This window comes from Aquila chrysaetos, chromosome 13, assembly GCF_900496995.4.
Source record: "Aquila chrysaetos chrysaetos chromosome 13, bAquChr1.4, whole genome shotgun sequence".
Lineage (NCBI taxonomy): Eukaryota > Metazoa > Chordata > Aves > Accipitriformes > Accipitridae > Aquila > Aquila chrysaetos.
The window spans coordinates 27690216-27751163 of record NC_044016.1 but is presented as its reverse complement, the minus strand read 5'-3'; the positions used below and the strand labels follow the sequence as shown (position 1 = coordinate 27751163).

Below are 60948 nucleotides of genomic sequence, written 5' to 3'. Positions count from 1 at the left end.
TTGCTGTCCACTGTCTGGAAACATTGCTTTTCTGCCCTGCTGACCGAGTCATCCATGTAACGGAGTCAAAATATCGAAAAACTATACAGACATCAAAATGGCAAGCAGAAAAATAAACTGTTACCTGGTAGATATCAGCCTAGATATATTTCCCACTGCAAATTTTGCTGTAATTAAAACAAGCATATCTTTATGTTAACTAACAAGAAAAAGAAGCTTTATTATTTCAAACTCAGAATTCGTCAGTTAATCATTTTACTCAGACAATCTATTTTTCACTTGTAACTTGAAATGTTTGCAGTGGAACTGCAGTACTAACATCTCAGATGGCTTGTGCTGTGGCTAACATGACTGGCGCTAGCCCGTATGTGGGAAATGTAACTGTGTGCTCTGACCAGCCCACTACCAGGGGGCTGTTTTCTTCGTTTCCACATCTGGCCGGGCCTTGTGGAGTGAGAGCAGGATCTTGTCAGGACACATCAGACATGTCACACAAGGATAAGCCCATCTGATAATTCCTACCTGTGTAGGAAAAAAGAAAGCTCTTCAAGGTACTCTAAAGTGAATTTATGCTATTGCATTTATACTAGTTATTGCATTTATGCAATATGTATTTATTTATGCTATTTATGGCATTTATGCTAGTCCATGAGGCCTGGAGGGACATGTACAATCATGTTGCTCAGGAATGGAAAACTTCATGTGTAGAAATAAGTAATTTCCTGTTTATAATTAGAAACATACCAGATATTCAAACTCTGTGAAATTTCAAGCAAAGTACTACATTTGATTCCTTTTCATCTCTATCACTTTTCCTCCATTCCAAGATAATATCATGATTTCTCAAACTCTCTTCATAGTGCCAGACATGTCCCCTAATCAGGATTCAATCACCAGCTTCACAGATCTTCACTAAGAGCAGCTTAACAAAGCAGTTAAACATCATGCTTCCTTTTTTAATTTCAGAAAATGAGTAAATAAAAACAACTACTTGAGTGCAGTGGTAATTTTTATTCTAGAGTGTTGGCAAGACTTCTGGTCTGGTGATCTCATTACTTGCAGCTGGAAACATGCATACACCCTTGTATTTGTTCCAGTCTTATCTAAGTACTAGCTCAACAAATGAAGCAGACATGCACGTTTTTATGAGTGCAGAGAAAATTTGCATAATTCAGTACTGCATGCATAGTCCCTCTTTTGTTCTATTTCTCTCCCCATTCATTACTGAGTTTCTAGACTGCATTTGTTCTCTTTAGCAATATATGAAGACACATTTCCTGAGGACAAGAAACATCAGGAGTAAAATCAATCTGAGACTGTTCTAGGTTCCAGCATGTGTGTTGCCAGTAGGAAGAAATGCAAGCTGGCACTGTAGAGTCCCTTGTCATCCTAGTCTGTGGTACGTGCAGACATCACGTTGGCTATCAAACTATGGTTTAGTGTGTTTAAGGTGTCAAATAGGCAGAATGAGATAGTGAACAGATGGTTACATAGGAACTCAATCCCATGCATGAGATGTCCCAAAACATTAATGAGATCTGTGAAACAGAAATGTTATTTGGATAACTTTTTGTGTGTAGTTGGACTATTCTTATGAAACTCCCTTGTGCACCACTTCAAATTTCAGATATGGATGTTCAGGTCTTTTTAAAATGAGAGCAGTCACAGTAGTATGTAAATACAGATTTGAAATTCTAACTTTGGCCGTCAATTCTGTCCCTCATCTCTTCCTTTGCAGTCAGTGACCTGCTTCCACTCTCTCCCTCCCCACTGACTGAGTTAGCTACAGGACTCCATCCTTTGTCCTGCCAAAATTCCGTGATGACCTTTGATTCCAGTATACTTGACGTTTATAATTTTCATGTTCATTGTTATTATCTATGTGCTGTCTTCAGCTGCATGTCATGGATCCTTTGCTGTAATTGAACCGATCTGGAGCAATCACAGTGAAGAACATTGTCAGAAATGGATTGTTCAGTATGACTGTCATCTCAAAATGACTCATTCGGAATACAGGTTACAGCAACAGTACAAACTGATGGTTACTGTATTCAAGTTCCTTATTCATATCTCTACTTAGACAAGTAACTTACTTACTGGTGTTTAGCTTCTTTACATATAAATATTGTAAGAAAGCAAGACACAAATACATGCTTTCTCCTACGGTGGTTTCTCTGCTGGTTTTGTTGGTTTTTTTTTTTTTAGTTGATAACTACCTGAAAAACTTTTCTATATACCAGGGTACAGATGTGACAAGACAGCAAGGACAAAAAGAAAGAACTGAAAATAAAGGCTGAATACTATGACGACACAATCTTTCCGGGATGTTGACCATAATTTTCTCCACTAGCAACTTAGTGGTTATAAAAAATTTGCATTAGGAAGTATTGCCAACACTAAGCTTTCAAACACGGACGAGTAGGTCACAACGTAAGGAAGCAATGTTTTCCCTTTTTCTACACTCTGCTGACAGACAGCAGAACTGAATTTGGCACGGGCCGTGCTGACGCAACTCTACAGCACTGAATCTATTTCAGTGTATTAGATGCATTTTGGTATTTTTGCAGACGCTTGAATTAGCTGCGCTTCCTCTGCCAGCAGCAAATTTCATGGTTTACCCTTTAACGTCACGCCCCGTCAGAATCCCCTTCCCCAGCACTGGTGGCCGTCCCACAAACACTCCCTCCTTACACCCTGATCTGCCAAGCTCGGTTTCAAACGAAAGAGCAGGTTCCGGTAAGACTCCCGGTACCCAACCCGAGAGCGAGTCCCGAACGACCGCGACGTCCCCGTCAGTTTGCCCGGGGAGCCGAACGCCCGCCCCCGGGGCCGCGGCGAACCCGAGGGACGAGCGGGGCGGGGCGGGGCGGGGCGGGGCGGGGCCGCCGCACGGGGGTGGAGCTCGCGCCCAAACGGCCTCCCCGCCCCCCGCGGAGCATGCCGGGTCCTGTAGTCCCCGGCCGGGGGGGCGGGGCCAGTGCCCTGAGCGCGCGCTGCTTGAAAGCCCGGAGCGGCTGCCGCGTGCTACGGCCGAGCAGAGCGGAGCGGAGCGGAGCGGAGCGGGCGGGGGCCGGCCGGCGCGCGGGCCTCCCCTTCCTCCCCGCCGTGAGGTACTGGCGCGCGGCGCTCCGCGGCGGTTGGTGATCGCGTCCCCCCTCAGCCCCCGAGCCGGGCGGTGGCGGCCCGCCCCGAGGCAGAGGCGCCGGCGGCGCCATGGGGGAGGCGGCCCCCAGGCGGGAGAGCTGCCTTAGACCCTCTCGCCCCCGGGCAGGTTCCGTTCCCGGTGTCGGTACTTGCGTGCCCCTCGGGGGGAGGCCGTGAGGGACGGCGCGGGGCGGGCGGGCGTCGCTGAGGCCCCGCCGGCCCCTGAGCCCCTGACCGAAGTGGGGGAAGGGGGCCGTGCCTGGCGCTCCTTGTGCCCCCTCCCGGCCCCGCTGTCTGTCGGGGAGCGTGCGCGGGGCCTGCTGACCCCCCCCCCCCCCCTCCGCCAGCCGCCTGCGGCCCCGCCGGCGGCGGGGACCCCCGTCCCCGTGGGCTGCGCGCACCGCTGGCTTAAGGGTTTTGCATCTCTTCGGACGGCGGAAAGGAGCTTCGGCTGCCCAGGGTGCGTGGTGGCCCTCGCAGGAACCTCTCGTGTCTGGTTCAGCCCAGCACCCTGTTTGCAGCCTTGACCTGATGTTCCTTGTGCAAAGATCGAGACTCAGACTTGTGCTCGCGCTTTTCATTTTCCCGACTGCAGTTTAAGCGATATCATGGGGATTCAGGGCCTACTCCAATTTATCAAGGAGGCTGCTGAACCTACTCACGTGAAGAAATACAAAGGGCAGACGGTAGCTGTGGACACCTACTGTTGGCTGCACAAAGGCGCTTATGCTTGTGCTGAAAAGCTGGCCCGAGGAGAGCCAACAGATCTGTAAGTCTTTGTTACGTTTCGGTCTCGGCCCTCTTACAAATTAAAGTTTTGTTAGCTTGGCATTTCTTGAGCTAAAAAACAGAGCTTAGATCAAATTTGCATAAGGTCATGCCCATCTCTGGAAAACTGGGTTGAACTCTTGGTTTAGATGGAATGTAGTTTTAATGGAAGATTAATCTTTATCTTTTCAGAAATAAAGCTACACTGATTAGTCTAGATCAAGCTTCACTTATGAAATTTTGATTAAATGTTTGATTGGAGGCAAGAAAAAGTTGGTGGTTTGCAAATGGGTTCAAACCTTTAACTCCTGCTTCTGTTGATATGAAGAACTGTAGAGTTTCATCCAACTCTGCTACCTGCCTTTGAAGGTAGCGGAGATCCCTCAGAGTCCTGAGAACAGGATACACTTCAGATGAGCAAGAAATTTACTGACATTAATAGTCATAGGAAACTTTGGAATGGTTGAAATTAACTACATGAATATTCTATGACCAAATCTTATTTCCATGCACAGATGATCAGTGATCTTAGACTGGCACTTTTAACTATAGTGTGGAGAGTCCTTTCACACTTTAAAATTAATCTGAATTGAGGTATTATATAGCTACAATCCTATTTGCTCCTGTCTTTCAAAAATCATAGTTATTTCTCAGGGGTTTTTTTTGTAGTTGTAAATCCAGTTTCTTCAGTGCTGATATCCTTAGATTCTAAGTGCTCCTAAGTCCCACTCTCCCTCCTTTCCCTGTCCCCTGCTGGAAAGGTTGCTCTTGCTGTTTTAAACAGGGTCTTTAAAAGAAAAAACAAACTTGATTTTTTTTTTTTTTTTCCACTGAGCATCATTGTAATGCATTTAGTGTTTACAGCAACTATTAGATTTTAGTTCTGTGCTGCTGATGAAATGATCTCATACAGATCTGTAGAAATAACAGGTAAGGAGATCAGAGGTCCAAGGGAATACATAAAGTTTGGAATATCCTACAAATATTTTACTAAGGGATGGGCTTGGAAAGCAGTGGAGGGTTGCCTCCTGGTCCTTACACCATCTTCATTGTTAGTACAGTTTGGGGAACTCTCCTGTCTTTTGGAATATTTTCAGTACCATGCTTATATTTTTTAGTATGGGAAGATATGTTTGCATGTCTGTCCATAGCTGTATCCTTTGGACATAGATGTATCCACTATCTGAAGAGAAGAGTGGATAGTTCCACAAAGAGAGGTTTAATACCTCATCACTCCTCGAACTCTACAAAAGTGCATTTAGTCTGCTTTTCACAAGGCTTCGGGCAAAGATAATGAACTGTCCTTGCCTGCCTCCTGTTGTCCTGGCCATTATGAATTGAGTTGCTGAAACTAAAAAGATGATCTATGTTTTAACTAGCAAAGTTTTTGGCAGTGTTGAATCCTACTGTAGCAAAATCAAACTGAATTGTACTTGAGTTCTTATTTCACTTTGTGTAGGAGTAGAGAGCAGTCAGTCCAGTTCTGAGTTGGGAGGTGGAGCATTTTGCTTGTAAAAAAAACAGCATTCAAGTGTTCTTACTCTTTTTGTGATACTGGGGAAATATATGGCCCATTAAGATCCTTGAAAAATAGTTAGTCCTAAACTTGCAGTTCTCCTTTCCTGCAAATAGAAAATATGCAACAGACTTGTGCTTAACAATAAAGTTTATCTTTCTTTTCTTACTTTTGTTATTGTTGACACAGTTATGTAGCTTTCTGTATGAAACTTGTTGATATGCTCCTCTCGTTTGGAATTAAACCAATTTTGGTATTTGATGGATGCACCCTACCTTCTAAGAAGGAAGTGGAAAAGGCCCGACGAGAGTAAGTACTGAACTGTATTGATTTGCAAGCAAAGCAGTATGTTTAACAGTACAATTCATTTTCAAAGTTGGAAAACCTCAAACTTCATCTAGGTAGTTATCTCTGGTAAACTTCCCTGCAATGTAGTATTATTTCATTTAATTTACATTTAAAAATCATACAAACCTCTTCTTAGAGGTTTTATTCCAAAAATAGAATTGCACTTTATAAACGAAAGCACTTTTATAGGGGAAGGAAGTAAACCTCTGAGCATTAGTTCCTGTAATGTACTAAGGGCTTTTAGTTTGCCCACCCTTGTATTCTCTGGACAAAAATATTTCTTCCCAATATAATTTTATTTAAAAATAACACCACTTTCCTCATCTTTCTCTACAAATAATCAGATAAACTTGTTTCAGGTTTGGATTCAGGCCCTATATTATGGGACTTCTCACTGAAGCAGTGAGAATTTTTCACTAGTGTTTTTTATTTATAAATTTGCATGGGACACATGTTTCCTTCAGTGTGGAGTGAACAACTTCCGGTATTTGAAATGAGGTAAATGGTGCCTTCTGTCCTCTAAACTAATAAGTATCTAATGTCAGATACTCCCAAATTCCATTAAATCTATTTTACTGCAACCTGAGAGTGGGTGCATCTCTTCTTTTACACTGCTGATTTCAGTTCCTGAGTTGTTGCTGTTTTCTGAGAAAACATCATAAATTTCAACATGCCAATCTAATCATCCTTGTCAATACAATGACTTAGTTATTCTTATGTTTTAAAAATTATGCAATAGCACAGATTTAGGAAGTGTTAATCTGCAAAACAATTCCCCCCCCCCCTTTCCTACCTGTCTCTTAGTCCTTTCTGCTACTTGTTCTTTTAAGTGAAAAATAATCTGAGGTTGGTGTATATTATTGCTTATCTTTCAGGAAGCGTCAAGCCAGTCTGCTGAAGGGGAAACAATTGTTGCAGGAAGGGAGACTGTCAGAAGCTAGGGAATGTTTTGGGCGCAGTGTAAACGTTACCCATGTTATGGCTCATGAAGTTATTAAAGTAAGTAGTCAATGCTGTTGATACCAACAGTTTTAAAAAAAAATCTACACAGTAGGTAGTATGTCTTACTCTGCTTTTATATGGCTACATCATTACCTCTTCTATGTAGGCAATAAAAATATTGCCCCCTTCTTAGCCTGTAATTGTCTTGCATACATTGGATTATGTTAGGCACAGTTAATAAACTTTATCTTCACTTCAAGTTTATTATGCCCAGTTGTATAAATAATGATGACGTGTCAATTGAAATACATCTCTTCTTACTGCTATGAACTGACTCTAACACAACAGCTTTGCTTTTGCTGCACAAAAACGAAACACAATTTTTTTTTTTTTTTTTTTTTGCCTCCGCTGGTTCCTGAGAATAGACTACAGAAAAAATTTTGGCTGCTTAAAAACCTTCCTAGTAGCTTTTTGCTATCCTTCCACTGCTGTCATTGGATCTTTATCAGAATAGTATTACATTTGTTCTAGTGCTGTTTTCCTTTGTCCAGAATATAACTTGCATGAGTTTGAAGCTGGCCCCTGTGGTCACATGCAGTGAGCATAGTGTTACAGGCCAACACAGGAAAGGTTGTTTTTGTAAACTAGTCTATATAGGTCTAAACTGCTTGAAACTTGAGTTTTGAATACGAAATATAGGGCTTTAATGGGGGGGGGGGGGGGGGGGGGGTGGTGACTAAAAATATCATGGCTTCAGTTTTTTAAGGTAAAGGTTCTTATGCTTTCAGATGTCTTAAGGTAATTACTGAAAATTGATGCAAAATGCTTGTATGCTTCTTGTTTATGTACAGGCTGCACGAGCCCGGGGAGTTGATTGTATTGTTGCTCCTTATGAAGCTGATGCTCAGTTGGCTTATCTTAATAAGACTGGAATGGTTCAAGCTATAATTACAGAAGACTCTGACCTTTTAGCTTTTGGATGCAAAAAGGTAGGGAAGAAAATACTAATAGCCTTTACCTCTCGCTGATATCTTAAAAAAGCAGTTTGAAGTTGCCAAATGTGTTTGTCTGGATTTACTCTGCTACAGTAGATGGGGGAAACAGAAGAGATGAGAATAGCACTCAGCCTCTGTTGTTTCCACCAAGTGCAACAAACTAGCTTAAACGGGTGAAAATTGTTTTCACTTCCTCTTGACTTCCAGGTATTTCTGAAAATTGACAAGTTTGGAAATGGACTAGAGATAGATCAAGCTCGACTAGGAAACTGCAAGCAGCTTGGAAATGTATTTACAGAAGAGAAATTCCGCTACATGTGTATTCTTTCTGGTTGTGACTACCTCTCGTCAATTCATGGAATTGGGTTAGCTAAAGCATGCAAGTTACTAAAATTAGCCAACAACCCAGATATTATAAAGGTAAACTTGGTTTTGCTTTGTGCGTTGACTTCTTGGGCCTATATCAGTATATATGAAATTAACACTGAACTGAAAATATGAAGGGTTCTTGACTTCCTCCATTTTGAGAATGCTAAAAGAAGTATTTTTTTTATCTGTGCTTTGGAAAGATGCTGAGCTAAACTTACTCAAGTGTTAAAGCTATTATATATTTAATGAAATACACCAAAGTAAACTTAAAGAATTATTCTAATCCTTCAAGGGCATATTCTACTTGAGGAGAGACTTAATTTTTTTGTAAGGCTCTGGATTTTTTTTTTCCCCTCATTACCTGTTCTTCTGTTTTTGCAGATTAATTATTAGAACTGCTAATTGAACTCTGTTACACTTGCATAAGTACACTTTTATCTGTGTGGGTGAGGGGCAGGCACTGGGAATCTTATTTGATTCCCTTTTGGCATTTAATTATATACATATGGTTATAGACATTAATATATTAAAAACATTATGGAAGAGAAGTTTGGTATGGTGTGAAACAAAAAATAAGGTAGGTTGTTGTTTGTTGTCTTATTCAATGTGTGAAATGAAAACAAATCTAGTGTTAGGAAATACAGAGGCTGAGAGAGTGGGAGTAACTTTTGTGTAGATAGTAAGGGAGAAGAGAGGTTTTTAAGAGCTAATAAGAAAAATACCTTGTGTGGCTGTCCTGGAGGCAGGTAAATCTAATCCAGAAAAGCATTTAAATATGCAGTCTAATTAACTTACTGTATCTTCTTTCTTAAGTTACTTCTATGCTTTAGTGGTTTTTTTTTTCTCTAACAGGCTATACACAAAGAACTATGATTTTTAGTTTTAAAATGTTTTGTATTATGTAGAGCAGGCATCGAAGCCAACTGGTTTGCTTGGCTTCTGTGGAAGTAAAAAGGAACTTTGAACTTTTCCCATACGAATCATGTCCTTTAATGTATCTCTTTTTGAGCAAAATGTCAGGATTTAATAATTTGAAAAACTTTTCACTTGGTAATTTGTCATGTGATTCATCACTGCTATTTTCCAACAGTGTTGGAAAGTCATGAGTAAGTCAAAAGATACAAAGTAGTCCAACAGTGCCTGTTCAAAGTCTTATTTCTTAATGAGGTGAGTAAATTTGCCTGTACTTAGGATGCATGGCCAAAACACAGCTGATGTTTTATTTGGAGAGGAGGAGAAACTCTCGCCTCTAGCAGTATGATAAACTTGATCAAAAACATAATCTGCCTTCTGTGAAACTGGAAAATGTAGAGGTCAATGAATTATTAGGAACTTCTTTTAGAGTGGTGCAATAACAATATATAGGAGGAGCTACCAGATCAATATGTAGTCTTCTGTGATGAGAAATGGAGGGGGGGGGAATCTGATTAGTTTTGCTTTTTTCTATTCTAAAAACACCCACATATTGCTTATGTTTTCTGATAATATGAATGATAAAATTTCATATGTATTCATTTTAACAAATATACCTTAAGGAGATGCTCTGTATTTCTATTCAGATTTTTCTTTTTATTTAGTGGACAAGAAGTATTTATAAAGAGTTTGTGTTATTTGTGTGATTGTAAACAACTTAAGAGTGGGAAAATAATGTACAAAACTTCTTTTTTTCCTTCCCCTGTTTAAGTTGAATCTGCTTGTTGTAACAGGACACACATTCTACATTTAATTACAAGCAAAGATACTTAATAATTGAAATGTATTTAACCTTTTGTGTAACCTGTTTAAATGAAACACTTAAGCAGGTTTTTTTTTTCTTGACAGGTTATTAAGAAAATGGGACAGTACTTGAAGATGAATATAACAGTACCGGAAGAATACATACAGGGTTTTACACGAGCTAATAATACATTCCTTTATCAGTTAGTTTTTGATCCTGTCAACAGAAAATTAGTTCCTCTGAATGCATATGGGGATGATATTGATCCAGAAACACTAATTTATGCAGGACGGTATCCTTTGTGTTGAAACAGCAGAGTGGGGAAATAAGGGTGAGCAGATGTGGTGTCTTATACTTTTCATTGTATGTGTGGTGTACTTACATTTTTCATTGCAACTCTGCTGTTGACTAAAGCCTGGCTTTTCTGCAATCTTAGAAAGTTGGGTTTTTTTCTTCTTTTCTCTTTTGCTCTGACTTTAATTAATAAAAAACTACAGGGGGTAACTGAGTGATCTATCATAACTTCTGCCTAAAAAGATATGGTAATTAATCTTTTTTCTTTTTAGAAAACAACTCATTAAATACAGGTTATATTTAAACTGTTTGAGTCACTTTATGACTGTCTTTAATTTCTGCCTGTGTTAAGTGTGTTATAATCTCTGCCATCTTAATTCTTGTAATCCGTGTTCAACTCATTCCCTAATCTAAGCGTATCCTGTTTTACCAGGTATCTCTTCCTTATACAGCGAGTAGCATTTTGCCAGATTTGTGCAGCATAAGTTTCAGCATGGAAGATTAGGAAAATGAAGAAAGAAAGGGGACTGTTGAAGTAGTTACTAGCTTTGTATGTTCTTCAAGCCACCTAATCTCTAGCATTTCCAGAAATTATGAGAAAGATGGTAACTTTACTGCTGATGAGTAAAGGTTTTCCTTTTGACTTTCGTGATTTGCCAAGCACTGCAGGTCTATTACAGTTGCTGTTGCATCAGATTGAGCCATGAGTAGTAGTATTAATGCTTTTGGTTAATATTCTAGCAATGCTTTTTAGCACAAAAATGGGAAACAACTAGTCTAACTTTCATGCTATGATTCTTGAAATTTAATGTAATATTCGGATATTTTCCCTTAACATGATGGGAACAGACATTTTGGTGATGGTACTGCTTTTCAAATTGCCATCGGCAACATTGATATCGATACAATGGAACAAATTGATAATTATAACCCTGACACTGCACAGGTAACATCTTTGTTCTGATGTTATATATTAAGATTTTGATGTGGGTTTGTACATTTAAGGAAAAATATGATTGAATGTTATCTGCAACTGACTTGGCAGCGAAAGCTATTCTGCTATTACAGAAACTGTATGCTCCCACACGCATATTTCTCATTCTTTGTACAGGTAAAATCTTACTTTTCATGACTTTAATGTTTGTTTTACTTTCAGGCTTTTTTGGTAAGTCCTTAATACTATTGACAGAAGTAACTGATTTAAAAAGAACATTCTCAAACAGATTTGGATTTCTTCCAAGTATATAACCCTGAGGAAAATATTTTCCCAAATCAGGTTTTCAGAATAGAAATAAAATTTAAACTTTTAATTTTATCTGAGATAAGCAGTTAGTCACTTGTGCCATATTGGAATGAAGAAGTCATGGCAGCACAAAAGAAAAAGAATTTGTATGAAAACCGAGAGAAATGTGGGAACAAAAAAGACAATGTTTGTGTAGAGTGTCAAAATGTCCTTATATGTTAAATCAGGAAATCATATGTAGAAGGCAAAATCATAAACCTATGTTTTGTTTTTTTAATTTTTTTTCTTGTAGCCTGTGCAGCAGAGAAGTTGTGGCTGGAATGACAGACATGCTAATCATGTAAATAGCATTTGGAGCAGAGACTACAAGCTTGGCCCTAATGCAGATACTGTTCCTCATAAAGTGCATTTAGTAGAGAAACCAACAACCAAAGGCATGGAGAAGATAATTAGTGTTAAAGGGCTAAAATTTCCAGGCAAAGAGCACTTGGCCAAAAGGCCAAGGAGTGGTATGTTTTTATTAAAATAAGTATATGAATAACAGTAGAAGATTGTGGGGAAATAAATGATTTTATCTTACACTTGATGGCATGAGATTTTGGGGGCCTAACTCTAACTTTTGTCTATATTCCGTTTTCAACAAGCTGCAAGGCTAACAAGCCGTAATATTAAAGCCTATGTAACAATTAAGGGTGGCAGCAAACTTTTAGCAGCACTTGATTTTAACTTTCTTTAATTTGCTATAAAACTTTCTTGTTTTCAGTTTTAAGTGGTCATGTTTAATACTATCTGTTCTGGTTTTAGATATTTTTGGGTTTAATTTCCATCTTATAATGGCTTGTGAAGAAAAGAAATGAAAATAACCTTTTTCCTAGAGTTGATATTTGACCAGACAGAAAATTTAAAGAATGTTTTTCTGCACTCTTCTAATGCTGTGCTGCCTGTATTCCCTGTATGGGTATTCTTTACTCCAACTTTCTCACTTTCTTTACTAAACGTGTGCTATCTTGTCTTCTATACCACCTAAGTGTTGAAATACACTGTGGGCTTGTAATAGAAGGGACAATTCTTTGTTCCCATTGTGCTTTATCCGATATGTTAAGTATTTTCTCTTCTGCTTCCTTTGCTTTCTGACTATGCTACCAGCACTCCTTTTTTGCCTTTGTTACTCCTGATATCTTCCTACTCCCTGGTTCCTCAAAACTTGTAGTTAGTTTAGCAACCTGCCTTTAAGTCAAATTTAGTTTTTCTTTCAAAGTGTTTAAAAACAACAACAACAAAAAAAAAAGCCAAAACAAACAAAACCCCAAAGCAACAAACATCATGTTTCATTTCAGCTGTTCTTCCTTCAACTCTCTCTACTGTTTCATAGAAAGTTACTTTTAAGGCTATGTACTAGAAAACAGCTGTGTTAAAGACTTCTAAACTGTAATGTCAAGAATGTTCCTACCAGAACTTACTAAAATTTTTAAGCCTCTAAGAGTAAATATGTAATGCTCAATTATCTCACAGCTGGTTAATTCTAGAACATGCTTCTACAGTGATGCTTAAATTGTCTTTAGATTTAGAAGAAATCTCAGATGGAGATCTGTTGAACCAATATTCATTTTCAAAAGCAAAAAAATTCAAGAAGGAGAGTGATGGTGATGATCAAGCACAAAAAAGCGTCTCAGCAATACAATGCCTTGATTCTTCAGGGAATTCTGTCACTCAAGAAAGCTCTAACTCCCTGCCCAGAGTTAGAAATAAATTTGCTTCCTTTCTACAAAGGAAAAACAGAGAGAAGGATGCTGTAATTGTTCCAGGAACAAGAAGCAGGTATGCTTGCATCACATGTTTTAATAAGTAGCAAAATACTATTTGCTGTCCTGGTTGCTGAAACAACCTGAATACTGAAAACAAGAAAAATGCTACCTCAGACTTTTTTATGCGACTGCATTAATGCACCTGTAGTCCTGAGCTGACATGGAGAGCCCTTTGGGCCAGGCATGCTATCTATGTGTGAGAAAGATAGATAAATAATGTCAATTTTTTACTGCAGAAATGAAGACTGTGAGACTATGCACTACAGTCTAGCCTCTAGGTATCAAAATTAATTAGAAATTGGCTGTATTTCTTTTCAAGGTAAAGGTCCTATGACATATCTCAAACAAAAAAAAAAAAAGTAGCTGCTTTGTGCCAAGTATGTAAGCAGTTAGTAAATATATTGACTTATGTTGACAGGGTTTTTTGTTTGTTTCAGTAAAGCCAAACCTGGTCATACTGTAGGACAAATACCTGTTCTTATCCCATCCAGTTGATGCTTCTGATCTCTGCACTAGCACTTTGAGAAGAAAGACTTTGGGTTTGTTAGGTTTTTTTAATTGGCTGTGTGTTACGTGGTTTTTGGTCACATTTGGCCACAGATATGGAATTGGTTTTACAAAGCATTATCACAATTATGTCTCTTATTCAAATTATTTAAGATTAAAATTACACAATATTTTTGAGCAGTGTAATTTTATGGAACAGTCTTAATACTGATAGCTTTTAGGTTTAACACACAACTTCCTGAGCCAAAAGTTTTGTTTTGTTGCATCAAATATTAAGAGTTGTCAGTGATGGTAAGTTCTTCTCTAAAGCAATGCTCAGTTTCGTAAAAAGCTCTGATGTGTACTTACTCTTAGGAGCTGCTGCTATAGGATGGAAAAGAACTAGATAGGTTCTAGTTTCCTTGAAAAGAAGTGCTGAAGTGTTTCATTACTGTTTAGCTCTATGATAATTAATGAATATATTCTTAAATTTTGTAGGATTCCTAGTTGTTTCTCTTTTTCAGTTGAAGAACTTTATAAGTATCTTAGTCAATGAATGACATGTTTACAGGTGCTTCTTTTCCCTTTTTTTACTGTTATCTGTTAAATGCCTCCCTGAGGGACTAAGACTTTGCCCATTGTCAAAATAATTTGTGTCTGCAAGTGTACTTCAAAACTAAAATTGATGGATAAGAGACAACTGTTGGGTTTTGGAGATGACATATTCATTTGCAGTAACTTTCTTCTCCCTTGCCTTCGCCTTTTTTCACTTTTCTAGATTTTTCTGCAATGATGCAATTATGTTTGATGGTAGTGCAAAGAAGGATGATAGTGATCTAACTCAAGATGCTGAGCAGGATTGCCAGAAACAGGAAGTAAAACATGTAGCAGAAGATGTTTCTCAGTTTTCAGAAACTGAAAAATCAACAAGGACTATCTTTACACCTCCTGGAGAAACGCAGAAAAACTGCTTCCGGTGGTTTAGCAGCCTTGTAAATAATTCAGGAAATCCTGGTCCATCTCATACTGTATTTTCGCAGCAGTTTCACCAACAGAGAAGCAACTGTGTGGTATCCCAGGAAGATCAGATTAATGGGGTACAAACAGACAGCGGAGAAGTGTGTGGCGAATTGGAGGAAGAATCCTCCCCTTTAACAGAACTGAAACAGTCATCACAGTCTCAAAGGTCTTGTGAGCCAACAGAATGCAGTTTGGAGTCTTCAGAAATACTGCAAGTGTCTAACAACAGTTCAGATGCAGAAGTAAGAAAACTAGATATTGTTTCAGCATTTGCTTTCACTTTAAATTGTAAAAGAAATTAGGCAGCAAAGTCTTCTCTTCAAAGTGATACCCTGGAGATTATGTAGCTTGTGCTAACAAAACTTGTCAATGCTTAATGTAGTTATGTAGAATGGGTTGACTTACTAGCTTAAATCAAGTCTGTTCTGAGAGGTTTTTGTTTGTCTTCAGTCTTTCCACTGCTATCACTGCAGTAGGTTATAAAAAACTTGGTAGGCTGGCTTTTGCTCTCTGCTTTTGTTAGTCCCTAAAGAAGTCCTTTTGGAAAGCACGTGTGTCACCATAGTGTTGCTTGCTGAAAATAAGCCCAGGTTTTTGTAGAAGTTCCTAGAATTGCTGAAAACATAACTTTATAAAGTACCTATGTGTAGATATAAAAATAGACGTTGTGTAAAACAAACAAACAAACAAAAACTAAACAAAAAAAATCCTAACGAAACACAAACCACCTAACTGTTTTAAAACCAAATTAATTTTGTTTTGATGAAGGAAACTGACTCCAATTCAAAACTCGCTGATGATCAATGTACTCGGTCTCCAGTATTTTCTGCTGTTCAAACTGACAGAAAAAATATGATCATAAAGGCCAAGGTAAGAATTCTTTTAACTTTCCTATGAGCTCTACTAAACTTTGAAAATCAGTTTTTTGCATTCTACTAGTTCATTCTAGAACTTTTAATGAAAAAAATCTGAAGCAATGCACATGTTGGCAAGAGAAAACTATATTCCTGTTCATCTGTATCGGAGATGAGAAGAACTATAACCAGTCCACCTATGATTGATATCACAGCTGCAACTTGTTTGGGGATTTTAAACGCTTCAGTATAAAATAAGAAGCAAAGCTAAGCCAAAAAACCCCACTTCTTAATTTTCCTCAAGCATGCTAAATACACGGTTTTATGATACAAATTGCAGTTGTTCATAATCCTGATACAATCACAAGATACAACCTCACTTCATTGCTTGTATTGATATATCTGCTAGTTTAGCAGTCTCCTTCCTCTTTAACTAGAAAAAGCATGTTTAAATTTCAAAATCTGGAAAGGTTTTAGTTAACCTTTCTTGTTTAATTGTTTTAGTTAAAAACCTTGTTAGACACTAATTAATCAGTATGGAAGAACAGTCAACTTCCCTTCAGAGCCCACATTTCAGTTATTTCAGTATTGGTTGGGCACCCGTAACTTGACTTCTGTGTGGTTTCTTAGATGTCTAAGAATAAACTAATGTCCCTTGTCTTTGTGACATTTCTAAGAGTTTTACTGATTTGTCTAGTTTACAAAACTTCTAAGACCTTAATAGCTAAAAGTGCTCTAAGTCCTTATGCACTCTCATTAGAATTGGCCAAAAGATTCATAAGTCAAGGAAGACATTTTCATCCTCTCACATACAACCCTACTAACTTATTTCTCGTAGACAGGCTAAAAATCACAAGCTTGTCTCTGCTAAACAAGAATATTGGGTGTGTTTTGTATAATAGTGACATCTTGTGGTTATTGTTAGTAACTTCTGTGTTAAGCTGGAATTTATTCTGGAACAACTGATTACAAAAATTGATGCTTTTTCATTAGATTAACATTTTTGCCTGCTTTTCCTCAACAAGGCTGAGCAATGAAATGAAATCATCCTAGGGTTCAGAATTTTATTACTTTGTTTTTCAGAATGTATTTAGTATGTTTTGCTCACCTTAAAGGTATATTGGGAGAATGAATATACTAAATACTGGGGAATACATGGTATGGAAGTAGTTAGGTAATATAAGCTTCATATATAAACAAATTTTCAGGATGCTTGGAGCTCTTCAGACAATAGGAATCTGCTGAAAATCTGTGAGGACAGTGGGGTTAGTTTAAAGCAAGCAGCCAGTATAAGGATTTCCCCCACTTATTTCCTTGGCCATGCATTCCCTCTGCTTCCTTTACGTGTTGGTAATACTTAAGAGTTGGACCAGAAAACTGACCTGGCTGAAAACTGACTTAGTAACGACAACCAAAAGGTTGATCATACTGGAACTCAGGCCCTCCAGACTCTCAGGCTCATGTGAGTCATAGCACCAGTGAGACCACTGAAGCAAGTAGCCAGAATTGAAGAGGGGGGAGGTAGAGATAAGGAGCACCGCTTTTGGCTCAGTTTTCCCTTAGGATTGTTTATTGCAAGTATAAAACAAGGAAAACCTTTGCTGGTGTTAAGTACAGTAAAAGACACGGAAGGGAATAATGAGTTTCGGATTTAGGGAGGAACCAGTCAACCACTTAAAACATAAATTATTCTGATTTTTGTAAGCTGAATAACATAGCTGATCTGTAGAGAAATTTAAGAATTGGGGGAGGCAATCTGGCGAAGTTGTCAACTCCTATCGTGATTCCAATCCAAAATATGAAATGCCTAGCTAAGTCAATTTTAGTATCAAAACTAATAGAAGCTTTTCTCTAACAGATGCCTATAAGACAGTGAACTCTCTAGGACCTTGTAGTTTTTTCTGTGATAGTATTCCAGCTGTGGTTTTTACTGCTAATTATTTTCTACAACTGCTATGAGCTCAGCAAAGTGGCTAATATTGACAAAAGAAAAGAGCAATCTACTCTGGTTTTAAGTTTCTTAGCGGGTGTTTGACATGCAGCTTTGCCTACTTTTGGGTTAGTTAAGTTATAACCGGTGTAATTCAGCACCACAAAGAAATAAATGTAGGATTACAGGTGACTTCACACATGTTGCAAAATGGTTGAGGTGATAGATATACAGCAAAATACTATAAAGCAGGGAGGTTTAGGATTTTATTTTTATTCTTGCTAGTATTCCTGTTACAATTTTTAGCCTAGATTTTAAACTTTTTTCCAAAATTTATTTGGGATTCCAAGATCTGCTTAGTCTATTCAAGTAGAAACAATGTCACTTCAATAAAAACTATATAACAAGCGTGTGTGGTGGTGGGATGACAAAATGCAGTGTCCTTTTGGAAAGAACTGAGGTATGAGTTCTCTTTGAAGAAAAGGCTGCCAACATCTTTTATTTGAAGAAAAAAAGTGTTAGGTGATCAATAGCAAATACTTGCATGAGGAAGAGCTATTTGTGTTTGTTAAGTGAAACATGTGAAGTAGGCAGAGTGTGCCATCTTCTAAAGATGATCCAGCAAAATAGAAAAGATAATTCATTTAGAGCAAAATGCTTTATTCTTAACATTATCCAAATGGGAAGTATTTACAACCTAGGTGTCCCAAACTAATCTTATGTGACCAACTGTAAAATAAGAACTTCCTACAACTGTAGACAGTCACCATCTCTTCTGCAGGTATTGTATTTTGATAGTTATGTTTTGGTCCTTGTAATGACAGACAAAAGCTTAAAATAGAAGGCTAGAAGTGAGTGATCACTTAGAAGCTGATAATTGTGAGTAGTTCATATTCTACAAAGAAGTGGCAGAATGGATCAAACAGTAAAATGTTCTAGTGCTTCCAAATGGCTACTTCCCAAAAAAACTGGGGAAAACGATAAGCGTATGTAAGACATAAGAATATGATGGAAAATGGCCTTTTGCCACTTGTGAGCTTATTTGGTAAAGAAAGTTTTCACTTTGTCTAAAAGCACATTACATGTATGTAATCATTGTGCTATGATTATGCATATATAGTACAAATGGGAAGAGAATGATTAAATAGATAGCAATAGGTATAACTTTTAATTTAAGAAATGTGGTAAGCTACTCAGAAGAAAAAGACCCTGCAGATTGGGCTTCAGTGTGTTTCTTCTGTTGTTAAAATAAACTCATTACTTCTTGTGCATGAAGTTCGAGAAGGCAAAAATGATCAACAATGTTATATCAGTATTAGAAAGTGTGATAGCAGCAGTCTGAGCAGCTATTAGCCAGTCAGCCTGATATTGACCCCAGAAAAATGACAGGAATATGAGAGATTGTGGTTAGGGATGAGGATGTGAAATGTAAAAATGACACTGAATGGCATAATTATAGGAATTAGGTCATGTCAAAATGAGTTTCATGTACTTGTAAATATGAAAAAACAGATTCAGTGCTTGGAAAATAAGTGAGTTGAAAATGAGGCACACATTTTTTTAATAATAGGGGTGGTGAATAGCTAGAATAAATTATGTAATGAAGCCATGTATTTTTTTTTAATTGATATGTTCAAACTTAGGACTAGTTGCATTTGAGAGAGAGATTCTGGCCAAGAACAGCTGTTTTGAGTTCTAGGTACAGAAACTAGATAAGAAGGTCCAACTAGAGGTCTAATGATCCTTGGGGTAATCATACTGGTATCTGCTTAAATTTCATGAAAAATGGAGTCATAGGTATCAAAGTGATACCAGAGAGTAGCTTCTCTTAGAATTCTGAAAGCTGACATGGCAGAGTTTTTGTTGTGCTCTTATGTAAATGGCTGAGAAAATAAATATTCAATAGACCTTAAAAACTCCATTGAAAAGAAATGTGTATTCACAACCTCTTGGAATACGAAGAGTGGTTTGCCAGGTCTTACAGCTGCATTGTCTAACGTTTTTGAGATGACACTTTTTAGATTATAGAAGCTGTCTAAATATACTTTGTCGTGGCAATTCAGATTGCATTATCTCAACACCATGTAAAGCACTTTATTTTTTTTATTATAAGCTTTGCAGCATAGTATCTGTTGCTTACAGGTTGTCATTTTAACCATTTGTGCTGTAATATTAAAATCTCACAGGTTCCTGGTTTACATAAATCCAGTTGTATAGGGTCGCGTATTGTAACAAAGCTCAAGCCATTGATACCAGCTAAAGTAAGCGGATTAAGCAGGAAACTGTCACCTGTGCAGAAGAGAAATCACTGTGATGCTGAAAATAAGCTGGGACTGCAAGCCACCATTAGTGAACTCCGGAAAAACTTCCAATTTAAAAGGTGTGTTGCGTTAACCCTTTACTTAGCACCCTGTATACTTTTTTCCCCAAAGAAACAATTTTCAAAGCGGACTCTACACATCTCCTCCACACAATTCAATAAAGATCATAGCTTAAGATAGATATTTTCTATGTACAATTTTAGTTTCCTAAGCTTGATATAACCATGAAGTATGATTTGTGGTAAATATGCTCTTTTTTCTTTCTAATCAGGAAAAGCTCTCAGCTAAAATTCATTTATTGAAGTAGTGCATTTAGGTTAACATAATTTATGTGAAAATTAATACCATTGTTTGACAACAAATATCAAAAGACTTTTCTTAGTGTAAGTGAAAAAGCTGCATAAAAGTTGCCAAACTTAATTGAATGCAAGGTTGTTTCTATTTAACTTTATGTGCCTCTTACATTTTGAGATGGCTGATTGTCAGAACTGTTCTGCTTTCAAGATGATGGTGAACTGATGGAATATTTCTGTTAGCTGAAGTCTCTGGTTACAAGAGACATTTTTGCACATTATAAAATACTATTGTTTTCCCTTGAGCAGATGACTTGGCTAACTTGAAGTTTCTGCAAATATCTTCAAGGTTTGAACTTGAAGGACAATGATTATTTTAAAAATAAAGAGTGTAGGTATTCTAACTTACGCTATTTCCATGGCTCAGGTAAAAAAGTCTTGATGGCAAAGCTTTCCCAGCTCCAAGTAGCAATCTTAACTTTGAATAAATAAGTTATTTAAATAAAATTATTATTCTCATTAACCTGAAGCAAAACGTGAATAAGACTTAAAGTATTCTCTTTGCACTGAGCAGTAAATATAAGACTGGTGAGCATTTGTTAAGTCAGATGATGTATTTTAGTAAGCTTGGGCCTTATGGTAGGCTATTTTAAACATACAACTGATTTCTGTTTAGGAACTATTACTTGTGATATTAACATTTTTAGAAATCTTACTTTTTGTTATCCTCTTGGTGTGGGTTAAGAATGACAGTTTCAAAGAGGAAGTAGAAGTGTTTGTATATGTATTGCTTGAACTCTAATTGGGAATGTCTGACCGGGATTGGTCACAGGGAGAAAATTCATATATTTTGATTTATCAGAATACAAGCAAATAAAACAGAGTGAGCCTAGATGGCACTCTGTTCCTTTTTCTCTGCTGATGGTTGCAAGACTCTGGATCCCAACATCCACATTTTATCCATCCAGCTCTGGTTGGTCTGTAACTTCTGGGTATATACTGGGGATATATATTTTTGTATATATTACTTCTATGTAGATAAAGTACCTGTTTATTAGCTTTTAGGGGATTCTTTTCTTAATTTATTTCACGAAAAGATTTTTCTCACTGCCAGGACTTACTTAGCTCTGACTATTCTGTTTATTGTTTTTTCAGATTTTAAAATGTTTCTAAATTAGCCTTATCTTAAGAATTATATTGCCTGATGGCAAATAAATCACGTGGGACACTAATCTGTTCTGTCCTAATGTCAAGACTCAGGGGTTATATATGAAACTATTCAGCAGACTGAAATGTTAAGGAAGCATGTACAACCCAGAACAGGATGGGGTACTACAGTCTTTCAGATATAAAGCTAATAACTGTCATTCTGTTACAGGGTAACTGGAACAGTTGAAATCACTTTCAGTGAAGTTGTTCAGTTGTAGTGTAATTGAAATTAAAACTTCCCATCACAAATTTTTATTTTGAGCTTGTTCATAGATGAGTGGGTAGTTAGGTGAGGGGTCTTGCTTTGTTTTAACTGGTATGTTCTTACAGGCCTGTGGTTAGAAATATACAATATCATAACATTCTTTGGTTTTGTTTTGTCTTTGGATTTTTTTTGTGCAGACAGTATGAAAAACTTCCTTCTTGTAAAAAGTCGGATCCGTTGTCTCCAATCAAAGATAATATACAGCTCACTCCAGAAACAGAAGAAGAAATCTTTAATCATCTGGAACGTAGTCATGTTCAGAGAGCTATATTCCAATGAACTGTATGCTATGCACAATAGGATGCATCTTTTAATCATTGTCAAAATTTACCTTCTGGATACTTCATCAATATAGAAAAGATGCTTTGAAAACCAACTATATATTTTAGTCTGAGTAGTGATTTGTCATCTATTTTATAAAAACGTGAGTTGAAAGGTACAGTTCTATATTGACTGGAATAAAATCCTTCAGTTGCCTGTGTTCTCTTAGTCAAAGTCTCATGTTAAATTTTTGTCCAAACCTTTTTCAGCTGCCTCTGGGCATTTTATGTAGGTCACATATGCAATCCCAAGTTTCTACAACAGCTATAGCTTTGCCTTTGCACAACAGCAGCAGAACAAGTTTGTGTCTTAATTTTTAATAGTTGATAACTTTTTTTTTGCCTCTTCCTTCCTTCTTTCCTCTTGAGCTTAATGTGGCTCCAAGACAGAAGTAAAACTGCTGTTCAGTGTTCATAACAGCCTTCACTGTACTTCCATCACTGTGGCAACTATTTCTGTTCCCTCTAAGGTAAGATCTGCTGTCTCAACAGTTAGCTTTGTTTGATACAGTCATGTTACTGGTGGGAATAACTTGGAGACTGCAGAAAGGAGCATCACAAACATTTTGTCCCCAAAGTCTCACATTAGTAGAATGATATCTGAAGAAATACAGTGTGTTCTTCTGTTTCACCTGCTCTTTCCACATTTGTAGTCTTATCCAGCATCAGACACACAAAATATTAGTCCTCTGAGCTAAGGGTCACAGAAGAGTATTGTCCTCACAACAAACCAAGCTTCAGTCTTCAACAGCCAATCAACTAAAGGGAAAGAATCCAGGAGACTAGGGTCCTTGCTTTGGATGACTGAATTATGATGAAATACTGTGATGGGATTTCAGACTTGTAGCTTTAAAAATCAGGATTTGAGTCAATCTAAAGATATGTCTAAATTTTTTTCCTTTTTTTTTAGGAGAGGATAGTATCTCTTTCGGCAGCAGATGAAGGTACAAAAGGATATCTTAACCTGTGAAAAGTATCCTTTCCATTCCCGAGATGAATACGTCCCCTCCATCTTTGAGCTTTTGTCAAAAATTTAAAGTTTGAAATTGACCTATGGGAGGCAGGGTGGTTTGTTGGTTTTTTTTTTAATTGCAAGGTACTTTTTTTCTCCTTAAGAGAATTAGCATCTCTGAAACTAAGGTGACCAGCTGCATTAAATGACAAAGAAGCTGCTTACAAGAGTAGGTTATGTGTACATTTGTGGGAGTAGTCCTCTTATTTCTACATTTGTGTTGAAGGCATGGTATATAAGGAATTGAAGCAATGATGCTCTAGGAAGGCTTCCTCTCATGTGCACCACCAGAAAATCCCTACTCCTGAAAAGCAGGGTTTTTAACATTGATCTTCAATGAGAATTTTTATCTTTGGTATGATGTGACAAATAAAAGCTAGTAATAAATGTTTCTGTATTTCCAGTCATAGAACTATTGCCTAGAATAATTTTTTATGTACTGCTACAAATATATTAATGACAGAATGAATTTTTGAAGGGAAAACAAAAATAATTTGTTTTCCTCCATTGCTTATTTATCAGTGTGGGAGTTGCAAGGTTACTTTGTACAGTCCATCCTTGCCTGTTGCCTGCGTCTTCAGTCAAGGAGCCACTTGTTCCTGCTTTAATGGATCATCAGAAAAGACAAAGTACTCATGTTTGTATTTTCAAGGACAGGTAATTTTAAGGGAGTGTAGGACATCTTACATGCAAGCTACATGCATGAAAGCAGTACTGCCTCTTAATTCTGTTACCTGCAAATACTGCCTTACCTGTTCTTGTAGTTCATTTATTGAAAAAAACATCCCTTGTTTTACTGTAGCTTCTTTGAAGAGAGAATAAGAGGAAATGAAGCAAATGTTTTCATACATCCATATTGACACTATTTTGTCACAAATGGGTGCCCTGGTTTTTTTCCTGTATATTCCTCTCCAGACAGGAGAGTAAAAATATAATTGACAATGCCTTTAAAGGCATAGGGTGTGTAACAACTTGCTGGAGTGCTATTTCAATGGCAGGTATTAGGGGAATTATTCAAGCAAAAGTGCTTCTTGATAGTATTACATTGTACGGTCTTAAAGTAGATTTCTTGAAAATGCTTTAGTATAGTTTCTGGTTTGTGCTTTGGAGGTCTTGGGTTCTGACTTCACACTGTAGGAGGTTCTTTTCAGAAAGCAGCTAGTAGAGGCCTTTATTACATTACATGTAAGTATATAGTACATGTAAACATATAATAGCATGTAAGTTTTGTAGTTAAGTGTGGTGTTCTTGGGTTGGTGTTTGTTTTATGAAAGATACAATAACCTATATGCAAATGAATTTGTGCAAGGCTATTCCTGAGTTAAAATTGACTCTGCCTAAGGTAATATTCCATAGTAACATAGTAACATAGTAAAAGTTATTCAGTATCAAAATAGGAGAAATTGTTACAAGTTATGAGGGGGGGGGTAAGGTAAAATAAACATGCCCCAATGAAAAGAAGAAACAAGAAAAAAAGAAAAAAAAAACTTGGAGAGAAGGAGGGAGAGTTTGATTGTCTTAAAAAGCAGGCATTTGAAAGTTGGAGGATATGAAGGTAGCTGGAAAGCAAGAAATGAGTAGGAGGAAATGAAAGCAGATGGCAACTTGGAGACATATGTCTTTGTGTGTTGTTTGCTTTTTAATCTAATATTCTTTTTTTTAGTTTCTGTAACTAATATTCTCTATTTTTATCAGCAGAACTTCGAAGTATTCTTACAAAGTGGATGGCATTGCTATATCCTATTAAAAGGGTGAATTTGGCCCAGAAAAACTAAATTTACTAATGGTGGTCTAATCAAGCTTCACTTTTGAAAGTGCTGACTAGCCATTCTTTCAGCAGAATGGTCATATGAACTGCAAATATTCAGTATCACAGAGAATTAATATGAGTCTGTGATCATCCAAATCAAGTAATGGTTTTGAAATTATAGGTAAGTGACTTGCTTTTCTGCTTAAATCTTCTTGTTCTAATTACAACAGTTGGCATTAACCACATGTTCCTTCTCACACAAATCAATACAGTAGAGTAATTTTTATAGGACTGAAGAATATTGAAAGACCATAGGGCTTTGCAAACAGATTGTAAAATCTGTTATTACATTTAAATAGCAGTATTTTAATACAATTTGCAATACTGTGGCATTTTTTCATGTATTATTGACATTCTGTTACTTTATGAAGTACTAGAAGCTCACAGTATTCAGACTTTATGTATCAATTAGTGTCTGTTAATTTTGCTAACAAAAAAGGTTACAATTCTGAGGTGGTGAAGCTAAGAGACAATTCTTTGCTATTACTACTTGCATCAAAGAATAACTACTAGCTGATTGTTTCAACAACATCTTGGTCTAGGAATGACATGGTACCAAATGAAAATTGTCAGCATAGGAGGGAAGAAAAGGGGGGAAATCCCCTTCTGAACAGTAGAGGTTATTGTATACTGATAATAGCCCTGAATCTGGCTGCAGCAACCCAGGATGTGGTTGTAACAGTCTAGAAATGAATATACTTGTTGCTCCTATGGCTTTCTTGTGTTATTATGTACCTTTGAGTTTGGCAGCGAAGTGACAGGGTGTCTGAATATTTATGCCAGTTGGGTAGATAATGCAGAAACCAGATAATGTAGTTTCAAGAGCAGAGTCAGGAAGAGCTTTAAGCTGATAGCAAGAAGAATGCTTCTGACAGAAGAATTCCTGAATTCATTAGCTCAGAAGTGCTATACAATTATAGTTATTGGATGAGCTACTGTTGAAATACTATTTCTTGCTGGAGTACATAGATTTAAGCACCCTTAAAGAACAGCCATCACAAATATAGGCTTCAAGCCTCTCTGTTGTAAAATACTGATGACATATCTTAGGAATTATGGATGGCAAAACCAAATCATATTGACAATATTAGAAAGGGCTCTAGAAGACGAGGCACTGGGTCTGATGAGGCCTTTATCTACTTTTTAGTGGTATTTGGTAAGTCACACCAGCTTCAGTGTCTGGAGGATAGCCCATATGGCATAGAGCCTTTTGAGTACATAGAATAGAGCCAGCAGGGAATACAAGACAGAGATTGTGTCTGTACTGTGCCAGAAATAGAATGAATACTGTACACAAGAAAAAGTTGTACTGGATGATATGTTCATATCTCTATAGACATTTAAAACTTGTCTCCTTCATGTTCAGGTAGAAAAGTAACTTTTCAGAAGTATTCAGAGGGTTAAGATGATTCTTTTTAGCTGATGTGGTAATACTTGCTTTGAATGAAAGATAGCCTTGGGAAAGGGTTGCCTCTCCTGATGTGTTTGCATAGCAAAGTATTAAGTGTAGGGGGGGGGGTTCCTCTGGTACTACAGCAGGAGAGGTATTAAGTAGGTATTTTTCTTAATATGACAAATCCTATATAACAGTCTTCTCAATGCAAGAATATTCTAGTAAAGACTGAGGAGTTCCATGCTTAAGGCATGTATTTAAAACTGTTTACATCCTCTTTGTGTCAACAGAATGTGTATTCTAGGCACAGAGTGAATTTTGTCAGATTTTACAAGAACATGAGTTAAATTCATTTGAGGTACAATTAATGACTTCTATAAGAAACAGATTGGGATACCTCTATTGTGTCCTGAATAGCTTATGTAATACAATAAAATATACCATTCCATCTGATGCTTTATGTATATGCTGCATCTAAATTACTTCTATTACAATTTTTTGATCATTTGTGATCACTTCTTAAAACTAAATTTTCACCTTCACTTTAGACTGAAGAATAATGTTCTGTGGTGAATGACATGAGTTACTGCCCCATTTGGAGTAGGACCTTCTTCCTTGTTTTCATTGCTGACTTCAGCTTATGCATCCCAAAATGCACCACCTGAGAGTACTGTTGATCTCTAGTTCTTCTCTGTGGAAAGTGGGACTACACACTTACTTTCTTCCTTCATATAGGAGACTGTAGGAAACCTTAAGTCAGTAGGATAAAAATGCTTGTCAGGGAGACTTGCCTTGTGTGAAGGATGAGTTTCTGTTCCAGCAACTTCATTCTCCCCGGACTCCTGTGCTCCAGGCAAAATCTTACTTGTATGTAAAATTCTGGATTTGGAACATGGCATAATACCTGTGTGAGGTCCTGTTTTGGGAAGGATTCTTTAATGGCTTCAAAGTAACTGTTTAATGTTACAAATGTACATATGACCTGGAGCAAGGCACTCTAAATGTTTGAGGTACATAGAGAGTGTACCAGTAAGACAGACAGGACTGAGTTTGGGAAGATTAGAAGTTTTATTCTTTGTATTACTTTAAAAGCAATAGGAGTTAATATGAACTACTCTACAGCCTGTGTCAAACGGGAATTTAGGATTTTGTTTAGCTTGTTTCAAGTCCAGTATCTCAGGGAGCACCAGAGTTTGTTTCTTAGAACTTATCCAATTTAAGCATTTGCAGTGAAGGAGAAATCATTGCAACACTTTTAATAGCACAAGCACTGAAATGATGGATTTGCTTTTTAGCTTTTTAAGTTTAGCTTGTCTTTCATCTGCTGGCTTGTGTTATTTTTGTCTGCTGTATTAAAGGAGGTTGGTTCAACAATATTTATCTGTTTGTTACCTCATTTTAGAAAAACAAATCAAGGTAGTGGCTAAATGTATTTCTTCTAAGCTCATGCTAATTGGATTTAATTATATTATTGAGTTTTCTAAAATGATTATTATCTTTTCTCATTAATGATTGCTGTTAGTACTCAGCAGAACTCAATATTAAACTTTGAGTGAGAGCTTCCAGAGTAGAGTTTACCACTTTGAAGCCAAATGAATTTTATTTCTGGCAGTTCTTTCCAGCTGGAATTGGATCAGAAGCTCTTGTCTGGCCACCGCACTCACTGCTAGAAGTGTCAGCACCTCTGTAGTAGTAAGGGATAGAAACATGGCTTAGATCTTAAAATATTCATGGAGGTGGTTTTTGTTTGTTTGTTTTAACTGGTTGGTATTTGTTAGTTTAAAATAAACTACTTATCTGGGTAATAACAAAAAAAAAAAAAACCAAAAACAAAAACCTGTGCAGCTTGCCCCTTGCTCCCACTATAAACATATTTATGCCAATTCAGAGTTGGTTACAAATGAGATTAATGAATTGGTTAACTTTACAGAGACCACTAAACTTTTTGGCTGTCAACAACAGAAAAGCTTCCTACTTTCATTTGTAAAACTGAACTTTTGAACAATAAAAAAAATAAATATTTTGTTACCATATTCACTCTTTAAACAATAATTTTAAAATGCTGTCAAGTGAGAGGAAAACAGAGTTGGATTGCACTTTAAAACGCATGCGATGTGTTACTTTGTTTAACAGAGCTTTTAAAATTAAGGCTAATAGGATTGCTTCCTAGAAACTTAAAAATCCAGATGATATATTTTTAATTCCTGCAGTGCTTGCAGTTAACTGTTACAACATTTATGGTAGTATTTTTTTAGGAAACAATTACCCTTCCTGCTCCCTGTATTTGAAAAGCCTGCTTGTTTAATCTTGGGTTTAGAGAAGGAGGTATGCAAAAGCTTTTTTTCTTATACTCTAAAGTGAGAGAATTGCAAGTAGTAAACAGAAAATAAATTACATGTTAACAGTATTTCATAATTAGTTAACCAATTTATCAAGAATAGCATTGGCTAGGGCATTTTTCAAATGTTTACTCCAGGTATTTACTGCTTCTCTTCAAGCTGGAAAAATTGGAACAGTTTTGTGTACTGGCATATTTAAGTTGCTAATGTGTCTGTAGCAGTTTTCTGATGTATCTAGCTCAAAGAGAAGCTGTAAGAATTAGGATAAATACATATGAAGTTTACTAAAATACAATCATTCAACTGGGCGAGTACCAGTTCAAGACTAATCCAAAGAAAAATTAAAAATTATACATTTAGTGGCTGCTGTGAGTTATGTTAAAGTATACTAAGAGAATTAATACATCTAAATTCATATAGGCTATGGTGGAACACACAAGGCAACCCATTGTGGTCACTTGATGGAGAGGCTCATATTTCAGGAGGTCCTGTTATGGTTCACCACAAATCTCAGGACAAGGATGATTGACTTCTCACTATTTTTTCCTTCTCATCAGCTCATGAGTTGAGAGCCCGCTTGTAATAAACTCATTATTCTTTGCTTTAAAAGAGAAAAGGCTGATATATGGAGTGTTTGGATACCATTGTATTTTTACAATCGTTAAGGACTTAAATGCTTGTTTAGACTAACGGCAGTATTTCCTACATAACCAGTATTGTGTTGGCACAAAGCCAAGTGGTAGACGGGAGATTCTGCTCTATTGTACTTGGATTGATGCTTAATTCTCCGGTTCACTTCTGCATGCAAGTGCTCAGACGTAAGGAATTTGGAATATTGCTACTCAGAAAGCCAAGAACCGGCATCTTAGGGAGGTTCAGCATTTTCTATTGATTCTCTACCCTTTATTCAATCGGAGATTGCACATACGTTTATTGTGTAATAATCATTTAATTATTGTGATCCTTTATAGTTAAGGGAAAAAAGATATTTATATCAAATTTTATATTTATAGCCATCAGATAAAGAGGGAACTCTTCTCAACCTAAATAAATACACTTGCTGGTGTAGAGCTGTAGTGCCTTGATTTGGGAAGATTCTGGGAATCCAGAATGCAGTACCAACTTTTTAATTTGGTTAACTGGCATTGTTTTCACACCTGGGACTGCTGGAACAGTTGTTGCTATACAGGGGCTAGCAATGCTGGCTAAAAATAATATAAAGTTTTGGTACAGAAGGTAATGTTACTGAAAATCCAGACCATAGCTGTCTTGTTCATTATACTCTTGTTTAGAATTTATGACCAAACTGGGAAAATGCCTGTCACAGAAACCATTCATGTGACAAATAGAAATAGTTTTAAGTAGAATAGTTTGCAAATATGCCTTCAGCAGATAATTGTACATTCAAGGCATTCAGTAAATGAGGTCAATTAGCAGCCGTGTTTATATCATCAGCATAATTTTTTTAACAATTAGCTAATTTGGCCAAACTAAATACAATTTTAGTTAGCTCATTTCTCAACTTTATCATTCAATCAAGACTATTTAAAATTAGTTAATGCTAACTTTAGCATATTAAAACTGGTTTTTATTAGCAAATACAATGACCTTTAATGTTCACCTGCATTACAATGGACATTTTTAAAAAACTTTTTAGCCAGAACAAAATAACATAAGTATTGATTTATAAATAATTTCTAGGATGAATATAGAGAACTTAAAACCAAAACAAAAAACAAAACAAACAAACAAAAAAACCCAAACCAAACACCAAACAGAAAAACCCCAAACAAACCTGTTCTCCTGATCTGGAGTTGCTAAGGAAAGTAGAGATGGTTAATGGTCTAAAAAGCTGATCAAAACTAAGCTGGATTGTCCTGTGTCTAATATTATATGAATGTTCAGAGACTTTAAAAAAATAAGCTAATATTTGTATTGGCTTAAAAATCTAGTTCTTGGAGGTCAGTCACAGTAAGAACATCCATCTTCTCACTAAACTATAAAAATGGTAGAATTTTGGAGGCTTCTGTGGTTTGTCTTATTTTTCTTGGTTTCCTGTGTCTGGCATGCACATTTTGCCAATGCCAGAGTCCTGAAATGATATCATGCACAACTTACCACTGGAAGATGTGTGCTCACAGGAAGCTGAACTGTCTTCTCTGTTACTCCTTTCTGTCAGAGACTTCTTGCAGATCTGAGAGCAGAACTTGGTCTTGGTGGGACAGTTGCAACTTTTGTCCTTAATACAGAAAGACAGGCTTATATTAAACTGGAATGTAAAGGGCAGAGGATGTTTTCAGTCTTTTTCAGAAATGTGCCAGTAAGGGAATGTTCCGGCTTCATGGATTGTCAGATTGCAGTTAAGTACATTTACATCCACTAGTGTACATCGCAACTAAGTAACATTTACATTAATTTTAGTATAGTAACAGATGAAAGCAGGGTATGGTTAGGGGAAAGAAAAAAAAAGATTTAGAATTATATCTTCTACCTTTCGGGGACTATCAGAGCTGCCTGCCACCAGAGTGTGTTGAGAGGGGAAGTACAATTTGATTCTGTCACCCTCTTACCCGTGCCCCCAATCCACTGCACAATGAGCACATGAAGAGCTTTTTTAAAAAATGTTTTATATTCTCAAACCATAAGATGGCAGATGGTGACATGAGTCTGGCTCCTCCATTAAGACTGACTGTCATCTTCAGTCTTTGTGATCAGGCCACCTTATCACCAGTAACTCAGTAGATTTTCCTCTGACTTTTTAAGCACTGTCAAGATGCAGGAAGGAAGAGGAGGCCAGGGGTAACTTCAGTGGATCAAACCATGCAATCCCTGCAATGTTGTCATGACTCATTTTCTTCTGGGCTGCTGTAATCTAGTCAAGGATGAGATAGGTGGGAAAAAGGTGAAGGAAAGCAATGAACAGCACCGTTGTAAAGAGATTCTTCTGTGGTAGAAAATGGGAAGCTTCTACCTACAATTTCAGAAAAACCACGTCTGTGGATCTGAAGTGCATTTTTCCCCTGTGAATGAATAGGGTTTTTCAAAGATTGTGTCAGACCTTTTCAGCACTCCAATGTTTTCATATTGTCTAGTGTTTATTACATTGAGTTTCTTGAGGCTTAGTCCCATTTTTGTGTACTTTAATGACAGATGGTCTCAATTTGCCTCAAACTACATTATTTTTTGCAGCAGTCCAATATTATCTTGTGGCTTGATACACTGCCCCCCCCCCCATCCTCATTTGGAAATCTGTTGTTATAGCCAAGGAGCGTCCCTTGTCAAATGCAGCAAAGCGTTAAATGGTAAAAAGCTATAAATGGAACAACGAGGGTTTCTATTTGTGAGAGACAGTACTTTTTGGTACCAGGTCTAAGAAGTTTCAGGTTCAAAATACATTTAAGTGTATTTTGAGCAAATTAATTGTTTCAGAATGCATTGTGTTGTATGTTGATTGCTAATTCAACTTACCCATTTTAATGCTCAAGTAGTCTCTTGATTTTCTGTGTTCCAGGATAAATGAGCTGTAGTCTCTGCCTTTTTCATTCCTATAAATTTAGTGTAGAGCAACATCGGGATGAGAAAAGAATTTGAATGGAACAGAGCTTGTGTGACCGTTCTTCCATAGAGAAGGTGGGTGGCCAGGAGACTGAATATGTTTGCAGGCAGGTACTGCTGCTGGAATTGCAGGGGAAATGGATGTGACCCCAGGTTAACAACTCTAAGTCTGCATGACTAGACAGGGGCTTCTACTGTGTGGCTCCTACTAACACATGCTCTACCACAACCAGCTGCCTTCTAGGAAGAGATTTGAACCATATGGAATATGAATTACACAAATCTGTAATGTCTAGAGATAGTTAATTAGTGACATAGACAAATAAGTGTTTAAAAACTTGTGCTCAGGTTTAGGGAGAGCGTGCAATTGTGTTTGGCTGAGAGGTACAGAACACAAATCAAGGAGTGACTAGAGATAAGCTATGGTGTATTCTGCCTGTTTAATTCATAATTTTTGGTCTGAATTTGCTGATGCTGCTTTACTGAATGCACTCTGTTGCACATATAACTTCAAGTGTATATTATATAACAGAAAATTGAGTTAAATGAAAAAAAAAAATTAACCTAAGTCCACATCAAAACTCCATACCTGCAAATGGATTTGTGGGGACAGAGGAGGCCAGCTTAATGGCAACCCTGTGTGGCCAGCCATGTCTGTTGAGGACTAATGCCTGTTATCTCTCATTCTATTCAGGTGCATAAAGGATAGCAACAAAGTAGGGAATAAATAAGTACTTATGTACACTGGCATAAAATAAAAAGCAGTGGTTTTAGGCTGCAACAAGAAGAATTTGCATTAGGCAAAAGTAAAAATTTTTGAGAATCCACAAGCTTTCTCAGTGAGCATCCTCCAGAAATTATTAGCAGATATAATCCTGTATCTACAACATATTTTGAGTGACTTCCGGTGATTGCCTCTACCTATATGGTATTCAACTGTGCAAGTCTGAAGAATTTAAAATACAAATAAGGAAATAGATATGAATAAAAACTTATTGTTAACTATTCTGTTCTTGAAATGTTGTGTGTCACATTTAACACAGAATAGTTAACAATATTTATTGCTGTTGCTCAAATATTATCCAGAGGTCAAAGATCTATTACACTTGGTACTGGGCAAACATGAAACAAATTCAGCATGTTGGGCTGGTGTTTTTAAACACCTATGTCGATTCACAGAAGTCAGTGAGTCTCAACTAAAATGGAAATTTCTCAGGCATCTAGTCTCACAGTCTCTTAGTGCTTATTATATCTGTATGATTTTGCATGGGAGAATAACAGTGGGACTGCAGGTCAAATCTTGTTCTTTGCTATAGCAGAAGAAAGCTAGAATAAGTATATTTGAAGTTATTATTCCACTTGTAGACTTTCTCAGTCATGCTGGTATAAAACTTGAAAGAAAAGAGTGATTGAAAACAGAAATTAATATCTGTAGAGACAGTGTTTTTTGCACTGAACACAAACAATGATATCAGTGAACTAACTTCCAGGTTGGGTAAATAAGATTAGAATAATAATCTATACCCTAGGAAATTACAGAAATCTTCAGTGGACTGTATTGAAGACATACCAAACAATCATTCATTTCAGGGAAACTGCTACTGCAGACTATTGTAACTTTTCCAGAAAATTCACAAAACTCCTTCTCTCCACTTGTCACTGCTGGCTCAAAAAGCAGATAAGAAGCAAAAGAGATTTTGATGGTTTAATATATAAATAAATTAAAATGGGGCTAGGGCAAAGAAGGGAAGCCTTCCATGTTATTTTTGCTGAGGAAATGCCAGAATGGCAGCCAAATCATAAAAAAAAAAAATTACCTATACTTCTCTTAAAACTTTGACCACCATAACTTATCTGTTACCCAAAGCTTTTATGTGTTTTAAACCATTGTTTAACAAAACTAAAACTGAGTATGCAAAAGTTGTACTGGTACAAATATGGTGGTATTTATCTGTTGTTTTTATTGATTCAGCTAAGCACTGCCAGTGGGTGTGATTTTTTTTCTTTTTTTTCCTTCTGTAAAGCCAATTGAAATTTGGCTTAAAAATACTGACCAGAACATAAGAGCATAATGTTATTGCACCCCTGAAGCTAATAATAGCTCAATCAAAGTTGGTATAATTCACTTTAACATGAAGATAACTGGCAAAATTTTTTGGTCTTTCTCTATTGTCGGACATAAATTTGTCGAACAATAAATGGGAAAAAATGTTTGCTTTAGAAGGAATATAAGAATGTTTTTCTGAAATAGTTCATGAAAGACAAGGAGACACATGATAGTTAAGTCACTTGTGCATGCCATGCAAGAAATCTGTGGAAGAATAAGGTGCAAGTTATCTATGATTAGGACATTTTTATTGCTGTTCTACATCCTTCCTACTTTCTTTGACACCAGGAAATAATCCTCAAGTTTTGGTAGCAAATCCCATTAAGATCTGTCCCAAATCCTCTTTGTAAGGCAACGCAGTGAAGTAATGGGGGGGGGGGGGTGTTGGGTGTTTATCAATTATTAGAATAAATATTTACACTACATTAGTCTCTATAGAGCATTAACTCAGACTATTTTGGTAGACCAATTATAAATAATAAACAACAATTTGCTACCTATAAGGTCTTGGAGCCAATGGTGAGATCCAAGTTACCAATAATGCAATTGACTTTAATGAAACAGTGTTTCAGGTTAAAGGTGCATAAAGGTAACAAGGCTTTATACTTTGTAACAGTGTGCACCTCTCTGAAGGTACCAGTGCTCTGATCTTCCTTGTAGGCAAAGCTCTTTTCAAATTCAACTCACTACCTGTGTCTAGAAAGCCAGGTATTATTTGTTGCTATTTTAATAAAATACAAAATAGGACGGTTGCCATCCATCTCTGAAAACCATGTGTGCCTGCTAGACGATCTGTAAATAGGGACCATTTTGTACAGTAAACCACAGCTAACATCCGGTTTACTGGCATGCCCTATAATAACATAAAACAAATGTTTACAACTTTGTCCTGGTTTTGGTTGGGATAGAGTTAATTTTTTTCTTAGTAGCTGGTACAGTGCTGTGTTTTGGATTTAGTGTGAGAATAATGTTGATAACACACTGATGTTTTGGTTGTTGCTAAGTGGGGCTTATCTTAAGTTACGGATTTTTCAGTTCCGCATGCTCTGCCAGCGAGGAGGTGCACAAGAAGCTGGGAGGGAGCACAGCCAGGACAGCTGACCCGAACTAGCCACAGGGATATTCCATACCATAGGATGTCATGCCAAGTATATAAACTGGGGCAGTTGGCTGGGAGGGGCAATAGCTGCTCGGGCATCGGTCAGCGGGTGGTGAGCAATTGCATTGTGCATCACTTGTCTTTTCTTGGGTTTTATTTCTCTCTTTTTTGTTATATTCATTTTCATTACTATTATTATTATATTTTATTATTATTATTATTGTTATTACATTTTCTTTTACTTTAGTTATTAAGCCATTCTTATGTCAAGCCCTGAGTTTTACTTTTTTATCCCAGTTCTTTCCCCCATCCCACTGTGTGGGGGGGAAGTGAGCGAGCAGCTGCGTGGTGCTTAGTTACCAGCTGGGGTTAAACCATGACAAACTTCCCGGCCTTAAGACCCTGATCACAAAACTATACCTGAACCCAGCTTTCACAAGGAAAGATTCTCTCGGAACATAAATTTTCAGTTTAATAAATAAGCAGCTCCCTGCACGTACCAAGTGTTACCAAATTTAAGCAAAATAAAGTGATCCTGGAGTACAAATGTTCTATGCAAGGTGTGTAAAGTAATTCTTCCACTCTCCTTGATGCTGGGGAGTGTCAAGGATTACTGTTTTGGGCACCATACTTCAAGAAAAATGTAGACGTACTGGAGACAATCCAGAAAGGAGTAAAAAGAATGAGAAACAGTCTAGAGGGAGCATGAGGGAGGGTGGAAGGAATTGGCATTGTTTAGTCTAGAGAAGAGAAGACTAAGGAAAGATGGGATGTCAGCCCATAACCATGAACAATGTTTCTGCAAAGAAGAAAATATGAACTATAGATGGGAAAAGAAGTAATGAAAAAACTGCAGCAGGGGAGATGCAATATCATTACTAAAAGTAACTTTCCTTGAATAGATTGGTGAAGTGGTTAGTAAACTTTTCTGGCTAAATTTTGTTTTCTGTTTAAAAATTAAAGGCCAATATCTGGCAAAGATGTAAAGTGCAAGTAAACTGTATATACGTTGTAACTTCTAAGCCCATTCTGAAAACTTAACAATAAACTCTCTAGGATTTCTTGAAGATTTTATATTAAATAAATGTCTGCAGTATGTCATGCCCACTTGGGATGATAGCACGCTAGTTGCTGAATGCAACTGAGTTGAAGCTGAACTTAATTAGTGTCAACATTATAAGTAGCAGTGCTCTACTTTCATTTGGGTTTTCATTTCATTTTTCAGACCAGCAAGAAAATCTTATAGGGTGGTAATGGTTCAATCCTAATTTTTCATTGAATTTTGTCTTTGTGTGGGCCACTGAACAGAAGCATGAGTTTTGCTCACAGTCGTAGTTGTTAATTCTGTGTAAGATTGGGGACTCTTTCTATTCTTAGTCCATTAATATTTCCAGAATTGAAATGTGGCTTTAGAGACTTTCAAACCAGTTGTTCTGAATCTTTCTATGCTTAATGAGGAAACTGAGTTTTCCTTTTTATATCAATCTTATTTAAGTAATATTTAATGTTTTGAAGCTGAGTTTTCAGCCCTAGCTTCCTGTTCCGTTCCTACTCCTTTCTAGAGATCTAAATAATAAATTCACTGAAGAACCCTCACTATAGCTATAAACAAGGTAAAAGCAATCCAGGAGATTATGTGTAGATATGCACATTAAAAGTGCATAAGGATTAAAGGACAATTTAGACTTATACCCTTCTGAACTGAAACTTGGAACTTTACACTTCCTGTGTGGAGAGGAGTTTGTAGTATTTGTATTACTTGCATTTACTCTTTTTGTGCTTCTAGACACCTGATATCTAGGGAGACACCGTTTACCAGCGATTCACAAATACAGTTAGTCAGAAAAGATGAACAAGCTGGGCTTCCCTACTCAGAGTGCTACTAGAAATTATCAGACATGGCAGGTAGATGAAGTTACCCCTTCACAATCATATTTTACCTCATGTGTTATATTGTGCCATACCTTCTTATCTCCTTAAGGATGCAAGTTTTCTGGAGTATGCTTGACAAGTACATACAATGGTAGTGAGAGTAACTTCTGAGTTGCAGTCAGTCCTAGCTTCTATAGTTTTCAGTAGCAGATCTCGAAGCAACAGAGGTCAGCAGTACTGTCCTCTTTTTTTAAAAAAACACAAAAACTGTAAGATTGGGGCTGTGAGGATTACCCACCATTTTCCTGTTAACCAGCGACAGAGTCAAAAATAGCACTTAGGTACCTTGAATCCCAATCCTGCACTGTAACAAGGAGACAACATTCCTGAAATAACCTGAAAGCACCTTGAAAATTGTATCAGCAATGAAACCTGGCTATAGGACTGTTAATGGGACGCTCTGCAATGGGTCACAGATGGTCAGAAAGGAATGGTATAACATATAAGCCCAAAAACTTTGGTTCATAAGGATGACTATAAACTTACCATTACTCACCTTTTAGGACATCTAGGAACACCATTGCCTCTCTTGATGTATTTTAGGTTCTGCACCAGAAAAGCTAAGAAGAGGGGGGTCAAATAATAGAGATGTGTAAAAGGAAGCAGGAGGGATGTCCAACCAATTAGAACTCACCCCAGCCCTAATTCCAGGAACAAATATTAATTTCATTACCCCTCTCTCCTGGCGCTGAAAGTTCTGCTTGCATATAACTTTGGGTGATAAAACAATATTCTTGGAAAACAGTTGCATTTCAGCAGGAGACCAAAGATGCATGTTTATTCTGTACAATACTAAATGAATGGACGACGCACAAGAATGCATCAGTCCAGTGAGTTATATGTCTAAGCCTCCATTGTCTGGAGTATAACTTACAAAACTGCTGTTGCACTTGAGACGCGTACCTAATTCTATCCTAATATGGCTGTGGTTGAGATCGTCTGAACATTCCTCAGCTGCGCCTGTAGGAGAATGAGCACAAAAATGTTAAATCTCCCACATTTATATCTGTTGTGAAATACTGGCACACTCTAGCAATCAGCATTAATACTTGATTTGATTTTGTGGGTTTCTTTTATTTAAATGGCGTTAATTTAAGTTTGGAAAACTTCAGTCTCCCACATGTGATATGGATTTCAGATGTGAATGTGTATATGTCTGTATGTGTGTTGGAGATGAAAAGGTTGAAATAGCCTTAGGAGTCTTCTATAATTCTTAAATACCTGTGGGCCAACCCCTAAATATTGCATATGTATAATTAACTTCTTCAGTGCTGTGCTCCTGGACAACTACATGGGTATCTATGTACAAAAAGAGTTGATTTCCGATGGTTTCTATAATGCCACTGAAGTCACACATACTGAAGTTTAAACATAAAGAAAAATACTATAACTTAATTAAAAAGAAAACAAAGATAACTTCTGAAGTCATGTAATGCAGTGTATTTTCATGTATGTGATAAAGTATTTCAAAGAAATTACTAGTCAGTGAGATCACTCAGTTGGCTCCATTTGTGCTTTTCCAAAAATAGATACCGCATTGTACATTGAGAGGTCTATTCCAGTTGTGCTGCAGGAGAATCCATTACTTATCATAGAGCTCTTCTGAAAAAACACTTTTTTTTTTTTTCCTCAGGACAGATTAAATGTTTGGACTTCAAGACTGTGGGAAACAAGGCATCAGTTAGAGTGGCCAGCTGTTCTTTAATCCAGGGATTGGCCTGTATCCTGAGCAGTTGCAGCACCTGGGGACTATGAATGTTGTTCAAACCTACCTTAGCTCTACCCATCAAAGTTGCCTAGAACCTGGCTTGACTGGGCCACAGATTCTGACTCACAAAGTGTCTGTCGCAGCTGGTGTGAGGCAAAATAATCACTGAAAAATGTGGTAAGAATGATACATTATTGGAGGGGTCTTTCTTGTTTGCATGCATGTGGTCCACTGAAAGTGGACTCATTTTGCTGGTAAACAGTTAAATCTGGCAGTTTTGTTTTCAGTCAGAAATATATCTTATTTTCTTTTTTTTTTCCTTATTGACTACATTTTTTCAAACAAAACCTTTTTATTTTTAATTGTTCCATGTTTGAAATTCACAAGAAATTTTGCTTTGAACAAGTAGCATTAAAGCTGGACATTTCAAAAACATTTAGGAATGGTGACATTTCTTGGATAACAAGGCAGGTAAATGCTCAAACCAGTGCATTCTAGCAGTTTTGTCTCACACTCATGACATATGAAGGAGAGATCTAGAAAAGGACCTTTTGCCCCAGCTTGACCAGACTGTAAATGTCTGGCCTCATTAATCTAGAATGCTAGGTTAGCCTTTGTTCTAAACTCCCTACACTGCATAAGAAGGTATCCTAGACCATTGTTATGTGGTTACTTTAATCAAGCAGATGTCTGCACTGCTGCCAGAAAAATTGGTCTTGTCTTTTCTGCTCCTCTCCAGTAACCCACTGCCTTTTCCCTGCTGCTTTTCGTGTCCTACCTCTAGTGTGCGCATAGCAACCCTTTGAATCAGGCCAAAGAACATTATCTGTCTGAAAACTAATACCAAGGAAACAAACAAAGTCATTGCTCTTACAAGGAAGCAGGAACGTCCAAGGGTGCAAAGGTGGGTAGGGATACCCCTTTATGGAGCATTGTAGATTTATACTGAACTGAAGTGACCACATAACCATGCTCTCTGGGATTCAGAGAAAATAGCACCTACAGCTAAAGAGAGACCAGCTTATCAGGAAATGGGAGGAGCTATCATAAATCCCAAGTTCTGCATGAAGATCACTTAGGAGCTCTCTTTCAACATTTCACAGTTAAAGGTGGAGATGGATACCTATCATACATGGTACATCAATAATCAGAGTCCACAAAAAAAGATCAGGATACACATCTGCCACCTTTGTTGAAAGTGCTTTTGCCACCAGCCCAGAGACCATCCTGGAGGTGATGTAGGGAATTCCTTCCATTGTGGCTGAAGGTGCAATAACCCCATGAAGGAAGACATTCCAGATTGCCTGGGACAGACCTCGGTGTAAGAAGGAGCATGACACTCTTGTCAGCTGATTTGGATGCTTACCTGGGAAGAGAGGCTTGAGTTCTGCTCTGGCATAAAGTTTACATGTTTCATAGTAAATAGGATGTGGTGAGAACAAGAATAAACAGTAGATGTGAAGAAAATAGAAACCTATTTAAGTTCATACTGCCAAAGGCCAAGTGTGCGTAAAAGCTTTCGTACTGTAAACTGTACCTGAGACATTCTAAAATCCTTTGTAGATAACATTTAAACTCAGTAAGATATCTTAAGGAAAACCAGACAGCTATCTTGAAAGAGGGACCAAGATAAAGTTATTATGATTATTCCCTTCTACATCAGCAAAATTGGAATCGGAGCAGGAAAAGAAACAACAATAGGTCAAAATTTTGTAGACATCAGCAGTTAAATCCAGAGATGTGTTTGACACTGCCCCTGTAATTAATATGCACAAACCCAGCCTAATTCTATTATGGTTTAAAGGTATGTCTTCCCTGTCTCTTAGGTAAACTAGGCTGGGAAAGCTCATTCCACATCAGTTAGAATTTCTTTTCATTTGAGTCACTTTTTCTATCACAGCAAAGCACAACTTACATGTATGATTTTATTTATGCTATGTAACCAAGTCAATGTTCTTATTACTCTGCTGCATATCCCACAACACCTTTGCAGGAGGGATGAGTCATCTCAACAGGCTTAGCTAGTGAAACTCTTTAAATAACTATATGTGAAACATATGGTTCAAGACAGAAAACATTTTGAGAGTGGAATAAGGCCAGGAATAGCAGCTGTCGCTAATACAGTATAGTGAGATTTGATGTCTCATAGAGGGCAAACCAAAGCAAACTTTAATCTCCAAGAATCTTTGAGTTTACAGACTAGTTAAAAAATACAGGGCTACAAAGCATATGCTACTTTTAGGTTAGAACTGACTTGTCTTTTCTACCATGGTTCCATTAAAACATTTTGCTTTGTAAGTAGGGCAAAGTTTCTGTATGTAGGTAGGCAGAGACAGCTGGGAGTTATCCAGAAGATTCAGAAAAGAGGAAAGCTGGCAGGGAGGAGCTGAGGTGTGTGACAGCAAATTGGCTTCAGAATTCAGAGGGGCAGGGGGGTATTCTGCTGATTCAATGCTGGGGCTTAGATTGGAAGTCAGAGCAGGTGAGACTTGTGTTTGTTCCACTCTAGTTACTCCAAGTTTTTGTGCCCCTCACTCCACTTTGGGGAATTCAGTGCCATCAGGGAGGGATATCTGTTTGAAAGTAGCAAGATTATAAAGAGAAATCTGTAAGTAGGAACAAAACAGATGTTAAGGTGAACATGTGAGGAAGAGATATTATACCTGAGAGTGATGGACCAGAACTTCAAGAGAGAAGCTATTACAGAGGCTATTTTTCTTTCTGGTTCCACTTCTTCAAGGTGAAAATTCTCCCTACATGATTCCATTTTGTGTATCTTCTAAATGACAGTATCTGTGAGATAACCAGCCTAGCTGAGTGGTCTTTTCTAGGGATGCAAGAGACACTCTTGCATCATGAGCATCAAAGCATTGTACTTGTCTTTTAATCCCTTCCTTAGTCTTCCTTCTGTGAAAGGATGAGGTTAATGTTTCTCTATTTCAGCTGATGGTGCTGTGGCTTGTGAGGAGTTCACACAATGCAACTGCAAGACTCAGCCACACTGAAATTGTCAGAGAAAAAGGAACAGAGTATATGGCTGTGGCTATGTGTGGACTTGTATGTTTAAAAGGTGATAATGAGCATGGCAGTGATAAGACCATGGAGACAGGATTGTCATGAATGGAAAAAGACTACATTTCCTCTTGGACAGTTTATATTTGTTCATTTTGTCTGAAAGAGAAGTTGTTTTACACAAAAGTAACATGTTCTGCTCTTTGTATGAAATCAACACTTGTACCATATTTCACACTTGAGTAGCCACAGGCTGTTAAGGAGAAACATAGAACATCTCTCTTCAATTTGTCTGTCCAACCCATGTATTTTTCCATGCCATGTCAGTCCCAGTCTCTGGAGCTGGCATGGGAAAACAGAAATGTTAAATAACATATGCCCAGTTCTGGATGACCCCAAGGGCATCCTAACACATGAGGGCAAACCATCCATTGTTTCCTCTCTCAGCTTTCAGATGTGGGTGTATCTGGGCAGTAGGAGAGTGATAGTCTCCCTCTGGGGCCATGACTGGAAGAGAATGCCTCAGATTATACCAACAGGACACAAGTGGTGGACCCGTCTGATGCAGCTAGCTTTGTGCTTGAACCCTTTCTGCTCTTTGACATTGTATAATAAAGTTGCATGGTGGCTCAAGAAAGGGAATGAAAGATACCATTAAAACTGTAGTGGATAGAGAGACCTTTATCAAAACAAGCAATTCAAGAATTTAAATAAATGCAATAAAAATCTGTATTAATTTTCATTCTTCCATTTTTTTTCTTTCTTCCATCTCCTACTTCCATTTTCCTCTTGCTAGTTTTCACATAGATGTAAACATAATACAAGATCTTCAAAGGTCATGTTATCTCACTGTGGAACAGCTGTAAGACTTCATTAACATTAACTGAGGGTTTGAACTAAAGATCACTTTTCAAATAATATCCAATCTTGATTTAAAAATTCCCAGAGAGAGAAAATCCACTGTTACTGTTAACAGATTGTTCCTGTGTTCATTTCCTTCACGAAACAAAAAAATTTCTGTGTATAGTCTTGCTTCATTTAGTTCCAATGCCTACGTACTGGACCTTGTCATAACGTTTATCTGCTGGACTGAAGAACCCATTATCAATGCTTCCTGCCTAAATTATTAAGGATTTTAAAAGAGTAGTTTAGCCATCTATTATCCATGTCCTAGGTAAGGTAAATAAGCTGAGTTCCTAGAATATCTCTCTCTTTATCTTTGTTTTTTCCAAAAATCATTGGATCATTCTCTTGGCAATTCTTTGGACTTTGTCCAAGTTGCAACATCAATCCTGAATTATATGCATTAGACTGGACGTAGCAGCAGTAATTCCAGTGCCAGGTGCAGAAGTAAGATTAAAATTCTTTTCCCTGTACACATGTCCAAGGATTGTATTAGCCTTTTTTGATGATTGGCAACCCATAGCGGCTACCATAGTATAATTATTCTCATGTTCTTCTACAAGACAAGGCCCAGTATCATCTCCTGTAATTATTGCTCTAGTCGGACTTTATATGTGGCCGTTCTGTTACCACTGTAAGTGCTCACCTTCACATCACCTAGTTGCAGTGACCTGCCCTTCACTTTTTATCACTGTTCTTTGAGACATCTGCAGGCTTTATCAGTGATAAATTTATGGTGGGGAATATTGATTTTTTTTTTCTTCTAGATTATTGGTTAAAATGCTGTGCTAAAAATAGCACAGGCCTAGAAACATGGCTATACAGAACCGAATTAGAAGTACAATTACTTGGTGATGATTTCCCACTTGTCAAGAGTTTTTTGAGATCTGCTTATAAGCTAGTGCATTTTTCTAGCTCCTTTAGTCAAAGTGCTGTGTAATACCAAGGCAGACATCTGACAGATTAAGTGGGAGTTTTAACATGTTAATACCAATACCTGTTTAATTCTAAACGGTAATCTTAATGAATACTCTCATAGACAAGGTATCTTTTCAGTAAGCACATGTTAGCGTCAATATTCATCTTTTAAACTCTCAGTTAATCAAGTCCTTAATATGCCCTACCATTACTGATGTCAGGCTGGAGGGTGTGTGTTTATCTTTGCTAATTCATCTACTCTTTCAAAATACTGTCACAATATTAGCTCTCAGTTAGTCCCTTCTGAGTTTTCAAGCATCTTAAGTGATATCAAGAATGACTCTTTTATGGTCCAGCAATTGTAATTGCCACTTGACTCTTGGAGAGTCAGAGTGTAACTTCATTCTTCAACTTTACTTCTTTGATAAGGATATAAAATTTGCCTTAATCATAGGATTCACTTGCATGGTGGCCAAGTGATCAAAGACCTTTCCCCAGTTTTAGTGGCTCTGCTGACTTCATGGGGACAGCTGGATCGTGGACCTGGAGTTTGTCAGGTTAGGTTCAAGCATTAACACTTTCAGCAGCAGCACAGATTTAAATCACCTCATGCTGTTTTGAAACCACACCCAAACACTTGCATCAGTATAAACTTTTTGAAAGCAGACCTATAAAAGTAACTGCATGAAAGTAAGGTAGCCTGTACATCTTTTTTGTGTGGTAAGTAGATGACATGTAAAGAAAAACTGGTTTTGGTTAACCTGTGTGTTTTCAGCCTAGTGATTGTAAAGAGATTTTAGGCATCAGAGAGATGCACACACAGGCAAACACACATGGCAATAAAACTTGACCCACAGTGTCTCTATGACAAATAACAGAGGATGAAATTCCTCTTAAAAATAGAAATAGTGGTGCAAAAATGTTATGGAATATAATGTAGTCAAGTACTAGGCAGATACCAAACCAGAGACCAGAGAGTAGTGGAGGTCTGGGGGGGGAAAGTGGAGGAGGTTGATTTTTTTGATGGAACTGCTGAAAACCATTTAGTTAATCTGCACTGCTCATGAATTCACTCCCTGTCTGCTGCCCTGTAAAATACTATCAGTCTGGTACATCTCAGCCATTGTTACTCTGATTGCAGTTGTGATCGTGTCTTTCTTTCTAAATATTTTTAGAATCCAGATTAGAGAGGTTCCATATTTCAGATGAAGCACAGCAAGGAAAGGTGGGCAGGGTCTAGAAGTCCCCTTTCTAATACGTAAGTAATCTGTGGCACATGGGCATTAACATTCTGTTTTAAAGATGTTTTGTCGGTTTGGCATAGAGGGGCTGGACATGACAGTAGGAGCTGAGTTCATGGTGAGTAATATCATGTCCCTTTCCAGCTTTTTCTTCCTGAGGCTAAACCACCTCAGTTCTTGAATCTTTTGTCATGGGACACAGTCTAAATCACTGCTCATCATCATTACTCCCTGAATTCTCAGGTAGTTCATGTTCTTCTTGGAGTGCAGTGCCTAAATTACACACGATATTTCAGCTAAAGCCCTACCATTGTTGAGTACAGCAGAAGGCTTATTTCACACATCTCACAGGCTCTATTCCTGTTTAGAAATCCCAGTGTGGTGTTTGCTTTTTTCACAACAGCATGATAGGGTTGACTCATGCTTAGCTTGTGATTCAGTATATCCCATGGACTCTTTTAAGAAGACATGCCACCAGCCACTTGTTTTCCATCCTGTATTTGTGCAGCTGGTTATGCCTGTCCAAATGTAGTATTCTGCATTTATCCCTTTTGAATAGTGCCCAGCCAGTGATGAGAGCCCTCTTCACTCTTCCTGTAAAATCTTGCCAACATTTTCAATGTTTCTCACTGCAAAACCCACAAGATACACAGGCCTAGCTATTTACATGGAATTTTTTTGCCTTTGCATTTATGCCTTTATCTGTTTAGAAGGCATAGGGAGTAAGGGTGTTAGATGAGCACCAACTCTATTAGCAAATACTTTGTATGTGGACAAGGAGATAAGAGAAGAAACTTCTCAGTTTGTGTGGTAAACTCCAATTCTGATTTGTTTAACCAGAGATTAAACCCAGATGTGAAGCAAACAGCATTAAGAAGAAAAAGGCAGGAGCTGACATTGATTAAACCTTTGTAAAGTTCCATGACATCAAGCAGATTATTAAAATTTTAGTCAGGAGAAGGATCTCCAGCATGTATAGATTTCCTTTGTGTTCTCTTGCAATGCAGTCATGACTTCTGGTACAAAGTAATCAAGGAGTTTTAGTTACAAAGAAAACATCTCTTTCCAATATTTTGTAAAAATAGGTCTTTATAAAGTGCTTAGCTCACACTTAAAAACCAAATTAAATAAACAGATCTTCAGCACTTTATTCTGGAGCCAAAACTGGTGCTGAACACGCCTGAGAATATGACAGAAATAAGAAAATGTGTATAAATGAAAGTATCATTAAGTGTGATTCTGAGCACATTTTTTATAGCACTAATTCTTTTACTGGTAGACATAAGCATTCAGGTGTAGTAGCAACTATGTTATAAGATGCGAGGCCGATATTAAATTTACTGTGTGCGCTTCAAACCCCACAAAGCACCGGGATTTGTTCTGACCTTGCTTCTACAGTTTTGGAATCACTGTTCAACTATTCCCTGTTTAAAATTAGTAAAACAGAAACTGGGCCAGATTCATTAGTTGGAAAGAAACTTATATTTTGAGCACTGACATCTGTCTGAGCCTTGAATTCTGGCCTGCTGTAGATGGTTTTTTGTTAACCATCTGACTTATTTCCACTAGTGTCCCAGAACTAGCCCGAGAATAACTTTGAAGCACCTATTTTTATTGTTTGCTTAATACAGCATTGCTTAAAAAATCTCAAACAGTTATTGATTAAGGTTGTGTTGCAGACTTCAGTGTGGCAATAACTTTGATAACTACATAAATACAACAAACAGTACTCCTGGGCCCAGTCAAAGGGTCAAAAAATACAAGTGTGAAGAAAAATCCTGGCCTGTTCAAAGGATCTCATTTTCAAATGTCCTGAATATAGGTGCTGTCCCTGCTACCTGTACTCCTTATAGTATTAAATTCACAAAACCCAAAGTTTTGTTAACAGATTTCCAGAAGGGTAGGCTCCACATCAAAATGAGAAGATATACACATACAGCCTAAAAGATTCAGTTTGCAGCGTGACTGTCTTTCTCAACTTCAATTTGACTGTAACATCCTCCAAAGACTTTACCAATAATAACCTACAGCTTTACAGAGAAGTTATGTTTTATTCTTGCTCCTCTGTTTACAAGCATACTGAAGGCAACCTTGATTTAGTATTTTCTTACATCAGTGAAATTCTGCTGAGATTCATAGATAAATCCACTGATAGGCAAAATAATTCTCAAAACTATATTTTTTGAATCTACAAAATTGGCTAATTGCTTGGTGCTGTGGCTTTTCCTAGTTTGCATTTGCCAAAGTGCTTTCAAAGAAATATCAGACCTTCCCTAATACTACAGTTTAAGCTTTGGCTCTAGTTACATAGAAAAGATGGAGCAGGACACAGTTTCTGTACCTCTGTATAAGTACAAGGAGAACTAAGAGGTAAACACTTATTAAAGAAGTATTTGATTTAGCTACCCAACAGTGGACTGCTGCATCAAGAAAATAATCATCAACAAGCAGTCAGGATGTGTGTTTTCTGCTGCACACGCACGTTGGGATGGATTTTTCCTGTAACCGTGTTTTAGCCATTCATCCTCATTCTCTGTCCCACCTCATGATAAGCATTGAAGGACAGCCTGAAGCACAGTCCTGTGGCACAAGAGCCTCACTCCATTGCCTTGTATAACTTTCTTCCTTTTTTCTCCCTCTGTTTTAGAAACTGTGTACTTTTGGCTACCCCACCTCACCTAAGGCTGTGTTTCAGCAGTATATAGTGTGTGTGTAGGTTTTGTGTGGTTCCTAAATGAAGTGCTTTGGAAACAGTTGTGGAAGGAGCAGGGGAGCTTACCACTAGAATTTCCTTCCAGAGTTTTTCCTGCATCACCAAATGAGGTAGTCATCTAATCACTCAATAGATAGGTTAGGCAGGAAATGCGGGAAGTCAAGACTAACTTTAAGCCGGGCTTATTCCTCCAAATGGGAACCCAAACATATTTCTTCAGCTCTGTGTGAGTACTAAGCCACAATCCTAAAGCTACTACTGTTTCAGGACATGCTTTATGGGTAAAGAAAGCTCTGAAAAAGGCATCTCAGCCTGCAGAAACTCTGCTGACTTGTTTACAGCACTTTTGGAGAGACATTTTGGTAAAGTACATCTTTTCTAACTACTCACCTTCAGTTTCTCATTTCTTGTTCTCTTTGATGAAAATACATGTAGGGTGTCCACTCTGCAAATTACAGTTGGCCAGCTCTGGATCTTACACATGCAAAATATTATGAATTATTATAGATTTATTTCCTCCATATGCTGGCAAACTACTCCCTGCTGCACCTCCATTCTCTGTTTTTTGTAACTTGGCATACATGTACTCCACTATAGCTTGTTATGCAGTACTGCAGTTAACAAATCATTCACTGGTAAAAGATCATAAATCATAGCCTGACCAAAAGTGTGTGGATCTCATTTATATGTAACCAAAACACATCCAAAAAAACCCACAAAACACAAAACTTCCTATGCTGAGAATTAGCAGAAAGGTTCACCTCATTTTAAAATAAGGAGACATGTCTAGAATAGAATAATCCTGTCTTGGCTTTTCAGTGTTACCCGAGTGTCTGTTCCCATACACATTGCAAATTTTTATGGCAGTCACACAGGTGTAACTGTATAGTCAACAAGAATTTTCTTTTAATTCATCTTTTCCCTCATATAAAACTAAGTTGAGATTTGGATTTTCCCTCCTGACAAACCAGTATAAGTAAAATTAATTTGATGGGAAAAAAATACAGCAGTTTGAATTGGGAAACAAGATGCTTAGCAAAACCATATTTTAAAGAAAAACTTTCCAGAAAATTAAACATAAAACCTTTCATGTCTGCTACAGTGCTTGACCTTTCCTTCTTCTCTCCACCTCCTGTGGGTGCTTCTTCCCATGAATTGTAACATGGTAGCTTTAGCTCTGCAGCCTTTATGGCTCCAGGCAGTAATTTCAGTGCATGCTCCAGCTTCTACTGGAATTGCTTCATTTACTTTATAGGGTTTTGCCTAAATTTTCCACTAGTAAAACTGAAGCCTCTCGCTGATCCTGCAGTTGGATAGTTATTTTCAGAAAGGAAAGGTAGGCTGGGGGTCTAGTTTGGGAGCTGGGTTCAAGTCCCTTAGCCACACACCTCCGCTGTCACTCTGGGCTTTCCCTACAAAGGCCCTAGCTTCTAGCAGCAGAAAGTTAATTTTCTGTGCTGGATCCAGGGAGACAGGAGCTACTGGGGGTGCACAGTGTGGAGTGTGTGGCTCAGCCCCTTCAGGGAGAAAAGGGAATTAGAGCAGGGTCTGCCCCACTCTTTATCCATTGAGTTATAAAGGATGCTCCTCTGTGAAGCACATGACAGTAATCTTGCTCAACACTTGCCTAATGGGCCAGCTGCCTTGGATGCCAGAGCCAAAGGAAACCTTCCTTTAAGGTCCTCATATGGCCTAGCCCGCAGACCCATATAGATCTTCAAGATGTACTTATACCAGTAGCAGTTCCCCCCTCAGTTTCTTGTAACCACCCCCCTCTACACCAGCCCTTTCCTGGAGATTGTCACCTCGCACCAGCCTGCCACTGGATGAGCTCATGCTCCTTCCATGGCAAAATCAGCTGGGGGGTACAAAATTAAGCTGCTACATATACCTACCTTGTTATGCCTGTAGCAAAAATAGTTCACACTGATGAGCAAGGCTAAAACCCACAGTTGTTCTTCAGCTGATTCAAGAAGGGATGCGACACCTTTTCTGTCTAAACCAAATTCACTGGAAGGGGGGAGCTACCTAAATAGCAGTCACAGCTTCAGCCATCCCATTGAAACTGCTGCTCCAGACCTGACAGAGGCTTAGAAGCCTGAGAGAGACCGAGGCATAGCCAAATTTTGTGGCTCCAACATAGGCTGAATTACAATAACAGAACAGCTGCGAATTCTCATACAAGTTTGTTACATGGCAACTAAGGGCATATTATTTATAGTTTTCAGTAATCTTGGAATCTGTACCCACGTCCTGCAAACACAGAAGGCCTGGAACCTTTCCAAAGAAAGAATGGGAACAAAAGTCTGTGAGCATGAGGATGGCGGGGAAGAGCTGAGGGTTAAACCAAATCCAGCTGCCTCCTAGGAAAATGCAGTATTTCTCCTGAGGCCTCTCTTGACAGTTTTGACAGGTTTATAGCAGAGCCAGTATAGTTTTGAATAGCAAAATTATCTTCATAACCCCTGCAATGCTTGGGTTACACTGACAGTCTAGACAGCACAGATGTGTCTGCACTAAGCTGGTGATCCTGCCCTCACCTGTAGCACAGCAGCTGTTTTTCCTATTGATGGCTCTTTTATTTTGTTGACGACTAATGCATCAAGCTGCTGGAAAATGAGTTACTCTTCCTCAGCCAGTCAGCATTCAAATATGCAGCTCATATCACTATCTGACTTTTAATTTTTGACCACAGATGCAGCATTTTAGGGGAGGAGGGTTAGACAGGGACCATACTCATATCCATCGCTTGACATTAAGTTCTCAGTGTAAGGGCCAAGTCGCCTTGTGAAGTCATGCCAGCGCCAAGAATAGAATTTCTTTACTTGCCATGTCTTCCTTTCAGCACCCTCCCGTGTGTTTTTTTCCATTGACAGAGTTAGCTTTTTTACTCAGGAAAAGGCTATATCCACCCTCCATCTGTGAGCATGTGAGTGTGTGTTTTCTTTCTCATAACTTCTCTTTGTGAGCTAATGGGTGTAATAGTTGCCTTAGTGAGGTCACACTGAGGCTCAGGCTTTCCAGGCAGTCACAGGCAGGCTTGTGAAGAATACATGGCTGCAGCTGCTTTGGGTGGAAGTACTGACACGCCTGCTTAACCCCCTGGCCCACTCCATCCCCTCTCCTCACCCACTGGTTTGCTGACTTAAAGATTTCCCTGCAAATCCATCTGGCAGGCTGTAAAGTCTTGGCTCTGTTCTTGAGAATGGGAAATAAGCTTTAGGTTTACCAGGGATGTCTTGATCAACAGCAGATGAACCTGGTTCTTTTTGCATCATCTCAAGGACCATGCAGCAAATAGCCTTCTTGCCTTTCTGACATAAACCAGGCTGGGGCTGGGGGTCTGATTAAGATACAGACTATGCTGTTGTACACAGAAAGAAAGTGAAGCCAGGGTCTTAGAGTATTTGCAAAAATAAACACCATCAGCCAAGCCCACCCTGCAAGAAATCATAAGCAGCCTCATAAAGGCCCTTTACAGTCCCTGCCGGACATGATGTAAGCATTGAGTGGCCTGAGCAGCCCCTCCTCAGTCCCTGCCTGCCTGCTCTGGAAACTCAACACGCACCCAGCCGGGCACACTCCCTCCCTCCTGAGGGCCTGCTGCTGCAGGGGAAGGGACAGCAGTGTGTTTTCAAACTCCGGCATCAATACTTGTTCTATGTTCTTCAAAACCCACCTGGACTACACTACTACAGTTGGGTGCCATAGGAACGCTGCAGTCACAAGAGAGGCATCAGGTGGAAAACAAGACACAGGGAGTGATATGATTATGACTTTCTGGAAGGGACCCTTAAGGGCATTAGCCACCTTCATTAAAATTGTATTCATGTTCTTCTGAACTAGGGTCAGACATTTATTATAGGACCTAACTACCTTTGCATGTTGTGGACTGTAGCAGGCAACCAAGAAACTTGTGCTCTTAAGAAGCAACCTAAACACATCAGGGAAAAAAGTGCATACAGCTACCATTACAAAACATCTTCAGAAAGCTAAAGAAACTAAGCACATACCTATAGGCAGAACTTTTTTCTTTTTCTTTTTTCCCTAAAATTTGACAGTGATTCAAAACTGTATGAAAAGAATGGGATATTTTAACATTCAGGAGAGTTATCTAGAAATATTTCTGGAGCAGTAATCCTTAAGGGAAGCGTGCATGCCATTAGAAGTTTTGTACTGTAACACATATGAAATTGCATTTCTCAATCACCTTTCAGGGATCCCTTGGAAGTTTTCCACAGAAACCCTCCCTCTCTCCCCCTCCACTTCATAGTCCATAAGTTAAAAACCAGCATTTTAAAAATAGTTTTTCTCCTGATTGGGTCTTTTGGTTTTCTCCCTGTAGTTTCTGTAGGGGCCTTCTTGAAAGGAGAATACAGAAGTGCAGTTTGGTGCTGAAGATTATATTCTGTTCTATTATTTCATTTGACCCTCTTCATTTACTGTATCTTACATAAACAAAACAAAAAACCTCCTTTGAAGAAGAGGATACAGTCTGTCACTTAGTGCATTTAACAGTGTATCTTTTTAAATATTTTTACCCTGAAACGACCACCATCTGGAAATAGTTAGCATGGGAAAAAAAAAAAAAAAAAACAAACATCTAAGTTCACAAGACTTGTTGCCTGCAGTACTTGAGCAAGAAGATTAGTATCTCCATTTATTTTTTTATTCTACCCACACACAATGTTAAGTCATTTTTAAATCCAAACAGTTTGGAAAGCTCCTGCTGTTGCTTGTGTGCTAATGCCTAAACTGAGGTTATCATGTTTGCCTTGCAGTAACAAATGTCAATTTGCACTCCATAAAACATTGTACACAGTTTCTAGCTGTGTTTGTAGATGGCTATAGGACATCAGCTGTAGCAAGGAAAGTACAGACAGCTGAATCTCTAGTCTTAGCAGGCACAGGAAAAAAAACCTGATTCCTACCCACTTGAAATTAAAATGCATTGGTAAGATTTTTTTTTTTTTTTGACCAAACCCAAGAGCTTATGGGTGTTTTTTTTGAATTGCTACTGTGTTCTTCTCCAGTTGCCCTTATGAGCATTCAAAGTGCACTAAGCCCACAGCATGGGCCTCAGGAGTGATGTTTGCTCAGGTCTTGAAAACAATCTTGTTCCCAGGGCAGTCACTATGCAGGCATACATTACAGACATGAATGGCATGTTTCATTAAAATATCATTTCTGTGCAGCAAGGTTGCAGCCTCAGATTTTAGCTGCTTTTGTATTTCCCTTTTAATAACTCCATCAGTATCTGTGGTTATTAACATTATAACTTTTTTAGTACCTTGAAGTTATAAAAAACAGACCTTAATGTTTTTTTCTGAATGATTCCACTTGGCTATGTTAAAATCACAACTGCCCCAGTACTCTATTTTATACAATACTAAAAAAAAAAAAAAAAAAAAAACACCTCAACAGCAAGGGCAATTTCAGCCCTAATCCCACACTTATGTTCAGTGTCCTTTCAGTTTGATTGGTTTTATATTTGAAGATGGGACACAGTGCTTGGTTTTACAAGGGGCTGAGTGCTGTGGACCCAATCTAACAAGTTACTTCAGCAGAGCACATACGTATGCAAGTGCTTTGAAGCCAGAGCACTAAGCACCTTTCAGGATTTAGTTGGTAGTCTGTGGCAGAAACAGAGGTAGCCTCAGAATGTTTTCTTTTCTCTGGTGGATATTTTTTATATTAAAGAACACAAGTCCATATCGTAATTCAGAAATGAAGATACTTTTACAAACAAGTGGCACCTCTGCCTTCCCTTTTTACAGTGACATACATTGGAAGAACTATAAAATTTACTTACCACAGCACGGCGTTCTTCATTGTAAAAAACATGTACCTGTCTCCAATCAATAGGCATTTGCTCAAACAACTATTAGCTCTTCAAACTGCAGCTACTTCCAATACAGCTGCTGTTATCTCAGTTGCTTATGTCAGTCAGAGCAAAGTTCTTCTGTTTGCTTCTTTTCTAAACCTTGTTCCTTGCACTTCAAGAAACAATAGGTTGAATCCAAAGCTTCTAGTCACACCAAAGCAACTCCACAAGCAGCATAACTTTGAGCACCTAACTCCTAGTTTATTGTTTTAAGACTTTTTGAAAACTGTCTTTGATGGTTAATCCTACCTGCTTCAACACCTGGTAGAAGGGCAAGCCTATTACTCTTACTCAATGATGAAGCTTTCCCAGTCCACAGGACTTCTCTCTAGGTTCAGTAGGCCAGTTTAAACTGGTTTATAATGATGTTCTTTACCTGCAACTGACCTTCTCCCTGTGTAACTTTTTTGGCTGGATCTGTCACTCAGCCTGTTAGACACCATAGCCTAATGTCAATAAATGCTGGAGGGATCAACACTTACACCCCAGCTACTACATTACAAACCAAAGAAAGTTGGCTGTCAGACATAAAATTGCTCCAGCCAAGAATCTGTAGTGCTTTTCTCTTCGCGTACCAAGTATCATACAAGACAGGAAGACAGAGGAGCCAATGAAGCAAAATATTAGCCCAGCTCTTAGACTGGCAAGAGAGCCTGAACATAGCAAGACTTCCCCTTGCTGCCCCACCCCAGGGTTCCCACAGCTGTTCAACATTGCTGTGTGGTGCTCCTGCCAAACAGGTGTCTCTGCCTCCCTGAGGGCTGGTAACAAATGACTATTTGAGTTCAATTTGTGCAATGGAAACTGTTTCCATTACAAGCATAAGTGAAATCTATCCAAGCAACTGATTCTGGGATCCCAAAGCCCACATGTTTTCATAACCTATACTGACATAGCCTTAGCCTTTCCACTGAGTCAGGCAGGTCAATGATTTCTTTGTTCCTCAGCTCATGAAACATAAGTTGGCAAACACCACCTTCGCTAAGGCAGGTACCCTTCTAAACCCCCTGGTTTAGAGGCTTGAACCCAGGTCTGCTCAGAGCTTTAAGTTCAAGAGATTATTAGTGCAAGAGAACCACTGCAAAAAGCTTACACACACATTCCTTCCTTATGCATAATTTAAATACTGTCAACACTTCTTTCTTTGCAGTCTAGTAATTCCTACATTAATCATTCTGCAAATCAGTTTGGTACTGAACAGAAGAATTGCATCATATTGTAACAATTTGACTATCCTAAGCTGAGGCTGCCAGAAGTTGATTAATTAACTGCACACTGTAACAAATTTTTAAGTGACCTGGTGTTTTAAGTTGGTCATGCATGATCAGAACATTTACAACTTTCCAATACACTCCTCACATATGAGAAGACCAAGAAAAACAGCTTGAACTATATTTTAGACTAAGCCTCATGTCAAGTGTTCCTTTAATACATATTTAGAACCAAGTCTGTATGTTAAGATGAATCACCATCTCATTACATGACAGTTTTGACATTTTCTAGAGACACTGGTATACCTCTTAATCACAAGGTACATGATGTAGCTCTATCCATCCTTGAAAGAAGGCTCACTGAAGTCCTTCAGGGGAACTGACAAGCAGATGCCTGTAGGGGATGGATATGACAGTCTATCTACAGAGACCAGACTAGCACTATTTAGAAGTAAGAACAGACTCTTGAACACTTGATTAAACTACAGGTCAAGTGATGCTATATGCATTTAGGTTATGCAGACTAGCAATCAGTTTTGCTTATTTAAACAAGTAGTTATATCACAGATGCTCACAGTGTTTTCCAACAACTGACAGCAATTTATCCAGGTGTTAAACTTCACACTGCATTTGAACCCTGCTCTAGCACTAGTACAGTCTGCTTAATCTTGCAGCTCAGATGTCTAGCTTAATGAGACATTTATAGGCATGGTTTTGCTCCTTTGTGACCAGACTTAAGCTTTGTTATTCCATTAAAAAAAAAAATCAGAGTGGCTGTGCAAGCAATGCTTCATTTAAGAGGCACTGAGCTTAAATTCTCAGAATTATTCTAGGACCTTCTCCTAGACAGACTTTTACAGTCTTTCCCCAAATTAATACTAACATTCAACTCAATACTTAAAAGCTCCTTTATTTTAGGCTTAGGTTTTAAGGACACCTTAAAAATCAGTTACATAACAAAGATTGATATCGCAAAAAAGCAGAGGTGTAGCTCCAAAAAACCCCATAGTGTCTTCAAATACAAAAATATATATCCAAGTTATTATCTAGGAAAAGTGTACCACCATATCTGCCTTAAGCTGGTCCTGCCAGCTTTTGGGTCATTACTCCCCACTACAGAGCTCAAGAGCTCACATTGGAAGGAGCATCTCCGAGGTTCATGTCACAGGCATGATTCATAGCAACTGCTTTGCTGCAGCACATGGACCCAACCTTAAGTTTCTGGAAGGCATTCCATAGTTTTCCCTTGGGCAGTGGGTAAAAAGCATCCAAACATCTCCTGGGAAGCATATGTCATATACACAAAGCCATCTTCATCTTTGTAGTCCCTGTACACTTCTGCCATTGTCAAGGACATACTGGCTAGGCTTTTGTTGTTCACCAGCAGGTAGAAAGCTTGTGTAGCAGTTAGAGCCATCCTGCTTCTAATTGGAGAAGGGAGGAGAAATAGAGGATTAAGTATTAGCAAATTTAAGAAGGCTTCAACTTTAGTCTATGAAATGTATTAAGCAGAACAGTTGCATGAACTATGTACAAGAAATGCTGTGTAAAGTCATTATGTGGTTTAACGTCTTCATCAGCAGGAAGTTAACTGTATGTTTGGAAGCTGAAAGGCTTGTGCTCTGAGGAAAGGCTTACATTGTTAGACCATGAGTGCTACTGATCCTGGGCTTTGAGTTCCCAATTACCAGGGAGAAGTGCTGAGTAGAAACCAAAAGCTTCTGCAGTACAGCTGTAGTAAAGGATTCCAGCATGGTCCGTTACACTTATTAGAAAGTCTACCTTCAAAAGAGGAGTCCTTTTCAGAGACAAAGCATATGAGGATCAGGACCTAAGTTGTCCAAGAGACAAAAGCATCTTTTACAGAGGTTCTCCAGACTCCAGATCTCCAGCAAGATCTTTTCCATACTTGAAAAAGCATGCTGGAAAGCACACAGCTTTTATACTTTGTCAGAGAACACGACTAAACACTTTGGGAGACTTCTTCCCTGTAGTGTTTTATAAAGAATAGTATAGAAGCACATTTCATGCCACTCACACCTAAGAGTTGCTTTGAACTTGAGCAAATTCAGCAAGGTGCAGTAAGAGAGCAAGGCAGTAACAGCTATAAGCAGAACAGAACCACAGAGCCCCAGTACCAAGTTCATTGAGCAGAATGAAAGCAGAAAAGAGCCTGATACAGTCTTTACTCGCTTCAGTTGGGGGAAGAGAGAAGAAGACTTTAAACCACAGTTTTTCCCCAAATGAACCTGCAAAAACATCTGTTGATTTTCTTTAAACCCTTGCAAGAGAGGGAAGCCATTACTAATACCTTCATCCTCCTCCCCACCAAAGCAAGCAAGATGTTCCAGCACAGCACTAGAAAATATCACCTTAGAGAGCAGCAGCAAGCCCCAGCTGCGGCACAGACCCACAGGTGCTCACTGCCTACCTGATGATGGTTATGAACTGTGTCATGGTCAGCTCCTCGGGAACAAGAAACTTGGTTTTGTCCAAGAGAGGAAGGTATTTCTCTTTATGGTATCTCTCAACAATTACCTGTTTCAATTAGAGTCACACTTAGCAAAACCTAAACCACCCAGGGTTTGGAACATCCTTCCCCCCACCCTCCGCCGCTTTAGAGAGGATCCCAACGCTTCTTTTTAAATAGCGGCAATAACCTCCGAGAACAAAACAGCGATTTACCGGGATTTTTGTGGGGAACTTCGCCCGGATTCCTGCTACTTCTTCCAGCCGGGTGGCTACGCGGGAGAGAGGAGAAGCGTTACGCGTGCGCGCAACCCGCCGCGGCCGCGCAGCCCCTCCGCGCACCCGCCGTCCCTACCGAAACTCTTCCTCAGCTTGAACGGCCTGGCCGCCTGCGCTCCGGGCATCGCCTGCATCATCCCCCTCCTCGCTGCTGCTGCTGCCGGGGCTGCTCCGGCTGCCGCCGCCGCCGCCCCCCGCCTCTTATGGGGGCCGGCGCAGGCCCCGCCCCGCCCCGCCCCGCCTGCCCCCCCAGCCGGTCCTAGCAGCATCCCTTCTACTCTTTGCTTTCTTTGATGAAAGTTGTCCAAACTGAGAGGCATTTTGCATGCAAGACGGCATAAAGCTTCAGTGAGAGGTCTTTGACTACCCTACGGGGTGGTTGCAGGGTGCAGCTCAAGGCTGGACTGTCTCCATCTGTCTTCCCTTTCCAGATGGCCAGTCCAGAAGGTCAGTTACACTCTTTGTACTTACAAACTGCTTTCAAACTATTTCTTTGGGTTTAGAGAAAAAAACACCACACCTGACATTTTTCATCTCCTCGGGCTACCAGATCGCTTATTTTCTGAATGACTTGGGAGGTGAGTTTTAACTCTGTTTTTGTCTCCAAGGCATGGTCGTGATTTCAAGGGTTTCCAAGCAGACTTCAGGTCCACCTATTTGCCAAATATGAGGAGACAGATTCCCTGCCTCTTGGATTGCTTGTTCACCTGCTTTTACTTCAGCTGTCAAGACGGCTTTGCAGCCAAACACGGCTCAGCAAGGAGTAAAGGTAACTCAAGGCTGGTTGTTGTGTATATAAATCATCTCAGCGGATGGCTGGAATTGATCCTCATTACTCATTTGCTTTGCATTTCCCTTTAATATATAGTCGTTTTCATTTTATTTGATCTACCAGGCTACAGGCAACTGGAAGTTACTAAGGTTTATGAGTTATGGCTTAAGAGTTATGGGTTTGGCTGCTTTTTCAAGGTAAAATCAATGACTGTTTCCTAAGATCATTTTGAAAAGGAACATCTGTATTATTAAAGTGTGTGTGCACTATGTATGCATAGGTCATGATTTTCAACCAGCCTTTCCAGGACAGAATTTCCAGTGGCTGAAGTTGTTAGTGCTGCTGAGCTGTCCTTTTCTGTTGAGCTGGAAGTGATGAGCTTTAGCCACAGCACAAGATCCCCCATGTGGCACTGTGAATTTAATTGCGCAGAGAAGGCAAAATCTTGGATTTGAGGGTTTCTCAGCAAGAGCTCTGAACTTGGAGAGAGGACTTGAGTTTACACTGGAATGGTTTGGATATAGCTCCTCCTCGCAAGCAGACCTCTGCATCAGGGCAGGTAAGCCCAGGGGTGCGCTTACAAAGCTGGGTCTAGCTTAAGTTCTTTTGAGTAGAGGTGGGGTGACAGACTGGGGAAGCGTGAGTGGAGGAGGACGTGTGCCACAGAACTGACACAATGCCATAACTCAGTCTGGTGAGACATGTATTTAAGAAGATGAAGGAACAGAACAACAACTAGAAGTGTAAAGAAACAGCATAGAATTAACATGCAGCACAGGAACAAAGCCCGCAGGAGGCAGAAGGATGTGTGGAGATCATGGAGTGTGTCTTTGGAGTTGTGGTCAGTGTGGGGCTTCCCAGAGCTGTTCGGGAAGTGGACCAATTCTTCCACACACCCCTGTGGGTCTTGTTGGTTTCTGCCCAGTATATCCAGTAGAAAGATCTGTGATCCATTGTGTGTAGAGAAGAGGGAACCTGCTGCACCAGGGCTCTGCTTTCTGTGTCACCTCTCACTGCACACAAAGTACAAAAGCACGGCTCCATACAGATGTCAGCAGCCCCGCTTCCAGAGAGAGGTGGTTTCTTTTCATAACCATAAGCTCCTACAGCAGCTGCTAAAGAGAAAAATGAACACCTGGTAAGAGGGTGAACCGAAGAAGAAGAATTCCCAGTGAGCCTGGTGATCAGTTACAGCTCTAATGTCTGTGAGATCTAAGAGTGAGCACAAAGCCAGGCTTTAGTTAGCATATGCTAACTAACAATTTAATATGTTACATTTTCTGGAGGCAGAGAGAAAGGGATATCTAATGTGTGTCTGCATGGCACCTGCACTTGCTCTTGCATTGAAATACCCAGTTTCAGACCCAAATGTGGAATTTATTCCTTCCTCTCTCCTTCGCTCAGAAGCTTTTCTCACATGCACATAATTAATGAACTGGTAGAGCAATTTTGTGTAAAGAATGGAGTACTCAGAGGACCCTACTGAAACAGAAATGGAGGGACCAAAGGGAATTGTCACTCTGCTTTTACCTGCTTAAATGTCCAAAGACTACACTCATAGGGGTCCCGTAAGTCCCTGAACATTAAAGCACAAACTTGGAGTTGAGTATCTTATCTAGTGCAGTTTCATTGCCACATTCATAGCCTCTTCCAAAGTCCCTGGTTTGCAGCTGTGTAACTGAATTCTGATATATCCATTGCCTCTATACTGAGTGAAGTGTTCCCAGCTTTTGTGGACCTAATCATATAGAGTCTGGCTCAGAATAAGTTAGTGTAAAAGCAGCAAAGAAACAGTATGTCCTTCACATTGTCCCATTCCACCTGAAGACATTAAAAAACTTGTTTCATAGCCACAAGGTCGTTTAGTACGGGAATTATTTTCCCTGTGCAGGAGGGTACAGGGTGTCCAAAATTTGAAGATTCTGTAGTTTTAGTTTCAGTAGGAACGAGGGAGCTCCTGTGAAAGACAGAATTCCAGTATATGAAGAGAGTCTGAAATAAGATGGTAGGAACTTTTTGGAAAGGGACAAACAATTTGGTTTGTCCCAGAAGTATTGCTGAAGCCTGAATGTGCGATACTGCCACAGGGGAGAAGTGAGTCAGCTAATGACTGAGCAAATGACTGAGGGCTTTGCTTCCTGACCAAGTGAGGGGGTGCTTCTTTCATAGACTTTCTAGCATATGTGAGTTGTCCATCCTAAAATTTGCCTGCTTTGCCTGCCAATTCATTTTACATGTTCAGTTTTCACTGCTTACCCTGTTTCTTGCACTTTTTCATCCCAATTTCCTGCATTTTTTGGAAGATGGGTAGGGAAGCAGGGGGAGAGTGGTGAATGGGCTCTAATGTAAGGCCCTTTTCTTAGACTGTTCTGTTTCATTCATGCTCACGTTGCTCAGAAAAAGGTCTTTATCGGTGTTAGAGAAAAGGCCTGAAGAGTTAGAAAAAGTCCATTTCCTCAGATTGTTCTTGTTTGGTAGCTATTCGTCATTGAAATCATATAGGTCTGTATGGATATGCAAAATATGACCACCTTGGAAAAACACAAGCCTGCTCTGAAGAACTCAAAATCTGAATTTCCCAGTCAAGATAAAATGAGGTAGAAATAATATGGCAGCTGCAAAAATCCAAGATGCAAAGAATGCATGCAACATTTTGAACACAATTTCATGAGGAAGACTGTGGTACAAATGATAACTGGTTCCACATTTTTGGGGCACAAATGCATTGAGCTGATCACAGGACCACCCTGCC

At 38.6% G+C, this 60948-nt stretch overlaps 2 protein-coding genes across 3 annotated transcripts; one reads left to right on the top strand and one right to left on the bottom strand.

Moving 5' to 3' along the window:
* Positions 1–3748: 3748 nt before the first annotated feature.
* EXO1 (exonuclease 1) lies at positions 3749–22560 on the top strand. 2 transcript variants are annotated; one of them, XM_030035543.2, is made up of 14 exons: positions 3749–3913; positions 5618–5737; positions 6652–6775; positions 7570–7707; positions 7921–8133; positions 9904–10091; positions 10943–11039; positions 11629–11845; positions 12899–13019; positions 13062–13154; positions 14406–14889; positions 15416–15517; positions 19618–19811; positions 21657–22560. In XM_030035543.2, the coding sequence occupies exons 1-14, from the start codon at positions 3753–3755 to the stop codon at positions 21796–21798; spliced, it is 2394 nt and encodes a 797-aa protein (XP_029891403.1). In that variant the 5' UTR covers positions 3749–3752; the 3' UTR covers positions 21799–22560. The 2 variants fall into 2 exon arrangements, with proteins under 2 accessions (XP_029891403.1, XP_029891402.1); XM_030035542.2 differs by having other exon boundaries at positions 12899–13154.
* Positions 22561–55570: 33010 nt separating this feature from the next.
* MAP1LC3C (microtubule associated protein 1 light chain 3 gamma) lies at positions 55571–57579 on the bottom strand. Its single transcript, XM_030035231.1, has 4 exons — positions 57501–57579; positions 57362–57417; positions 57108–57214; positions 55571–56100 (listed from the first exon to the last, which is right to left on the bottom strand). The coding sequence occupies exons 1-4, from the start codon at positions 57559–57561 to the stop codon at positions 55890–55892; spliced, it is 435 nt and encodes a 144-aa protein (XP_029891091.1). The 5' UTR covers positions 57562–57579; the 3' UTR covers positions 55571–55889.
* Positions 57580–60948: the final 3369 nt, after the last annotated feature.

Excerpts from the sequence above, each read along its gene's own strand:
- MAP1LC3C (XM_030035231.1), bottom strand. The coding sequence starts at position 57,561 with ATGATGCAGGCGATGCCCGGAGCGCAGGCGGCCAGGCCGTTCAAGCTG. Across the intron at positions 57,418-57,500 it reads CAAGCTGAGGAAGAGTTTCG|CCACCCGGCTGGAAGAAGTA; the intron begins GTAGGGACGGCG and ends TCTCCCGCGTAG. Across the intron at positions 57,215-57,361 it reads AGTTCCCCACAAAAATCCCG|GTAATTGTTGAGAGATACCA; the intron begins GTAAATCGCTGT and ends TAATTGAAACAG.
- EXO1 (XM_030035542.2), top strand. The coding sequence starts at position 3,753 with ATGGGGATTCAGGGCCTACTCCAATTTATCAAGGAGGCTGCTGAACCT. Across the intron at positions 14,890-15,415 it reads ACAACAGTTCAGATGCAGAA|GAAACTGACTCCAATTCAAA; the intron begins GTAAGAAAACTA and ends GTTTTGATGAAG. Across the intron at positions 19,812-21,656 it reads AAAAACTTCCAATTTAAAAG|ACAGTATGAAAAACTTCCTT; the intron begins GTGTGTTGCGTT and ends TTTTTTGTGCAG.